The sequence below is a fragment of the Seriola lalandi genome, unplaced genomic scaffold (genome assembly GCF_002814215.2).
Source record: "Seriola lalandi dorsalis isolate HSWRI2012SDOR001 ecotype SW California unplaced genomic scaffold, Sedor1 jcf7180002054269, whole genome shotgun sequence".
NCBI classification, from domain to species: Eukaryota; Metazoa; Chordata; class Actinopteri; order Carangiformes; family Carangidae; genus Seriola; species Seriola lalandi.
The window spans coordinates 226,906-288,456 of record NW_019524822.1 but is presented as its reverse complement, the minus strand read 5'-3'; the positions used below and the strand labels follow the sequence as shown (position 1 = coordinate 288,456).

At 40.1% G+C, this 61,551-nt stretch overlaps 1 protein-coding gene across 2 annotated transcripts; it reads right to left on the bottom strand.

Moving 5' to 3' along the window:
• Window positions 1-1,017: 1,017 nt before the first annotated feature.
• Window positions 1,018-20,880, bottom strand: LOC111654311 (carbohydrate sulfotransferase 11-like). Of its 2 annotated transcripts, none has more exons than XM_023405273.2 (4): window positions 20,338-20,880; window positions 7,148-7,224; window positions 4,700-4,864; window positions 1,018-4,459 (listed from the first exon to the last, which is right to left on the bottom strand). In XM_023405273.2, exons 1-4 carry the CDS (start codon window positions 20,429-20,431, stop codon window positions 3,776-3,778), a joined length of 1,020 nt encoding a protein of 339 aa, XP_023261041.1. In that variant the 5' UTR covers window positions 20,432-20,880; the 3' UTR covers window positions 1,018-3,775. The 2 variants fall into 2 exon arrangements, with proteins under 2 accessions (XP_023261041.1, XP_023261042.1); XM_023405274.2 differs by having other exon boundaries at window positions 4,700-4,861.
• Window positions 20,881-61,551: the final 40,671 nt, after the last annotated feature.

Sequence of the window (61,551 nt, the reverse complement as noted above, 5' to 3'; positions counted from 1 at the left end):
TTGAGCACACACACACACACACACACACACACACACACACACACACACACACTATCAGAATCATTTCAAATATGCTACACTAACCCATTAAATTGCAATCTCTTTTGATTACAATGACAGATCTGTTGAAACATGTCACTTTATGACAACTGGCATGTCTAAAACTCTACATGTAACGCCCCTCCCACTGTCTTGGAGGTTGTCCTTGCCAACCTCAGCATGCAGTTGTTTGACATTGGAGGGCCGTCAGCTGATGCAGTTCACCTGGGCCTTCCAGACTATAAAAGCTGGCCCATGTGCTTACTTGCTTTTCCAACTGCTGATAACCATTTATGTTGGTGTCATATTTTGCTTTTACAGCACATATGCTACTCCATACACCCATGCGCTGATTTTATGGCCGGTTCCACACCCCACTGCTCATTTGTCTTACTCTTTAGTGATAATAATTTGTTTGTGTTCAGTACAGCCTTTGTGTGGACTCCCTTCTTATCACATTCACTGAACCAGTCTGTGACAGGGGCTATTTGTAAGTTTTCTCCGTGGCGAGCGTGGTTTCTTGCCAGGAGCAGGCGGTGGTGATTGTCACTTGACAAGAGTGACAGTGACAAGAGCCATCGTTGCATTTACAAGACAAGAGGTTATAATATGTTTCTGAGCAGAGCTACATCATCGGTGATAAAAGGAATTAAGTTTGATGCAGAACTCGCAGCATTTTTTCTAGACTGGTAAGTAAACAGCTGTTAATGCTAAGGTTAGCTGTGTAGCATTAGCAAAACTTACAAATAGCTCCTTTTTAAATACTCCTGGCTTGTTCATTCAGCACTGCAGGCAACCATAAATATTGCACTGAGGATAGTAAAAGGTCATCTTTGTCCAGTATAACTCAGTGGAAATCTTCCTCTACCATCAGCAGAGGAAAAAAAAACCTTTGAGAGAATATCTTTATAACTACTATCATGAGTTTAACATATGTGTTTGTAAAGGGAAACAATATAAGACGACACACACAGTGTGTTGCTGTTAACAAACTGTATTTGTTGAAACTTCAACGTAACCAGACAGTCAATCATCACATTCACAGCTTCGTGGCACAAGTAAACTGGTACTTGAGATCCTCTCAGATTGTGCTGGGTTCACAGTGACTCACCATGTCACCAATCTGACTAAAGGAACATCTCTACAGAAAATGTCTGTCTAGCTGTGCTCATACACAGCAGCGTCTGGGTATTTGAGATGGAAATACAGCATGTGTAGTCTCTGTGAAAGAACAAGCTACTTGTTATTTGTATTCTGTATTTTCCAGGATAAAAAAAAAAAAAAAGGAAATTAAAAGGTAAAACATATATTTTGTGCAGCATGTCATTGAGCCAGTAGGAAGAAAAAAAACATTAAGGGTGTGATCGGTTTTTGGCAAGTTGCAGCTTCTTGCAAATTATGGCTTAAATCACACACTGCTACAAAGGAGAGCATTAAAAATGAAAACCCTGTAATCCATGGCAATCATGCAATCATAGCCAACAGAAAAATAAAAAAAGTGGCATAAACTCGATGGCACAAAATTTAAGGCTAGAATAAAAACAGGAAGTCACTTATAAAAACACAAAACTTTTAACACATTACCCACACTCAGATACACACAGATATTGCACCTTTCAAAGCAAGAAAAACATAATGTTTCTAGAATTGGCCTGCGCTGACCTGTCTAACAAAAAATGAAATATTTTATTTAAAAAATCTGGAAGATAAAGAGTCTAAGCTGTTTCCTGCCACTTCGGTGCCAAGTTGTCTTGACATGCACTAGGATAATTTTTTTTTGAGCAAAACTGCAACTAATATCCGTCCTGTGGGACGTGTCTACTTAAATGGAGAAGTTGACTTTTTTTTTGTTTGAGGTGAAATTCTTGTTTCTCAGGAATGACCCGATAAACAAAGACATGACAGGTCCAATTCATCCAGGTTAGATTTGTTGTAGTAATTAGAGACAGTGTAGTTAAAATTAACTACACAAAGTTTTTTAAACATTGGTTTTACAAACTGCCTGGCAGATTTGACTGTATAAGTTTATATGATGTAAACCTATTGGATGATTTTACTTCTAGTTTCAAGAACACTGACGAGCTCATGAACAGTTAAAAAAAGAGTCTGTGATATCACTTTTTTTTTTCTTTTTTTTTTATTCTACTCCTAGTCAAACCTTGGCACCTACATTACCCACAATGCAACTCAACCACTGATACTTTGATCTGAGATTCAGGTATGTTATACTGGTAGCGGCTAATGTGGCATTGAGCGACAAAAGGCTTTATATAACTTTTCTCACAACACCTGCTAACAGACTTTGATGTGTAAAAACTGGAATTTCTCTTTAAAAATTTCAAACTCTATGAAGCCATTTGTTAAAACTGACATTTCTGCAGCTCATTTATTAAACAGTTTCCTACATTAACCTCTGTACTTTTAGCTTAAATTCACTGACACTGCTGAACAAGGCCGTTCAGTGCAGTGGAGATGACTGGAGGTGGATTAACCCCTCGTGTGCCTGCTGTCACCCTAACAAGGGGAGCTCTGAGCGGCAGTAGTGCTGGTGCTGCACCCAGCCCCGACCACAGCTATGTGGTTGTTTGTTCAGCCTACCTGCCCAGAGCTAAATACAGACAGCGATAGAGAAGCGATGGCAATAAGCTTTTACTGAAACTGAGGAGTGACTGCAGGTTTCCCTGGAAATAATTCTCATATACAAATTTAAAGACGGAGTCAACGAGTGCAGAGACGAGCAAGATAAGACCTGGATGTAGTTTTTCAGATCGGGTCTGATCAGAAAAGTTACAAAAAAAAAAAAAGAAAACTGTGATATGATAAGCACAGAGTTGCTCAGAAGAGATTTCTATTTGGCATCAGTATATGTGCAAAAGCCAAAACAGCAAGTAACTTTCCATGCAAGTTAAAGTTGAAACCCTTATTCTTTCATATAAAATTAATCTTAACAACATCATGAGCCCAAATCTGCACACTTCCATAATAAATACTTTATGCTCTGACATACATAAATAAAGGCCTTCCAGAGATACTGTGCTGTAGGTGCTTTGAAATAATCCGCTGCGCTCAGTTTCACAGTCAGCATGTTCACCTGTTTACCCACGCCAGAGGAGAACCTGCTCCTCAAGTGCGACTTTAAGTTATGGCTCAGAAAAAACCAAAGCCATGGGAAAACTGTTATTGTAGTGGGCACGGCAGGAAGGCTGGTAAGGCACGTTACACCAACTCGACGACCACATGTAAGGAGTCAAAGAAAGGTTTGCTCAATTTGACAAATTTCTAGGCGAGAAATGGCAAAAATAAATACTGATTTCTAAGTGAACCTAAAGCAAACAATTTGTCTATTCTGCTTAACATTAAAACATTCAAAGGTTCCTCCCAATTAAAACTTTTCACACTTGGCAGAAAATCTACAAATGTGACATATTTTTGGTAGATTACAGCACAAACTGTCAGTCTTTTCCTTCTCTGGAAGAAATTTGGTTCCACTTAGAAAGTTCCATTCACATGAAACCAGAAAATCAAATCATTCTCTACAGCCTTCAGTTTCTGCTTGAGAGTAGTAGTGACAAGTCTGTGCCTGTGATGGAACACCCGACGCAGGGGTGAAAATCGTCTGTGGCAACCGAAAAGTGCAAAATAGTCATTGCTGAAAAAATATGAATGGGATGTGAAAGGAAAGATATCAAAACCGATCCAGTCACGGCACTGACGCCAGTCGTTGTCTCTCCGCCTCTCATCGAGTCCTGAGATACTCTGGTGTGGAGTAGTTGAAGAGTAGGAAGTCCATTCGATACAGGTTGAACAGTTTCTTCTGGTAGAAAGGACTGATGTGCTTAAAGAAGCCTGCTGCCATGTTGCCATCAGTTCTGGTGCTTTTACCAGACGTCGGAAATTTAAGCGTCCCCTCCACTCCGGCCAAACTGAGCACAGCCTGAGCGTCCGGCTCCAGAGTCTCATACTTCCCCACCACATCGTAGTGGATCAGACAGGGGTGGCAGAGGGTGTGCACCCGCTCCCAGTGCTCATTCAAAGGTTCCTCCCGCTGGGTCCGAGGATCCACAAGATACTGGACAAACTCTTGGAAAGAAACGTTATTCCCTTTCTCCAGCGCTTCAGGCTCCGGGTTGAGCCGGTGCCGGCGGATGATCTTGGTTCCGTAGCGCTTGTGGAAAGCCGTGTTGTAGCGGCGTGTGAACTTGTTCCTGTAGGCCGATACCAGGCGCTCGAAGGGGTCCCGCACAAAGATGAACTTGAGGTAGCTGCGAAGGCGCTGGTTTATCTCGGGGACGGAGAACTCGGAGAGTGTGCGGAGGTTACCGGCTACATGCGCCTCGTTGGCAGGGATGGCAAGGGGGTCGGTGTAACGGCCGTCACTGGTGAGGACCATGAGGACACGCTTCCAGTTGGTGCAGGCTACCTGGAAGTCATAAAAGGGAGGAAGATTTTCTTAAAAGCGAAAATACACATTTGTGCATAGAAATACTTAGAGGGCCAAATCAGTGGTCAAAGTACAATAACAAATAACTGTATTTATCTTTTTAAAGCCACTCACATCTCTCTCTCCTACCCCCTTCAACCCTCCCTGCAAGACGAACTCTGAAGAGTCTGAAAACCTCTAGAATTTCAGCTGCACTAACTTAAAGTAATGGTTACCAACCTTGGGTACATAGCAGTAAATAAGGCTGTGTTTATCATCCACAATGAGGTGTTTGAGATCCTCAGGCGAAAGCACCCGGCGCTTCCTCGTGTGGCTCAGACACGCCTGCTCCAACAGCTCCCTGCGGCCTTGGAGGGACCTCTGAGCTGCCAACAGATCCAGCTGCTTGTGATGAGGACGATGTAGTACGGATGACAGAGGGAGCAAACAGGCCATTGAGGGAGGAAGAAGCACAAACAGAAACACCTCTTAAAAACTGCTGCAGTGCCACTTTTCTGTCCAGAGGAAGACTCAGAGTTTTACACAATTTTTATATTTTGAGACAAGTGGATTTCATCAATATCTTGAAGCAGTTCACAAAAACTGCATACTGTAATATTTTATAAAGTTTATGGCTGACTCAAAGGCAGTACACTTAGTATGGTCCTTATTAAAAGAGCTATTTGTCAGTTTTCTCTGCCGCCACACATGGTTTCTTGCTGGGAGGAGGTGGAGGTTATTGTCACTTGTCAAGAGCTTCAGTCATCGTTGCATTTACAACACAGGAAGTCATGATACGTCCTTTTAGCAGCACTTCAGTAGAGGAAGAAAAAAAAAGTTGTGTAGTGAGTAATAAATATATTTACATAAAAGTGAACTAAATACAGACGGGCAGCGGGTGAGAACAAAAAACTGTTTTCACTGCATCTAAATCATTTAATATTATCATCATCGTAGATTCACATTCAGCCAAATAATGGGATGCCTACAGCGATGTAGGATAGCTGCTAGCTAGCTAACATCAAGATGGATGGCATAAAGGCAAAAATAGCCAGTGGTAAATATCAAAATGTGGTCAATACATCGTCGCAGGCCAAGTCGAACATATGGGAAAAATTTGGTGTGATCAGAAACTGTGAGAATAACGCTGTCATTGACTTCGCTGCTTGTAAAAAGTGCCATAAGGTATTAGCTTTTGATAGCTGTAAGCTAGGCACACTGTTACTGAGGAAACACACTGACAGTTGCAGGAGTACAGGTGATGCGACATTCTTCTAAAACTCTCAAACCGCCAACAGGATGACAAGAAGTTCCATGACCCAGTTAGTGGTCAAATTTGCATGTTGGGACATTAAATCGTTTGAAACTGTGTGTGGTGATGGTGTCAGTGAAAGTGTACAGGACTTGATTGTCATCAGTGCCCGAGGGGGAACAGAGGAAACCGTTGACTGATAGCAACAGGGAAGTTACTTTGGACATGTGGACAGATGATCGGTTATCTTTGTGTCACTTTGCATCATATCAGCAACAAGCGGGAGCTGACTGAGCGAGCGCACGTCTGAAAGGGACAGCGCATAAAGCAAACAGACCAGTCATCATGTAAGCACTAGGTAAATACAAAGTGATGTATGTGACTGACAGAGGTCTAAACATAGTTGCAGCCCTCTGCACTGTAGCCCATGTTTAATCACGGGTCGGGTCGTGGGATTTATATTAATAGGTTGGGGCAGGTCCAGATTTGACTTGGAGATTATTGCGGTAACGGGTCCACAGCTAGAGACAGCTCTTGGCGAGTGAAGGAATGAAGTTTGATACTGAAATCGCAAAGTTTCTTCGAGACTGGTAAGTAAACAGCTGTTAATGCTAACGTTGGCTATATATTAAAAGCTAAAACTTACATATAATTAAAGTTAGAAAAACAAACCAGTGGTATCACTGCTGACTTGACTTGTTTATAGTGCAGGGCAGCTTGTTACCGTATGTGTTTGAAATGCAATCACTTCACTGCACTGTATGCCACATGACAGGCTGCAATGTGACCTCAGTGGCTTTGAATCAATTCTACAAATCATATCTAATCAGCCACACACTGTATGTGACAATAAGCATCATCAGATGATCAGTGTTGAGGTTACTGTGTCCTACAGCGGAGACATGCACTGAGATGCCAAAACTGCCATACAATGATTTCCAGAGAAATCTGGGAATAGTAACTTTTTCCCCTTTCAATGTCAATAACTGTTCCACAGGAAAAGTAATATATTTGAGTTTAACATCTGTAAAGACTTCCTGGCAAAGACTTTAACACTACACAGTGTATATAAACATGATATAGTGTGCGAATAAGTGAGCTTTAGAGCTGCTGGTAGGCTAAGCTGCTGGCTGTAGCTTCACACTGAGAAGCTACAGATATGAGAGGGAGTATCTACCTCTTGGTCAGAATGCAAATAAGCCTATTTTCCAAAATTTTAAGCTTTATCTTTAAGTAAATATGGTTTTGAAGTGGACAAACCCATTCAGTGCAGCAGCAGATGTCTGCATTAGGTAGCCAAACATCAAAAATGAAAATCATTCTGGTACACAAAAGACCCATTGAGTGAAAATAAGAATGTTTTTCAGGGGTTGTGTGGTGTTGTGTTATCAGTAATTATTCAATCATTACAAAGTTGTGTGCATTTGCGCTCTCACCTGGTCTCCATTGTAGAGGGTCTGCAGCGGACTTCTCCTGATTTTCCCTGGTCTGCTGCCAGTCTTCACACCATATTCTACAGTGAGACAGGGGGAGATTAAAATCCACATTACTCTGGATGAGCTGTGAAGCAAACGAAGACCGTTTTAACAGACGACGTGTGTTTCTGTGATAACTTTATGAACTCCTGCTCCAGTTCATTTGACAGGATTTATGTGAAAGGACTAACACCACAGTAAATCTGTTACATGTTGTGGGTTTTTATGTCAACAAGGGAACACGTCTGGTGAATTTTCACTGCGAGGTCTTTGTTGGCTTTGTCACCACTGATTTAAGTTGGATCACATTATTGTTAGTTTACATAAGCCTTTATGTAGGTCACAAATGAGAAAAACCTTTTTACAATGTATTATATATTCACACAGAGGTTTGAATTACACTGTAAAGACCTCCAAATAGAATTTTAAGGAAGGTCAGGCAGAGCCAACTTTCCAACCCTCCTCTGGTTTGCTTTTGTCATGACGTGATTCCTTCTTATAAAAAAAATCCTCCAACTTTCCATTTATAGATTTCATAGGTACTAGGTTTGGGCAGTGACTACCGAAATGGCATATGATGATGTCTACATTGCAATGGACGATGACAGGGAGGAGTTGAGGTTAAATGTGCAGAGCGAAACATGGTGAAAAAGGGTGAATAACAGACAGGAGAGTTCGCTCTGTAGGTAGATTTCAATCCTCAGTTTTGCGACACAAATATATAATAAAGACTTTATTTTTATTTAATTTACTAAGGCAGGCGCAAACCAGGTGAATTTAAAAATAAGTTTTATATTTGCGTCTAAATTAAAACATACTCAAATAAGCTGTTTTTTAGCTTATATTTCAAGCACAATGACCTATAGTAACTAAAATAAACAAGTCCATAGTTTTTGAGCTCTCTGACTGACACTCAAAATATGCATTTACATATATCAGTTCTATGGCTGATCCCCGGGGAAATCCCCACAAATAAGTGAGAAATAAGAAATATGTTATAAACACATTTTTCTACATTGCGGCAGAGACACTGGAACATGTGGCTGGGTGCTCCATGCTATCAGTGTGGACCAGGCAGCGGGACGATGGCATTGTCCACTGGTCCAACCCTAATAAGAACAGTGTGTTCCTTCCAAACTCTCTCAGTAACCCTTACATATGTTACACTTCTCCTCCTTTTAGTCTCTCTTTGATCTCACTGCAACTATTTTCTTAATCAGTTTTTATTTTTTATTTGGACTCTTGATTTGAGGAAATGGATCTATCCATAGCAAATTAACTGTAGAACTCAGTACAAAACAAAACAGATTTGGAGACAACCCGCTGCCAATTTCCTAACATAACAGTACCAACAACTATAACTACGCCTCACTGATAAGCTGTGGGTTTGAACAAAGCTTGCTTGTATGTGTAATGATGTACCTGTTGGAGGCTCTGCCAGTTTGAAGAAGTTACAATATCTAGATGGAGATTTTGTCATCATCATCTCTCCTCCCTCCTCCACCTCCTCCAGTCTTTTTTTATAAACACATCTGTCTTCTCCTTCCACCCCATTTCCACCCATTCCCATCCCCCTCCCCTCCGGGCCTGATGACAGTCAGTGTTGGTGTCTGCAGCTAATGGTACTACGGAAGAGCAGTGAATTGTTTTGCACATGTGGCTAAACAATGCGTAGCAGGGCTCGACAAGCGCAGGCGTTTCACTAAAAGTAAATGTGTGAAAACTGTAAATGAGCACGTATGGGTATCACAAAATTCAGCCCGAGCAGCCTCTACTTTTTTTTTTTTTTTTCTCTTTTCAACAAAAAGTTGATAACACAACATCAATGTTGTCTGTTGAAAAAGAAAATCATGTGATCCACTCAGTGCAAAGGGTCCCCAAGTCTGCTGTGGACCGTTGGTTGAGCTCAAGCTGCTGGACCAGTAATATGTTTTGTGTCTAAACAGACTGAACAGACTTTTATGGCATTAAGAACTGAGAAGAACTACTTTATTCCTGAGGTGTTCATACCATTCATGTTGTTTTATACAGTTTAAAATCAGTTTAAACTGAGTTTTCTATACATAATCAATCAGTTTCAAGTTAGGTAAATCTTACATTTGAACTTCTTATTTCACCCTTTTCAAGCTCATGGCCACACACTGTCTCAGTTGCGTACGCTGCAGTAACCGAGAAGAAGCTTCTCTACGAACAGCCGCCCTCCTATCATCTACCAACAGCCTGCATGTGAGCCATTTCTGGAGCATCAATAAATTGTAGCATCCGATGGCGCTAAGGTAACAGGAAATTGGACATCTGTAAATCGTAGCTACAGAAAATAACCTGGGTTACACTCTCCCCCTCTAAACTGCATGAGTCTCACACACATGCACATTGGTCACATGCCGCACCACCCACCACCACAAGTAAATTCTACACCTGTGGGAAACACTGTAAGAAATAAGAAGTAATTAAAAACCTAGTGTACATTTTGTATTCAAATGAATTGAATCATTTTGCTTCTAAATGTCTCCTTGTGTACCTTTTTTTTTTCCTTGAAGAAAAACACATTTTTTGATAAATTTTCATTCCACACCTTTAAGTTCTTTATGTGCTCCTAAAGTGTCAGGCCCTGCCTAGGATCGCTTTGCATCTTACACCAAGCTGAGGTGAGAAAGCGGTGCAGCAAGATGGGGAACATGCTTTGTGTAGGGATTTGCATGAGGGAAACGACTTGAAAGAAAGCCTCCATACCATCATATGGAAAGCATATGTGAAGGGTTATTCTATGGAATCCTGATGGAGACAGAGGCTGTTTGTCTCCTACTGTTTCTCTTCCTGCTGAGGTGGCATCAAGTACATGAAATGAAAGTTTCACTTTTGAAATGGCACAGAAATATAATAAATCTCTGTGTCAGTTTGACACTTTAGTATCATGCTCTAAATCATAACGGCTTCTTGCTATTTTGAAGAAGAAACCAAAAAGAAAGGAGAACAATTACAGAGCTGGTGAGTCAGCAAATGCAATAAAACATGTAGTGAAAGAAGATCTGAGATAGACAGTGAGTCTGAGAGTGCCGTGATACAGCCTCTATCTGTCCCTCCTCTGCGTGAGCTCACATGAATCACCAAAAATCCTAAACTTCCTCTGGGTGAATCTGTGCCACATCATCTCAACACACAGAGATAGGCATCTAAGTCCTGCTGGACCCTGCTGAAAAGCTCTACTTGATACGTACAAAATCCACACCTTCAGCCATGTGTGGATACAGAGCACACATACAGTTACATCTCACCTCTATGTGCTATTTTATGAATATGATAAAGTATACATTCATAAAAATGGTGATGAAAGAGTTTGTTACAATCCAGACAATTGCTGTTTGGATGAAATGATGAAGAGGTCACAGAAGCTGCACACTGACATCCCAGACATCAGAAACATAAAAGCTCATCATACACAGAAATCAGACTGTCGAAGTCCCAGGTACCACTGAATATAATGAATGAGGTGTCTAATCTCTTAGTCAACAGCACTGCCGTTCACATCCTAAGCAGCAAAGCCTTAAGCAAACTCAGGACGCTTCCTTAGGAAGCTGGAAAGTAGGTCAGGAGACACTTTTGGAGGCTATACTCATATTAACGGTTTATTGTGTTTTCAAGTATAAACACGACATGACAGAGAGGAAACATTTCGTCCATTCTGATATGAGGGGAAGACAGGAACAGTCAAATACAGAGCTAAAGTCCTAAAACCTGGAAGTGCTGTAACTCGTTTAAAAAGGTCTGAAAAGATTGAGTGGTTTCAGACAATACACCATTTAATAAGTCACATTCTGTTTGTATCTGCCCTGTAAAGGTAAGGTATAGGTAACATGCCAACAATTAGCTAATGGCTAAAAACTGAACTACACTGGTTTTGTCACAAAAATCACAACGTGACTCCACTGCAAAGACTTGAAGCTTTTGTACCCAGGCTCCTGCCCATTAACTGAAGGTACTCTGTTAGATTTCTAACTGAAGTTTTCATCATGCTCATGCTGACAATTTGGGAACATTGTTTTACTTTCGAAAAGGCTGTGAGATGGCGATGATGGTCCATCAGGTTGGTAATCCACCATGTTGGTCCAAACTGAAATATGTCAACTTTTAGATGGACTGCCATTACATTTTGTACAAACACGAAGGATTCATGATCCCCAGAGCCTGAAACCTACTGACGTTTATGATCCCTGACTTTTCCTATACCACCACCAGAGGGTCCAAGATAACACTTATCCAGTGAAATGCCACGAGATGTATTCGGTTAACTGGCACCAAATAGTGTTAATTACCAACTGTTAGCATGCTGCCTAGTTACACTATAGTAAATATTAAAAATCCCCAATGTGCCTAGATGCTCGGCTGGTATCATAATCAGAATCATCTGCACACGAGACCATTTGTTATCTGTGTGAGTATACATGGGTGTGAATGTGTAAGCTTGTTGAGGGGAAGATGGCGTCCTTGTTCTGAACAGATAGTATTTCTTTCTGACATGCTACTTGATTTGTAGATCTGTCACTCTAAAACTTCAAGAGAAAAAGATCAGTAGAATGAGTTAGCTGGAGTTTATAGTAAAGTTTATAGAGTCTATGTCCATTGGTCCTGTAAGACATCAACCAGCCTAGAGTTTCTCTTCCATTAGCAGTGCTTTCTTCTGTTGTGGATAAAAGGTTTAACTCAGGAATGATTTTCTGATCGTTATAATGCACCAAAGCTTTTACCTGCACCCACTCTGTCAGTGTTTTTCTCTGTCAAAATGAAAAGCACATGACTACTCCTCTTCTGATAATCACAAACCACATCTTTTTCTGTGTCGTGTGTTCTATCACATTCACCAGAAAACCACAACTTCCTCTCAGACACAGGAAGTGACACAACACTGACAGTTGAAGAGCAGAAGAGGCCCAGGTCTTACTACACACACAAACAGGCCCATTTTGAACCTGGATCTCACTGGTTTAACAGTCTGCAAAGCACGTCAAGCTGTGCTGATGTTATATTCCAAGACAAACAAAGTTCCATTAAGTCTATATACTGGTCTGGATCTTTATAAACAGACAGCACTATCTTGTGACGTATCAGCTCACAGAAAGACAGGGACCACGTTTGTTAAGAAGTTAACTAAAATGCCTTCACTGTGTGGGCCCAGTACATCCTAACTTTTTAACTGTTGATGTTTTTTTTCTTTTCTTATCAAGACAAATCTGTGCCGTGAAATGATCTTCTCTTTTTTGAAAAACCTCTTCCCCTCTGTGACCATGATAATCAGCAGAGAGGATCCTGAGGCATCAATATTGTAAATATTTACACAAAGAAGTAAAACTGTACTTAATTGCACATAAAAGGAAGCCCTATCTTTATAAAGGGCCACATGATGGAAGTTTCCATGAGCTGAAACAAAAACCGCAATGTAATTTGCTTTGATTGAGGTGGGTACAAGTCTGTTTCATAAAATAACTTAAAGTGACTGAAAGAGAAATTAAGATGTCACAAATGAAAACAATGGAAAGCAGGAAGGGATGATGGGGATACAGGAAGTAAAAGGCCGCCAGACTTTTTGTGTTAAGAGTACTGAGTGTAGTTTGATTTAAAAGTGTCATAACATCCACATGAGAGCTGCAGATGGTGGTAATTAAGCCAAAAGGATGGGGTGACTTTACGATCAGTGATATCCTTTGTAATGGGGCAGGCACTTCCTTTTTACTCATTACCCGCTCTTATCCGTGTCTTCCTTATGTTCCCTTGCACAATTCTTTAAAATGGAAAAATGCAACAGAAATACACCTGTAACTGGAGTAATTACTACATCAACCAGCTAATTTCTCACTTCAAACTAAAATTACCGCCTCATGGTTCAATCAAGTTGCATGAAATTTGGTCACAATCTCCCTTTCCTGAGTTATAGCGTTGAGTAACGGTCGGAAGTGTTTTTGCAGAACAGTATGATGTCACAGTGAAGTTAACCTTTGACCTTTGAGTACCAAATTCTTATCAGTTCACCTCTGAGTCCAAGTGAATGTTTTTTGTATGCTCCATTTTTCTTAGAAACTGCGTATTTATTATTTCAACTATTTTATAGCCGTTTTTTCTTATCTGCTTCCTCTTTCCTAACCGTGTGTTCTGCAATCTTAAAAAACTATTTCCCTGATTCCTTTAAGATTAAAATTTATAGTAGCAGAGTCAGAAGCTGAAGACTGATTGTGTGAGCTACAAACATAAAATCCATTTAAACAATTCAATTATACAGAAATAAATTACCATCTTCAATCTAAATCCATATATATTCTGCAAGGTAACATGTTTACAGCTCTTATCAGCTCGTTGGGTCAGATAGGTTCATCAGTTCTTGACAGCACCTACTGGTACTATGTCTTTTGCCTTGCTACTCATTCCCAGTTGTCATGCTGCTGATAATGTTCGTGCTTGCACTCTGCATGCTTTATTGTATGGTGATGCTTGAGGGGAGGTAACCTTCTGTTTTCAACCAATTACCAATATACACTACATCACCAGTGTGTTTTGTGTTGGACACTAGCCCTGTTTGGGAGTGTCTCATCAACCTTTTGGCCACATGGAGTTATTGCCAACCTATCACCACACCGCAGAGGTCTTGATACCACAGCTCTTTCCATTACCATCTAACTATCCGACTTTTTCCTGCAGACTTAGATTCTATTTGTTTGATTTACAAGACAAAGATGATATTAACAAATAGACTTTTAGACATGGACCCCACAGAATGAGGCAGGATAAATAGCCAGCTGGCGTAGCATGTGGTGTACAGCGTGATCTAGAGAGCTGCCGGCATTGTGGGGACCTTGAAGGCATCGCAACATTTTTTGTTTGTTTCACAACAGCTGCATTGATGTCAATGTCAGATGATAAATGGCAGTGTGCATGAAATAGAACTGATGTGTTCAATTATAGGATTATACTGCGTATGAATAGGCATGTATTGGGGTGAGCAAGTGTGTTTGTGGGTAAATACATGTGTTCAACGACAGATTACAGTATGTGTTTGTGTGCCTACAATAGGTAAAAAATGAACACTGTGAATTGTGGACAGACTCTGTGTGTGTGTGTGTGTGTGTGTGTGTGTGTGAGAAAGACACATCAGAGCAGGCCTTGATGTTGCCTCTGTTTAGAGTCGTGAGGTGGAATCCATCACTGTCACAGGAGCCAGCTGAGAGAGGAGAGTGAAGAGCATCTGTGATGTCTGGCAAAACAATCTTCAAAAACCTGCCAGTCATCTGTGGAAGCTTATTTTCTTAACTCAACTCAGATTTGATCATTATGTGTGACAACAGCTGTGACGGAGCGCTCAAGACTTAAAAGAGTGGCACAGTGTAAAGCAGAACCACTGCTATAAAGTGTGCCTGCGGGCAGTTTGGCTTGTTGATTAGACAATTCGCTTTTGTCTCCCATAATTGGGGGAGAGAGAGAGGAGAGAGCGAGAGAGAGAGAGTTTTCCCACCCTCTAGCATGTGAAGTTGTGTACAGCTACCCAGCAAGTGAAGTGGAAAAGTCAGAGAGGGTGAATGTAGAACAAACAGCACCATGAACACAGACAATGTTCATGGTTCAGAAATAATTATTTTTGCCAAGGGCAATACCCAGACACATTCAAGTCCTGCTTGTGCTCAAGGGCCACAGTTCAGTTTGAATTCCATGCCATGATAAAAAACAAACCATTTCATATTGGGGATGTCACAAGAATCCCAACCTCAGCATCAAGTCGATGCCAAAATTCAGAGAGCCAGGGTACAAGGGTGCCATAGATGTGGGAGGTACTGGAGATGTAATGGTTTCTTGACTGACAGTGAACTAGTCTGATGTCAAACACAAAGGAAAGAAAGAGGAGGAGGAAGACAGACACAGTAAACAACAACAGTACTCGTACCCATCCCTGCTCTATGTGTTGTTCCAGGGGAGGGTTGTTGGCGTCATTACTCGATTAGCGTTTCACTGTTTTTGGCTGCAATAGTTCAACTCGGTCGGCGTTACGGGCCCCATGGCGGCCGTGACGGCTCATCATCGTGTGATGTTATTTTGTTTTTTCCAAGTAATTTAAGTTTAAAATAAATGTTTTGTCAAAATAAATAATAAATTAACTTTGAATTTATGATTTAGGGTGTTGATTGGGAGTTAGCTCTGAAGCAATACATTACAGAACACAATAAATATCTGTTGTTCAATTATGAATTTGACATTGCACTTGGTTTCCATTGTTGGTTATTTATTTACATAAATGTGAAAGTATTAGACAGTAATGTTCTCCGACAAGCAAACAGTAGGCTTGGTCGGGGAGGTCCATGTCTGACTGGAAACAAAATTGGTTCCGCTTGTGTTTCCAGTCGGACACGGACCTCCCGTATTTCTTTTATGGTAAAAATATATTTGTACATATATATAATTTACAAGTAATCAAGTACTCGTTCATAAGGTAATGAGTACTCAAATATTGAAATTACTGAAAATACCCATCCCTAATATGGGGTGGCAGAGGCAAGAGCAGCAACAGGTCGGCCACATGGAAAAAACACACACCAAGAGTCGTGTATGGAGATATAATTATACAGCTATGTGATATCATAAAATCTTATTTTAACAATTTCAAGTATATCTAATTATTCAGTCTGCGGGTTGATTAAATCAGCCAAAAGATCGACATATTCATTTCTTAATTTGTACTATCTCTCCTGTTTTTATCATGTTATAATGTTCCGTTTTTAGAAAAGCTGTTTCAAAGTTCAAATCCCTGGTTTTGGTGCTGAGGGTGACGATAGAAAATGGTTTCCTGTGTCAAACGGCAAGGCTTACAACCTGCCAAATTAGCACCATTACAACATGAGAGTAGATCTCAACTTTATCTTGGAAATCCTGACAGGTTTACTCCATCTTTGACAAGTACACACACTGTGCACCACCCTTCCACAGAGCAGAGTTACTTGGCACAGTAACGCGTCCATACACTCAAACAACGCACACAATGATCCTGCGCCACAGCACTGCTGAGTCAACGCAACCACATAAAAGTAAATGAGAGGAAAAAGAAAGTGGGTGTGCATCTCTATTTTTGTCCAAATTACGATGTATCTAATAAGAGAGGCTGACTGGGAATAGCACATGTCAAGGAAATTTCCTCAGTAGGTCAAAAGCATTTTTACACTGGCTTGAGGGGCAAGAGTTTGTATTTTATCTTTGGTAAATAAAACAAAATCAGGTCAAGATTATATCCCTAGTTTAATAGAATATTTTATTCCAGTATGGAAAGTCTCAAAAGTCCAATGCTTCTACACTCTACATGGCAGTGCATGAGGATGGCAAGGATCAGTGCAGATGCTGCTTTTTATTAGGGGTTTGATATTTCTCACTAGCACCTACTTTGAATTTTGGTAACTTGAAAAACTGATTTGAGAGGAGAGAATCTCACTAACTTAAAAAACTAAATAAATCAACAGTTAACTGATAATAAATCTGATGTGATTTTACAACTGAGTTTATAATAACACACTGCTGAAGACTCGTATTTTTTCCTGAGTGCCAAACCCAGGGTGTTGGCACAGGAAGTCAGACAATGGAAGCACAACAATAATACTGTATGCATTGTGCTGTGTGTCCGGTATTAAACCGCAGGCATAATTTGGGAGATCTGGATTGGAAAAATGAGATCTACAATGTCTCTGCTCATCTAACGAGTACAGGACGATATCTATTCAGCAGTAGGACGTGTTTATCCCCTTTTGGTGATGGAGACCTTGGCTCAGTGTTCCATGCAGGTTTTAAAATACAAATCAGAAGAGGGAAGAGGAACAGATGAACAATGGGAAAGTAGTCCTGCAATGTAGTTGACTTGTAGAAGAAAAAAAAAAAAGAAGCTTTTATCATACATGACTAAAGTTAATCATCACCTGCGATGAGAGGAACCGATCTGAAGTGTAGGCACAAACAAGCACAATAAAAACAGCAAAAAGTAAATCAAAATCAATCAACGAGAAAACTAGGACATAGTCCACACATGGTAGAAAAATCTAGAATCTGCCTTATCCTGACTGATACAGTTGTTGGTGTATAAAATAAATAAAAGTGGAGACAGAACAGCCCTGAGGACAGCCCAAACTGAGGACTAGCAGCTCTACCAGCTGTTCACTTCAGTGTATAATCATTTTGTAATTCATAAGACTGGGACAGTTACCGCAGTACCACAGTAATACAACACCGGCCAGTGTTAAGCCCATTACCATCAGCGCTGTTTTCTTCTCTTTAATCTCAACCTGGCTCCCACCTCTCCACCAACAATCAGGAACGTTACTGGAAGAAAGCTCACATTTCTCACTCTCTATATTCTGACGGTTGGGTGAACGTCAGACCTCCGACACCTCGAGAATGAAAAGCACTCGCACATACATGCTAAATCCCACCGGCTGATCGCGGCGGTGCAGTTATCCCAACTGTATGAAAATCTGGCACATGAACACACTATATAAATACACTTAAAAACCGCCAAGGGTCTCAAACCTAAAGGAAATGTATTCTTGACTCTCTCACTCAGTCTGACTAACCATGCAGTTTGGCGTGTGACATCATGTCATGGTCAAGATATTTCCAACAGGCCTACGTAAAAGTGTGTCAGTGGAAACCGTCTGACTTGACATGAGTGTATCAGGTGTTGGTGTCAGGTCTCAACTTCAAGGCCTCTTTCAAAAGTCCTTTTTAACTTTTAACTGATGTATATGCAGAGAGTCCTTATACTGGATATAACTTATTAACGAGATTTTGACAGAAACTGATCTGGATCTCAAATATGAATGTGTCGATTGAAATGTCTTTGAAAATGCAATAAACAATATAACAAAATAAATTGGATTTTTGTCACTTAGGCATACATTTCCCTCATGATTTAAAGTTATAAAATATACAGCACATAGTGTAAAACATGGCTGGTTCTTTCTATCTTGTTTCACTTCACTCTGCTCCCGTCAGATCGAAACAAGAGCAGAAGTGAGAAATGAAAAGGGATGGAAAAGGCTGTGAAAATACAGAACTAAACAAGAGACTTTGCGTTGGTTCTCAAACCAAGCCTAATTAGATACACAGTAATTACGGACACCTTGTGCTTTGTTGACATCCTGTGAATTAGTCCTCTCCAATGTGGCTTGCATGGCTACTGGTGGGGTAGTACAGCAGACAAGCCTAAACAGGTCAGGCACCTAGTTCGTGAAGGGGGGATCAATGCGTGTGCTAAAGTGTGTTACTTGTAGGTTTGACAACACGTTTTTTTCTGTCACTGACAGCTCTGCATGTATTTAGTGTTCGATGGTCTTAAAGGTGATTTATTGCTGTGGATTTGTACTGTTGCATCATGGGGTGTCTACTGGAGACATGAGAAAATGGTGGGTGTAATGATGCCTTCTTTTTTACACATTCTGAATCACTATCTGCTGTGTCAGTACACGCTGTGACGCGTGTTTATTGATACCAATGCCATTGCTGATTTTGCTTATTGGTCCGATTCTTTATCGATTCCCATAACAATTCCTAAACAATTTTCTGTGAGGAAAAAGGTCTACACAGGTTTTCAGTCTCAACGTAACTGTTTTATCTCCAAGTCTGAACACAGTGTATGAGCTAGCTCTCTGTAGCCTCAGAGCTAGCTGTAGAAACACGTTGTCATCTTATAAAATATATTTGTACAGCATTTGTTTTCATTAGTCAGAAAGAAAACCTGTTAAGCCTGCATGTGTGGCACTAATGTGCTAATAATATAGAATTTGCTCCTAGTAACGGACTCGTGGCTTGGTTAGGAAGCAGTGGCACTCATGTGTACAGTGCCAAACACGTGGTATTCCTGGAATTTGTTGCATAGAAAGAAATTTTAGCATCTTTCTTACCATCTCACAGACAATAAAACTCTGGCACTGTCATCATCTTTCTTCATGACATAGCTCTTTCTTGTCGCAGGTTTCCAGCAATATAGACGGATTAGCTTGATGTCAATGTTTTGCAACGCGTGGATGTCAAAAAAACATGCTAGCATTGATATTGATAAGCTCTAAGGCATACAATGCTGATTTTTTTTGACAATTTTGAATCGGTTCTTAACAGTAACGGTTTCACCATTGTTGCAAAACGTCATCCTGAGCATACCGTGCAGACTTCATCTGAAAACTTCTCCATTTCAACAGAAAACAGTATTGACCGATAAAGTTCCTCTTGGCAAACTATGACCAAAAACTGAACACTGGCTTCTCCTCTCTGCACCATTCTCCTCCTTCTCTCTTCTTTACCAACCACATCCAAAATTTTATCAAATGCTCTTCCTCCTTCTCTAGACCTATGAACCACTTTTCTTCAGCATGTATGGTCAGAGCAAATCAATCACCTCTTTCTCTTTGACTGAGCTCTGACTTCTCTACTCTGCCGTCCCCTGGGGGCCAATCTGTCTTTCAATGTTCAGAATGGGCTCAACCCAGGAAACAAAGGGAGAGGAGAGGTAAGACGAGGAGAGGAGAGGAGGGTTACAGCAGAGGAATGCAGGAGGTCTCGGGGAGGGGGTTTTCAAAACATTCCACTGTTCACAGTGAGCTTATTCATACATACGTTCACATTTATTTATGTCTGTCCACATGCCCTCTGTTATATGCACACACACACACACACACACACACATACTCACACACAAAAGTGTGCCAGTGTTGCCGTGTCAAAATTATTGTTTACCAAAGATGCACAACCCTTGCAAGAACACGGCCCAATTTAAAAGCCTAAATGCTGCATTAAATGTGAATGCAAGGCTACTAGACTATATGACCTACTAGATATTACTTCCATATTGTATGCTAGCCCTTTAATATTCATATAAAGCAATATATTTTTATACATATTTTCACAACAGTTATCAGCACATGATAAAAGGTGTCTATCACTTACAACTATAAATAAGATAATCTGGATGTGAAATTGGATCCTATAGTTTTACTTTCTTTGTGGTCACTGCACTATATTCCAAAGCAGTGTTGCTGTGGTATTTAAACATGAAGTCATAATTTTAATAAAATTACAGCACGGTTAATATAGTTCTTTTCCTCAAAAGGCTGTGTGTGCATGTGAGTATGTGTGGCTCTCACCTGGCTTGGTGATGCTCTGAAAGTAAAGCACAAGAACGAAGAGCGAGCCGAGGCACGTCGCCAGGAACAGGCGTCCTCCTCTGGGCATCTTCATCCTGAAGCCCGGCTCGGCTGGCGGAGCCCCCGACCCCTCGTCGCTGCCTCGACACGGTTCATACGAGACCACCCAGCAGAGGATGCGAGACTCTCCGAAGAATTAGGAGCCTATTAATCAATTGCGGGGAAACGAAAAATAACGACAGCCCATCCAGTTATAACGTTAGCCGGACTATTGAACGAAACAGTTTACGTTAGCCGTTAATTCTAACGTGACTGGGTCATAAATCCAGAAACGCTCGATGTGGTCTTTGTCGCGTTTTTAAATTAACGTTAACTTAATGATGACAGATTAGGTAATGTTACCATAGATAAAACATTAAATAATATTATACAGACATGACAAGCCTCAATTCAAATTTTAAAAAGTTATGAATAGACTGTTTTGTTTCGTTTTAGCTCAGGTTGTTACCCACACCAGTGGTGTCTACAGTTTGTCGGAGCAACACAAACTTCTTCTCCGCCAAATATGGACGGGGCACCGTGCCATGACGTCACACCCACCCCCCCTCTCGCGCCCTCTGCCCGTTTCAGAGGCTGTTGTGCTGCCTTCAGGTAATGTCGAACATATTGAAGTTAGTCTGAGAAAGTCGGATTTTCCTCATGAACTCTGCTCTGCTGTCAGGTGTTTTGTATAGAATGAATAGTACAAACAACACATGTCATCTTTTTGTGTTTGAAAAAAACATTTGGCCATTTTGGCCTAATGGTGAAAAAAAAAATCCATTATGGTCTGCAGCTAAGCAGTGCTATAGGTCTGAGAAGAACTCTGATGAGGAACACGTGAAGGCAGCATTAAAGTAGTTCACAGAGATTTCAGCAGACTGAGGTACAGCGTGTACTGTCTCGTGCGGCTATGACAGCTAGGGCTGTTGACGTAAAATTAAATAAATGAGAAAAAAAAACATTCAAAAAAACTGGAACCACGTGAATCTTCCACACTAATACACATTTAATGAAAGCGTCATTAACACTATGGATACCAACTTACCTGCTGTGAAATATGTCTGCAGTCCATGTTTTATTGTCAGTCACATTTGAAATTACCAATTGCATTTGCAAGGGAGAGCAGTGTGTTTCTGCTGTGTCACTGAAGCTTAAAATGGCTGCAGTACTGACTGACTCTTGCTTTGAGCACCCTTTTAATATGACATAATAGGCCTTCTCACAACAAATATTACATTATAGTGCATGTACAGATGCTTAACTATTAGTGTAAATGTGGAACTGTGTTTTCTTGTATTGTATTCTTTGACTGTTTTTTTTATGCATTTCTTAAACTTCACCACATTCACGTGTTCAAATTCCACTCTGCTAGACTTTCTAGATGTCAAATATGAGTTCTATAAATTGCTTTTTTCATGCCAGAATCAAAATCCCCTTCTGAACAAGAGTACATTCCTGTGCACACCAAGTCTGAGAGATGTCAAGCAATGCTTTAAATCACGTCATAACCAGAGGGAAACGTTTGACAAATTTGGAGGTGTTGCTAATGGAGGATGATGACAAATATAGAGAATGACTGTGCAGTCATGACCCCAAAGAACTCAATGTGTGGATTCAAATGTCAGAGTGATCAATACTAGAAATGATCTAGCTGTTGCTTCTGTTTAAAGATTCCAAACAGTGTCTAATGCCAGTACAACATTTACTCCCAGCATTATCTGTCAATTTTATTTACTGTATAGCACAATTCTGAGACAGACTCAGCTTGCCTCATTAAAGAATAACAGAGCCATAAAAATGCAGCAATGCACACATAGGATATAATGCATTCTATGTATAGATGGTATGAGTGTGTCTGATTCACACAAATTCTGCACAGGGAAAACATCTTCACCTACTTTTAAATGCATTTGTCCACAATTGCACCAATTGAAGGTGCTATTGATCAAAATAGGTTATATTGTTGACTGCTGTCACACTCATAAACATTTGAATGCTGGTTGTCAAACTTATTAAATGCAAAAGTTTCCAACCAACTATCAATAAAAAAGATATGAAGTATAAAAAGATATTTGGTACTGTTGTATAAGGATGAAAGAAGAGACAGCGAAATGATAGGAAATTTCAAAATGCTATCAGCCTGAGGCCACTCAAGAAGTTGATTTTCATCAAAAGTTTCCCTATAGAGAGGAGTCATTTTCAGTGAATGAGTTGTACTTTAGTACTGTAATGCCAGTATTATGGATCTTTCCTGCAAATTACAGTACATACTGCTTCCTCCTGAGGCGAGATTTAATCTGATCAAAGTCTAGAGACGTGGCAGAAACTGAGCCACTGAGGAAGTGCCAGGTCAGCGTGTGAGCAACATTCATGCTGCCGTATCTGAGAATACCATAATTATCCACATGCCCATCATTAGACCTACAACATGCAATGCCTCCTGGGTTTCTTGGAAACACTTAACAGAGATCCCAGACTTGAGAATGAGAGAGGCTCGGTTAAGGATGACTTGGCAAATTATGTGGTTGTTTGGGGCAGTGTTAGCTTACCACACAACTCTCATCAGTGGATGGTTTTCTGGCCACCCACAGGTCTTGATCTACTCCCTAAGAGTTTTTCATCACCACAGGTGATCACTGACTTTCCATGTATTCATGGATTGTTTTTCTTTTGGTTTTGAAACATTTTAGTGAGTTAATTTCATATATAGTTTGTGCTACACAGTAGAAACTACTGTAGGCTTGCACTTTCAGTTGTGAATGATTCAGTTTTTAGCTTAGCTTAATATGCTAACAAGAGTACTACAAAAGTGACCAAAGAGGAAAAATGCTCAGTGAAATTAAAGTTTAATAGACCTTTTTCACAGCAGACATTTTGACTTGTCAAACACATGTGTAACCAATAACATTACTACATGTTGTTGGATTCAGTTGTCAATGTGGTTAGTTCGACCTGTGCCAAGTCAAAGCATCTGCTGCGAAAAAGATGTATGAATGTGAAACTTTTGGGAACAATAAGTAACTATCAAGCTAGAAGTAAGAAGCTATCAAGTTTCAGGTTAGCATTAATTATTCTTAGCCTCTCGGAGACTATTTTGGGAATTGAGATTTTGTCAAGGGAAAGTCCATTGTAATCTCCACTGGTTTTATTTTCTTTGATTCTGTCCTGAGTTGTTTTACACTACACAAAATTCAATCTGCTGTTACTGGAGTGAGGGTTTTTTGTGCCAAACATGAGTTAATAACCAATAAAATATTAGAAAATGTTCCACATAACAAATCAGTCAGAGTGGAAAAAGGGCCTAATCACTTTATCACATAGTATTTTAAAGAAGACATCAAAGACTGGATATAGTTTGTGATTTTGTCATTCAAGAGCACTGATTGCATGTAAATGAATCCAAGCTGAAAGAAATCACTGTCTTAAAGTGTATTTAATTTATGTCTGAACTTGAGGGAAGTAAACGTTTGCAGTTTTCCATCTAGCATATGTGCTGTAAGACCTGCAGTAGGCGGATAACTACATTAACGTCCTTTGATCTCATATGGTTTTCTGTCAGTGGCGCTGGAATGGGCGGGGTCGACTGGCCTAGTGTGGAGACATCCCATGTAAAACTGAAAGACAATAATAGGGCCTTAAAATGTGCTGCACAACATGAAGGGACATTTTCCTGGACATGAAATTGAGACAGTTTTTAAGTCTTAGAAAAGATTTAATCATAAGCCTGTGAAGGCAGCCTATAATACTCCAACTGCTTGTTTCAGACAGCCATACCCAAATGAAATGCTCCTTTTGTATATTTGTCATCATACTGTACTCTGTCTGCTGACTATACTTTCTGTCTACATGCATGCACTTGCTGTTATTTGATACACACTGCTCCAAAAGCAAGCCCAAATCAGTTTTATGTGATCACATTCCCAGTCTCAAACTGCTTCAAAACCCCCAAAGTATGAAAACAACTGAAAATCATCCTCCCTCAACCTTATGACCTAAGTGAGAACATGAAAAAAACTCCCACAAAAACCCCATGACATGAACAACCTTGCTTGTACTTTCATGTTCACTCTATAATGACCATGTGCCTTTTTAAATGCATAGAAGCCACTAATCTAGGCAACATCAATACGACCAAAGGATTCTGCCTATCTAAACATGTAACATGCATGTGGACCCTGCTGCACATGTGATCGTGGTGTTCAAACCCAAGCAGAACCTTTTTTTGTATGTTATGTCTTAAATCTGTCAAGTAAAGGTCATAAGTCTATCAAACACATGTCATATATAGGTCTAATCTTCATTTTTGAATTTAGAGTGTGTGGTTTTAATTGTAGGAACATCATCACTATTGAAATGACAACATTTCCATTTTGTGATGGACTGTGTTTGGGATTGGGATGTTCTCTATCTTATGGGTTCCCATATTATTTTGCTTGAGGTCTATTAACACTTGCAACCTGTCGTCACAGCATTTCTAACAAAGTGATTTTCCCCTCTGAGACCGTTTGATTTTTATATTTTTAGAGGCATGAAGCTAGTTGCACCAGCTTTTTGATGGTTCAAACTTAGCCTGGTTATAAAGTAGCCTAAGTGTTAGTGGAGATTCACGCACCACATCAACCTATTTGTAGATCAGTTGGTACTTATATTTACACCTGCTAACTTCCAGGTGTACCAGCACCTAGCTAACTGAACCAAATGACAAATGTAGCATTAACTTACTGATATACAACCTACTTAGATTGAAGAGTAAAAGAGGCAATATAGTATATAGAATATCGTCTGACCTTACACTTGAGCAAAATGTTGTTTAATGATGATGCAAACTGGAAAGTTTTTAAATTGTATTTGAATAATTAGTTTAACTCAAGGTACAAAACAAATACAATCAGAGTAAATGACCAAATAATGTTAGCGTTATGCTAACACTGAATGTAAGTACGAAATCCCTGCTCGGTTTTGTCAAATAATAATTCCAATAAAGTGTATTTCAATAACATAAGGAAATCCTCAGGGACGAGAGGAGGGCCTTACTTGTGCAATTCTACTATGACTGCAAAGTGAGAAGTGAAAGAGAAGTATAGAGTTAGGAGGAGGAGCTGGAAGGTGCAGACGATACTGTTCCTTTTTAGCCTGACTCACAGGACAGTATGAGTCAGGACAACTGGTTCACTACTGTTTATAATGCATCTTTTGACAGCAGCCATGAGGGAAATAACACTGTGGACGTGATCAAACCACAGACAGCCAACCACAACTTCTGATCTGCCAGGAATTCAACTGATTGTGTGAGAACCAGATCACTGATCCCTCAGGCAGTAAATCAGACACTGTGACCCCCTCCTCCCCTAAAACTGCACATCAAATGACAACTGATCTGGCAGAAATCTGACCCAATTAGTCAGACAAAACTAATTTGGGGTTAATGTGTAACTTGTCTGCCCAGCTCAATCAGATGTATCCCACTTGTTACAATCTGCATAAATACTACTATGCACATTTCTTCATTTATTAATATATAATTAAAATAATATTATTTATAGTATGAATGTTTTTTTGTATTTGTTTTGCAGCTTGTAATGCTCCAGTAACTTCCTGTTCACATAGTTGATTGCTTTTGATTGAGTTCAAAAGACTGACAATGCTACAGGTGTTTCTTAGGAACAAATTTACTTATTTATGAGGTCTTCACTAGGGTTTAATGGTGCCATCTGATATAGTAACTCACTAGTTTAAAACCAGCTAATAGTCACTAAATATAAAGAAAGACTTAAGTTGATGAATATTCAGTATAACCCATCAAGCGTAGCAGAAATGTGTTTTCCTTTGAGACTTCTTACAGTAGATTCATCTTGAAACACTTTGTTGTGGGTCCGACCCCGAGGTTTGGAAACCTATAGCTGCTCTTGCTTACGCGGCTGTGACACTTGATCTCTTTTCGCTCTCTCTGCTCCAGCTGATGGGGCTGGTTAGTCACCCTATAGGAGATTATTGGACTGTGAAAACACTTTTATTGAACCATTACTTACACCATGGAAAGCATGAATCACTGTGTGTATGTGTGTGTACACACACACACACACACACACACACACACGTGTGAATGTTTGGCCTTGTTTTACTATTTTTGTGGGGTCTGAAAACCGGGAACCCACTATACTTGTGGGGTCCGCCATCTTTGTGAGGACCAAAATGCATAATGTCAATGATTGGTGCAAACAAATGTAGTAAAACAAGGATGTGTGTGGTTGTGTGCCTACTTGTAAATGCTGCATAGTGGGGACCAAAGAAAAAAAAAAAAAAAAAAACTTTCCAAACAGAGTGAGGACATTTTGGGAAAGTGAGGACATTTTGGCTGGTTTCAGGGTTAGAGTTAAAATTAAGTTTAGGTTAGCGTTATGGTTGGGGTTAGGCATTCAGTTGCGATGCTTAAGGTTAGGGTTAGTGGCTAGGGAACGCATTATTTTAATGAGTGTCCTCACAAAGACAGACGTGTGTTTGTGTGCAGACTCATTTCCTTTCAGCTGTTATGGGTGTAATGGTACATGTTAAATGCTGAAGCAGAAGAATTTCAGCAAAAAAGCTTCCTAGACGCTGCAGCTAATAAAGCCGAGGGACTTTTCTCTTTAAGGCTTCTTAAACTCATGTGATTATAACTGCCAAAATAAAGCTGAGCAGAATTACATGTTTTAATAGGGTGTTGTATGATGACAAAATGCCAGAACACTTTCAGTATGTCTGAAACTCAGTTGGAGAGAAGCGGCACCATCCCTCTGCAAGCCATGACATCATCTGATGTTATGTTGATGACGGTGGAAAATACCGTCTCTCACATGGCACAGCAGAGTTTCTCTGAAGTGTTTAGCTGGGTCGAGAGCTGAGGTGCCAGCCATATGTTTCTTCTGTTTTGTTTTCATGGTCATTAAACCATTTGGTGACCATTTGTGGCCCCTGCAGATTAGGGGCAAAAGCTGACTCCCGTTAAAACTCACATCGCCTCTGAAGGTGGTTAGTGAGAACACAGACTGGCACTGTGTTTCCTTGTCATTTGAAGAAGAATATATGCATGAATGGTTTGTTGGGGAAGGAGGTGTGCAGGTCAAACGTTGGTTAAGTGATGTATACCCCACAGACTGACTCCATATTTATTGTAAACGTGTGAGACTAGGTATAACAAAGGTGGCAGAGGCAGATATACCATATTAGATGAAAGAGTTGACTCTCAAGGAGGTTTATTGGAGGCTGCAAAGCAAAACATTTGCAATTTAAAATTTCCACTTTTCTTTAAACTTTAAATTTCCTGAGTTAAATATTAGCAAACAGCCTATTTACACATCATTAGCCTTAACAACATTAGCAGTCATTTGGAGTCATGTTTCTGGCCAAATGGCGAATGCATGTGGCACTAAAATTAAATCTCACTCTGTTCACCAGACAAAGCCCATGTGGGCAGGTCGAATACTGAAAGCTTATTGGAACAAAGCTCCCTGCTGCCTCCTGCTGATGAGAGTGGTGAGACTCAAATGAAACAGTGATGTTGGTGTCTGTAAAACCAAAACAATTAGCTGAAAGAGGTTAAAATGCTCCACAGAGGAGGAGAGCTGCAGCGTCAAGTGATAATTCTGTTTACTGCACTATGAACGAAAACTTTCGCATAGCAGTCATTTAATTCATTGTTAATATAAATTATAGATTAGAGCACCTTTAAATTGTAGTGTATAAACATACTTTATGGAATAATTCTTCTTGAAGGAGGGACAGAACTCCCATTTTTCATGAGTCTAAATAAAAGAAATAAGCCTTTTTTTTATAAACACAAAAGACACACATACACACACAGATATACTGTGACAAGATCCTTAGGCCCTCATGCCATTCATTTAAAGTCATGTGAAATACATGGTTCAGTGCCGAATAAATGTCTTTTTTCAAAATAAAACGACACATTTTAAAGTGGTCTTCTATTGTGAGCAGCCCAGGACACACCTGTGCAGTAATCATGCTGTGTAATCAGCATCTTGATGTGCCACACCTGTGGATGGTCTTGACAGAGGAGAGCTGTTCACTAGATCAGATTTAAACACATTTGAGAGGAAGAAATCTCTTGTGTTGCTTAGAAAAATCAGAGAACTTTCATTTCAACTCATGAAAAATGGAAGCAAAAACAAAAGTGTTGCATTTATATTTTTGTGTGACAACTGTGGGGTCGCCTTATATTGTGCTTCAGGGATCTTGGAGGCAGAGTGAGCAGCAGGCTCGTCAGAGGAGATGAGGCACACCTGTGCAGCCTGGCTCACCTGTACTTAAGAGAGCAGCCGGGCTGTGCTCTGTTTCGCACTCCCCCCATGCCACAGCCTGTGAAAACAGCTCCAGCTCACCGCATTGCCCTTATTTTTCAATTATATTACTTTTTCCATATATGCTTCTTTAAGATGCTGACACTACTGATATTACTGATTTTTATTGTTTTGTTGTGTTAACCTGCTGCTTTGCTAAATAAAACCCTTGAATGGTGACATTTGCATGAGCTTACGCTTTTGTAGCAAGAAGGAGCCAACTTGAAACAATATTTAAACTTAAATCAAAGACAATGTTTTGATGAAGTGTCAATGAATGTCCACATTTGTCTAAGACAGGTCATTCTTAATGGCTGCTGATCAGGGAGGACAGATTAATTGCCCTTGATGATTAGATCTAATCAAACACCCTCCTGCAAACTTTACCAACTCAAGTTGCTAAACTTATGTGAGGACACCAGCCCTCTGTTTGCTGTTGCTGTCACAGTAACCAGGGCATTGGGTGAATCATGTCCCCTCCCATCTCAGTCAGCAAGAGCGAGCCAGTGTAAAAAAAAAAAAGAGGGGATGTATTGTATGTAGAAGTAGCAGCATTTGCACTGTGCATTGTTAGGCCAGGGCAATACAACTGTTTCTTACATTAATATTTACAGTATTAGTCTCTAAACATGGTTTTTATTTTGAGGAAAGGGGAGTAAGGAGTATTGAGGTTAAGAGTTCCACTTAGCTTTTCTACGAAAACAAACCCAAAACAGCTGAGTGGCGCTCAGCGTGCAGCAGAGGCAGGTACAATAAGCCAGTGTGAGTTTCACAGACAGTTTTTGATGTAAGGAAATGAGCTCAGTAGGTCCATCCTGTCTGAAACGAGCAACAGGCCAGTCCAGCTCTCCTGTACCTCATCATCCTCAAGACTTCAAGGATGAGTTAAAGAAAGTCAAAGTTTAATTTTGACAAACACTCAAGCTGGACACCATATAAAGAATGCAGCTTATTTGCTTGCATGATCCTTCGAGTGTCTCCAAAGCCACATATTCTGACACTAAATGAATGTTGTTTTTTTTTTTTTGTTTTTTTTTCTTCCACAAAACCCCAGATTGCATCCAGTGACAATGTGCCTTCATACAAGAACATTTTCAAATTCTTATCCTAAACCTCTTAATTTTTCTGTGAGATTTGTTCATGTGATTGCCCGACTCGGATTCAACAAACGCAAACGTGTTGCAAATTACTAGTTTTCTGCCTGACTGATGCCACCTGTTCATGAGGAGCTGTCTAGTCAAGACATTTGGTCATTAGCATAATTGAAGCCCCTGAAATTCCCATATAGGTCTACCTGATGTGCTGCATCTGTGGGTGAGTTTCATTGACATGATTCTCCAAAGAGTATTAAAAAGACATTCACACTGCAGATCTTCTAGTCCTGTTTTTTGAAATTGAGAGACAAACCCATAAGCGGTTTAGCTGGATATTGGCTGCCAGGATGTGATAGCTATTTATATGCATTGTTGTTCCCATCTACCCAAGCAGCTTCTGCTGAGATTATATGTACCATACCTTTTTTTTTTTTTTTTTAATATGGTGGATGTTTGTATTAAATGTCCTGGGTTGGATTGTTCTGACTTGGCTAGATATGCAGTGAAGACCTTCAACATCAGGGCCTCTCAACCTTGTTGCCAGCTTGTGGCTTCCTGTGTTCTGGCCTAGAGAAAGGGTAACCTTAACCTTGCATTACAAATTCAGCTTTGGTGAAAGCTGAATACAGGTTCTTCTTTTAAAAAAAAAAAAAAAAAAAAAACCCAAATAAAGCACAAAGGCCAACACAAGTAAAAGTTAATCTTGAACTTGTCAGCTGTGGTCAGTGGACACAGTTCCAACATCAACACCACATGTTGCATCAGTCCGTCCTGTGCCATCCTTCGTCGTCCTTGAAGCCTGGGAGTCGGTGTTGACCTCAGAAATATGGTATCTGAATTGGTGTTTCAATGCTCGGTTAATTTTGTTATCACAAAGTAAAGGGTGCAAAAGAAAAAAACTGCAATTCTTTGCCAAGAGTTGCATGATGAGATTTACAGCATCTAGCTGTAAAAAGAAAAGCTGGAGTGAGCAACTAGTTCGCTTAGCATAAAGACTAGAAGCAGAGGGAAACATCTAGCCTTTCAAAAGGTTAAGTCTATCCATACAAGCACTGAAAAGTTCAGCAATTAAGAAGTTATATCTTGTCTAAAAATTGACATTTAGGAAAATGTTTAGTTGTTACGCTAAGCTAACGCATGCAATGGACAGATATGAGAGTGGCATCAATCTTATCTAATTCTTGGCAAGAAAGCCGGACTGTTTAACTTTTCCTATGACAGCACTGAGCAGTGTCTTACTGGTAAGGCCATTTGATGTCAGTAGCCAGACCAGTCATGATTTCTTTGGATCGAGGTTCATTCTCTCATCGGGCCAACTGTTCTGCCAATGCTGGAGGTTTGGCATGAGCCACAGCAGGAGGAGATACTCTTGTTTGACATCTTTCCTATGTCCTCCAACTCATAGTAGTGGAAATAAACCTCGCCAGCCTCTAAGGTCCCTTTTTTTTGTTTGTTTCTTGTTGGAAGTTTCAACGGCCTTTTCTGTTTGTAGCTTTACTGATACTAAATCTGACATAGGAAAAATTCAAAGCAAAGTACATTGGAACAAACCAGGTTCAACTTGCAGTTCGAGGCTTTGTGCACCACAGCCCTCTCAGTACAAGCTATCCTGATGATGTGTTCTAGGAAGGTGGAAAATTTTCCCCATCACAAATGTTGATGGCAACTAATAAAAGGAAAAAAATTACTTTCAATTTAAACAATTCTATTTTAGAAGCAATAAAATGCAGTTGCCTGTGAAATGTTTATTTCTGTTGAAGCACTGTGTAAAATGTTTTATACTGTATGTGCTACACTTAAGATAGGTTAAATATTGCAGTTGAGGATTTGTCAGTTAATTTACTGGCATTGAAAACACAAACTAATGCAGTCATGCAATTTATGTTTATTTTGAACAGTTTATGGGATTCAACAGACTGTTCTTCGGCCTTGCATCACTTCAACAAACATTACCAAAGAAAATAATACCAATAAATAATACCATGGCCAACCATTTGGCAAATAACCAGCATTCTTAAACCAGGTGCATTGCGTCTGCCAAACGTGACCTCAACATTTTACAGGCTAGTGATTCTGCAGCTGGAGCGCCATGATGCTAGATTAAACTATTAACACTTCTCCACCAAAGAAGTTGCTCACATCAGTGAAATGAATTCAGACACAGTGGGGACACTTATATGATGCAGAAAAACAGAAAAAGGTAAAACTCCTAAATCATCATGAACATATTATAAGTCATGGACAACCCGTTTCATTTTAAAATAGAAATGCAACATTTTTATTTTTGCTCCATTTCTAAACGCCAATCTGTTAGTGAGCACTCATCCTTTGTCAAGCACATCCATCCACCTGCCAGGTGTGGCATATCAAGATCCTGATTGCACAGGTGGGCCCCAAGCTTGTCACAATAAAAGGCCATGCTTTGTTCAGTGTAAGTCAACAGTATATTTAATGCTTGTGGAATTAAAAAATGACCAATATTGCAGTGTTGCTATGATAATGCAAGAAAAGGAAAACACCAATCTTTTAAGACCAGCTACCTCAACTAAAAGAAATCCATGAAAAGACCATCACTCACTCACTCACTCACTCACTCACTCACTCACTCACTCACTCACTCACTCACTCACTCACACACACACTTCACTTTTTATACATCTGTGCCAGCAACAGCCAGAGCCGGAGGCATATTGTTTTTGGGTTGTCCCTCCGTACGTCCCCTTATCCTGAATACAAACATTCAACAAAACTCATGGAGGAACTGATTAGATTTTGGTGGTCAAAAGTCAAGGTCACAGTGATCTTACATTCTTGTGAATGCAAAGTTATCAGGAACACCCAGATGGGATTTCATTACGTCTGGCACTGTGACTTCACAACACACGTTTTTGGCCATAACTCACAGATTCATTCACCAATTGTGACAAAATTTAACTCAAATGTCTATAAGGATAAAACTGAAGTGATGACATTTTATATCCAAAAATACTTCTGACGATTACTCAGTGCTATACCTCAGGAAGGGGGAGATCGTGACCGTATTTCCTGCAGCTTGGCTTGTTGGTGGAGGGATACAAATGCGAGGCGGTCATTCTAGTTTTTAAAAAGTGACAAATTTAAACAGCGGGGCACTGGACTTATCAACGAACATTACTCAAACAGGAGTAATTGCTCTATTTGTTGAGGTCAACTGTGAATTAATACACATGTGGTGCTCAAGTAACTATTCAAACCACAGTGACCATGTTTTTATAATGAAGGAACATGTCACACAACAGCAGTGTGGTTCAGTGCTGTGTCTTTTTAATGGTTTGAACAGCTCTGTGGCCCAGGGGAACACGTATTATTATCAGGCTTTACACACACACAACACTTGTTAGCGGGATCAGTTCATTGTTAGATTTGTTGTCAGTAAGAAAAAAAAAAAACACTTATCCTTTAAAAGCCTTCCACTGATTGTCTTTAGGATCCCATGTTATCCTGTCTGTCTCATCTCTCCTCTGACATTATGAAACGAGGGATTTTCCTCCCAGACAATCGTGCGCTAAAGAGAACAGATGTCACAATGAATAAATCTGTGCTACCTCACATAGTTTGGAATATCTCTTGCAGTAATTGCTGTTCTCCAGCAATGGTTTAGGTGGTCTTCAGAGGAGAGTCTCCCTAACACAGCCTGAGTACTTCCACATGCTGAAATCTTAGCTAATGGTTTGGCACATGGCTTTTAATGAGAGCCCGAGACTTGGCAATCTCGTCGCGGGTTCTTTTCTACGAAGCCACATCAATAGCAGGACACGAGGCTTGTCATTAAATTGATCTGATTAAGTTTGGAGAAATTACAATATGCAGAGTAGGCCTGTGATTTCTCTGCACCATGGTCACCGAGTCCAGACAGCAGTGGGAGCTGTGCAGCGAGGCATGCCTGCTGACTGGGCCTTTATCCACACTGACACTGCAAATTACTGTAGCGCTCGTACCTTTTCCAAATGTTTGGAGGAGCTCATGGCCAGTGGAATGCTTCTGCATTTCATCCCCATAAAGCTTCAGCTTCTCCTGCCTCGGTCCAGCTGGAAGGTAAAAGTGGACCGAATATACTGCAAATGGTTGTCTAACCGCAGTGAAACCACTTGAATAGTTCCCAAAGTATACAACTTCACTCATGTGGCGCTCAGGCCCAGGCGATCCCGACTCTGCTGAGGCTGAGTCATTTCAAACCCCAGGGTGGTGGCGTAAGTAGAACAGAAGAAATATTGATTTCTAATTATATTCATCAGGGAAGAAGAGACCACAAAGGACGGACTGATTACACACTAACATTATTCTGCTTGAGTGTTTTCCAAGCTCTCAGTGGATTGTTTTAAAAACTACTTTAGAGGAGTAAGATAAATGGAAGAGGTAGAAAACTTGAAATAGGATACAGGTACAGTCTTTTTTTTTTTTTTTTTTTTTTTTTTTTTTTTTACAAATGAATAACTTTAGAGATTTAAACCACGCTCCAGATAAAGAGGTTTAGGGGTAACAAAAATGTGACACCAACATCTGGTTAGAGGCATTAAAGCCTGTATCCAAAGTAAAATAAGACTTTGGCATCTAAAGTTCACTCATTAACACGTGTCTCTTTGGATAGAGCCGGTGTGGCTGTTTCGTTCAATCTGTATGTGAAGCTAAGATAAATACCTGCTGGCTCTAGCTCCATATTTAGTGGACAGATGAGATGAGAGTGGCATCAATCAAAAAAGAAATTGTAAAATGTAAGGACACTTGTCACCGTTTAATGCACATTTAAATTTGCACTTTGGTGCCATTTCAGCTGCAGTTTCATGTCTGTAGCTGTGGCGTGTTTCCTGTCATCCTACTTCAGGCAGGAGTTTTAGTTGGTTTCCACAGTGAGACGCCAACAAATGGCAGAGAATGACTCAGTGAAATGTTTATTATTGTGTCGTGCGTCCAGCTATGTCAAACCTGCATGGGTTTACAAGAAATCATGAACTCTTTTAGGCCAGAACCAAAGTGCTGCATAAACATCTTCATATGATAAACCATAACAACTATCACGATCAAATTTTCTAAACCTAAACATTTACTGTACTGATGAAATGAAAGTATATACTTAGAAGCCTGTAAAAGATGGCAATAGTAATTTAGACTGACGCCAACTTTAACATCAAAATTTCAATCTGTTTTTTTATTTTTTAGAAGAAAAATGAAATTCCTCTTCATCTCCGCTCCTCTTCAGCCAGAATATGTATCATGATGTTACTAATTATCAGTTGAATTTGATGAGGCGTTTTGTTGATGAAGTGAATCCTTGAAGTCATATAAACATGAAATATTTCATGGAGTCATTTCATGGAAAATTAACTCTAAAGTCGTGACAATTTCTTCAGTACACAAGAAAATGGAACCGACTTTCCACAAATCTGCTTCCAGTCAGTTTTTCCATTTACAGAGTAGGAACACCTTCTTTCAACAAATTTTTTTTTTTTTTTCCATCAAACTTGAATAAAAGCTTAATTCTAATAAGTTAATTGTGCAAGAAATGATTCCTGTAGATACACAGCATATCCACCTTCTCAAACACTGAGTTAATAAAACTTTGCCCATTGAGAACTGTGTGATTCACGTCACACAATCACTGACGTGAATGAGGGAAAAGAGAGGAATTATGAACAAAGCTTAGTCACAGTTTTCCCCAAAGTGAATCTGCAGACAGTTCTGTCCTATGTGCCATCTGGACTTTAAAGACACCAGCCCATTATGACGTGCCAGCTTAATATTTCCCTAGTCTACCTACTGTGTGAAACACACACACACAATGATCCATCCAGCAGAATTAAATACTCATTGATAAAAATGTGTTGAGGCTTGGTTTTGTAACACTGTAGGTGCGACTCCTTGTAACTTCTCTGATCAGCATCTGACATCATGTTACACACCAGATGTCTGCACTTAAGTTTTGTGGAGTTTACTCCAAAACAAAAGGCTGCTGTTAGTTTACGAAGAGGAGTAGCCAAAGTTACAGTTACATGGACTCCATGTGGTCTCAGGACCACCTGGTTGGGCCTTAGGGATCTGGCAGATCAGGGATTTATACGAAGGTAAATAAGTTACAAAACGCCAGGGCTTGTAGACTTGATGTGAGAGCTTGTAGAATAAAAGTCTGAACTCGTACGTTTTTTAAATTTTCACTTGTATAATATAGTGACACATGACACACGTGAGGAACTTTTACATAAACACAACTTGATTGGCTGGCACCTGCACTGCCGGTTTTTGAAAAGTTAAACTTTTCTCAACTTATACTGCAAACAATGCCAGCAAAACAAAGCAGCGGAATCACCATGCAGTTTGATAACACTTGACACCCCCATTCAAAGTGAATGAGAAGCATCTTGATCTTTTCAGATGTGACATAATGTAATTTTATAATAGAGGCCTCATGTAGCCACTGTACCGTCCACTGACTGACTTGTATTTTATCAGGGTGATCCTGGAGTGGAGTATATTGATGTGACAGTGTTAAACTCCCTGTATTTGCATGTTTTCATGTACATATAATTAAGTTTGTGTGTGTGCATATATATTATTTTGTTTCCTTTTCTGTTTCTCCGTCAGTGATGCGCTCTTATCTACTGGTTTGAAAGGTGCTGTGTAAATAAAGATTTACTCACATTTGCTTGAAACAGAATCGAGCGATCATGGCTGTGAAGTGTTCACAACATCACAACAGGCACCAGCAGCTTCTGTGATGTCCTGCATCAGCTACAACAGACTTGGGAGAGCAGTGGTCTTGTACCCAGTGACCCTAACTCCAGTATCCAGATTCCTGAAATCAAATGCCCACTGAGCTCAGTGGAATTTGCTGGACTGAATGCCGCTGTGGACCAACAAGTCTTGTTGCTTATGTTTATTTAGCTGTAATCTAATACATGCAGAGTAAAAGAGTAGATTTTTTCAATCTGTACACTTGTGAATATATTTTCTGTAACTTCATTTCTTTTAGAAAGCTGCTGTGTGAATATTTTAAATTTCATCACACAAGTTTGAATTTTTTCTAAAGGTTTATAAAATGTTTGTTTTACACACACACACACACACACACAAACCTAGTGTTTGAGTTAAGTGGTGCATTTTACTTTCTGGGGTGGACTTGGGTAAACTGAGCAACAATGGCCATTATGGCTGAACAGGCAGTAGCGTCACTGGCCACATCTGTCCCATGTTAAACGGACTCCGCGGCCAGTATAGCTGTCAGTGGTCCATGACATCCACACCTCCTGCAGGACACCACACGCTTAAGCAGTCACACGTGTTTGTAGTTTTTGTTTGCACCACAGAGGCAACTTTTCCTTTCTTCTGACATTGTGCTCTCGCAAATAAGTGGGAAAAACAACCTGTTGGCAGCTTTTACGCAGTGTGCATCTTACAAATAATATATGGTTCAATTTTCTGGAGATGGAGATCGTCTCCCACGTGGAAAAATTACATAACAACCAGGGGCATCAACTCAAGATATGACGACGTCTCTTAATCTAATGCAATTTTCGAGCTGCGGTTTCAAATCCACTTATTTTATGGGACAAATGGAACAGAAACTGATAACTGATCCGATTTAACATCAAACATGTGTGGGTATTAAATAAAACAAAATTGATATTTTAAACCTGATTTTATGAGGGAGGAAACATGTGTTCCCAACATGTTACCCCATTTTTCATGAACTGAAGTCGACATAAATGCCACTACACTCTTCAAAGGCAGTTTAACGGAGAACATAACTGGGAACATACAGAAAAAACTATCAGTTGACATTAACTGTGGAGACTATGAAGGAAGCTGGTGCCTGTGCTGTGAATCTACAGGGATCCCCCATTAAAAGAAAAGTATTTAAGACTCTGGAAGAAAATTGACAACATCCTCCACTACTGTAAGCAGCAGAATAAAATCTGAGGAGACTGAATCTGATAAAATACACTGTCAGTTTATTAGTAAAGTAATAATTCAAATCACTGAGGGTAGGCTAAGCAACACACACACTTTGTATAACACAAAGCAGTTCAACAGCACCACAAACTACAGCCTCCAACATGATCACTGAATCAAAACCTCCTTAACACAGTTACAACAAAAACTGAACGTTGAAAACCTTCATGAAGGAGGAACTGCTGTGTTCCACTGTATTAGCTTCAGCACGTGTTGCACTACTGAGTATTTGAACCAGCATTGTGCAAATACCCAGTGAAATCAAACATGAAAAGTTGTGACCACTTCTGTCAGTCGATGCAACAAAAACCAGAGCCTGTCTACATAAAACATCCTTGAATTTTCACAACTGGTCTGAGGCCAGTTTTAGCTCAGGAGGCCCAGTAAAGGTGGGTAAACTCTGACCCCTGCTGATCACAAAGAAAACAACCACCAGTGGAGGAAAAAAAAAAAGAATTACTTAAATGCTTAAATGACCCTGTTGGATAGTAAATTGCATTACTGTCATGCATACAATGGCATTAAGACATAAATAAATGGATCAGAGGCTGGGAGCTGAATTCAATAGGTTTACCCTCAACCAAATATCCATAGTCATTCCTAATCACCTCGTGGTAGATTGGTGTCTGCCGACAGAAATACAGAAACCTGTTAATTCAGGCTCACAGCTGGGGGACATTTTATGCTGAAAGACAAACTGTTCTGTGTTTTTGAATAAAACCGCAGGTTGTCATGTCGTGTTCAGTCTGGGCCAGCAGGTGGCAGCAGCTGCAGGTCCTGACCGGCTCAGTCGGTTCACACATTTTTTTTTTTTAAACATTTCCTGTCTAGTGTCTCTGTCATCATTCTCACCCGACCTCATCTGTGCATCTATGTTGACAAGACACTGTAGGAATGAGATCTCCACCACCTGTTCTATCATCACATGATGCTGAAGCTGTAATCCATACATTTGTATCGTCCACGCATGATCATTGTAATACTCTTCCTTGTCCTACAACAAAACATCCCTTTTTTAAAGTTTGTTTTTAACATGATTTGTTTTTTTATTCTTTTTAATCTAGTATTTAAACATCTTTCTGACATTGGTGTTTTCTAATATGGTTTTTGTTTTATTTAAAATTTATTATTTTATTAGCTTGATGTATGTTTCTACCGAGTTTTCTCTTTAATCATTAAATGTATTGGGAACATGTTGAATGGTGATCCTGCACATTAAATGAAAGTGATTGTTTGATTTAATGAGAACAAAATCACATAAAAATCCTGGACACATGCATTTTGAATTATTGATTAATCTGCCAGTTTGTTTCTCAATTAATCATTTGATTTATACAGCATCCGAAAAACTGAACTAGAATTAACACGTTATGGTCATGGCCTCTGCCAAACAGTACAGGGTTGATTAGTGTGTGAATTCTTGAATTAAGAGTGTTCAAAAGGTCAAGATCACTGTGACCTCCCAAAACACAAAGTTCATCTTTGAGTACAAGTGAATGTTTGTGCCAAATTTACAGTTCTTCTCTCAAGGTGGCCTTGAGGTATCCTTTTCATAAGGCCAAAAACATGCTGTAAGGATAGGGTCAGTAATCCTGACCTTTTGACCTTTAGCCCCCAAATCTGATCAGGTCATCTTTGAGTCCTGGTGAATACTTGCGCCAAATTTGAAGAAATTCCTTCAAAACATTACTTAGCTCATGTTCACAAGAATGGGGCGGAAAGACAATAAGGTCATTATTAAGGGTTTTTAATAAGTGTCTTGTTTTAAGTCTCTTAGTGGTCATTCTGCATCACACAGATATGTGTGGAGGATGTTAGAGGAACAGGGGCCGTAAATTCATAACATAACAATCTTTGCAAATACTTCCAATACAATAATTCAAACCAAGAAGTTTGTCCATTCTCCTCAGTATCTTTTTTTTTATTTCTGAGACATTGTGAGAGTGATGGAGCTCTGACGAGGGGAGAGCGAAGAGAGAGGCCTGTGGGGGATTCAATTCCCTGGGCAGCATGGGGGTAAAAACGCTCCGACGGGTAGGGGGTCTTAACCACTGTAACATCACTGAGTATGACTCATCTATTCAAAGAAAATAATGTGTCAAAATTGTTCAAACACATCACACAGTTTCACAAGGGAAGGAAAACCCAGAGAACGAGACTCTACTGTCACATTCCTGCTAGAGTGCAGCTCCGGCCGCAGGAGTCCAAGAGAGTAGTTAACAGCTTGCCTGTTCACCGTGATTACACATGTGGGCACCTTGTAAATGAACATTAAAAGGCGTTATAATATACAGGCTTATATGTAGATTGTTAATACAGACACATATGGGCTCAGTTCAGGTATCCAGGGAAAGGAATTGGTGCCAAAGCTACCTATTAGATTCAAGTGTTTGATATTAATGATCTTTCTGTGTGAACAGTTACATATTGCAGGTGTTTGTTTCTCAGACTCCCTCTCGGCTACTTGACAAGCCAGATCTGTCCTGCCTCTTAAGTGCGTCCCTTTTGCAAATGAAATCAGAAAATGGAGCCACTTGTCACTGGTGAAACTCGTCTCTGCACTCTATTAGCAACTTGCCAAAAACAATCTGTCACTTCCCTCGCAGCAGTCACAACAACGGGAACAAGGAGAATTATTATCTGCTACCTGCCTGTCACAAACAACAAACGCTGAAGAGGAAATTTTTAATATTTCCAAGTTTAGCATAATAGAATGTCACAGCTCTCCAGTTTACAAGATGTCTCTAAATCATTTATGGAAATAGGCTGCATTGCATTACAATAGTTAAGATTAAATAATTTGTAAAGATGGGTGTTTTATGCTGCAGCAGTTATGTGCAGCATATTTTTGTGGATTCAGACTTTCTCTCTGTTCCAGGTGTTTCATGCCTCTGTGTCTTTTTTGTTCTGAGGCAGACAGGTGAAGCAAAAGAGATGGAAGATGCAAGATATAGGCAGGGTCCCGCAAAACTGGCTTTGTGCCCTTTTTTTGCTCGGTGTATTCTTCTTTCTCAGTTTTATCATGAGCGATTCATTTTTGATTGTAGTTTTGAAGAAACTCCTCAGAATCCCATAGTGCACAGAAAGAAACTGAGAGGAAGTAAATGGAAAAGGGGGAAAGCAATTATAGGATTCAGTGCCTGGTGATGATCGAGATCAACAACTTGACTTTCGCAATGTTCTCTGACTGTGCACCACACAAAGGCGTCTTACAGAGCCAGCGCACAACAGCTACATAAGATTTGGTATTCTCTGATGTTTTGATGAACCGAACTGAACAAACATAAGAATGTGGATAAGGACTTTTCAACGTCTAAAGAAGCTCAAACGTTGACCAGGTTGTTCCCCAGCTGCAGATATGAGACTGACTGCAGTAAAAAGGAAAGAGTTGGTGACTGAGACTAACGTCCACACTCCTTTTTTTGATGCAGGTTAATTGATTTTATATGGAACAGCCGCAATCTGTACTGAAGTGAAAGTGATAATAATGCTAGCTTATAATAGAATCACCAATAAGATGGCCACAAAATAAAGATAATAAGAATATTTTACCTATCTATTGTTTGTCTTTCGTTTTAACTTGCGTTGCTGTGACAACTGTGTTGATGTTCTGTGTTGGTGCAGTTTAGTTTATTTACAGTTAAAAACACACACATAAGTTATAGTATGACAGTAGCAGAAATAAAATAAAAAGATAAACCGCAGACAATAAAACAATTTTTACCAGTAACCGGCACTAAAAGTTGTGTAACCTGTAGGATATATGAGAGTCAGGATATCTGCAAGCTAATAAGCTAACTATGGATTCATTTAGTTAACTGGGAGCTACATATTTTAGCCTGTATTTGTTCACATTTTTGCAATTTTTTTTCTGATGTACGGAGATAGGCTGCAAATATGGAAATGAAAAGTAATTGGCATTCTTATTCATTTTCTATCTGTAATGTCTTGTATCATCAAATGTTTGATATTTGACAAGGAGAGCTAACAAAGACGCATCAGTAATAAACGGTCTCATCTTTGATTTCTGCATGTGTCCAGTGTTGCAAAAGGAATCAAAACAGATCGAAAATCTAGCCAGTGGTCTTGCACAACAAAATAAGAGTTAAAGTGGTTGCTAAGCAACAGATATCACTCTGGCCTTCCTCCAGCAGCAGATGCTTTTTGGAGAATGTTTTTCAACCCATCACAAAAAAAAATCACAAGTTGACATGACTTCGTTCAGCTCTCTTCAGTCAACAGAAATACGACTCTTCACTGGTTCCTGTGAGACACTTGCCATATAATTTGGGAAGTCAGCAGATATTCCATCCAGTTCCATGTCCAACATCCAGATGCTGTTTTAAAAGTCCAAACAGATGGGGAGGGGGTTTTCATCATCAGAGCAAGATATTTGGAGCCTAAACTGTCATTTTACTCTTATTTGCCAAAAATTCATTTCTAATCCATTTCTCCAACTTTAGCTGTGCATGAATTCCACCAGACTTATTTTTCTGCATCTGCTGGTGGTTTAATCTTCTATTCACAGAAATAATCAGCCACTAATCTTCAGTACTTCTGCTGTCCATGTGATGGCGCCATTGATTCACATTAGACATGTCCTTGCAGCCGGAGCCTCTCTCACCCACGTGAACCTCTTTGCAGCACACATGAAAAAATAACTCTCTTTACATCAGTATGATAATGATGGGAGTTTCTAAATACGGGCTTCAATATGTACCCTCACACTGTGGCATGAGGCACTTAGGCTAGTTGATCCTTTGATGTCCCAGAAATAGGCTTGGAAGCAGGTATCATTAGGGTTTTTAGAGAGGGAGCGAGAGAGTAGCTTCTCCATCAAAGCATGCGCGCTCCCCTTTGTAATGGAAACACCGGATGAGAGCTGCGCTGAAGGAGTCTAGCCACGAGTTTCCGTGTTTGAAAGGCAAATACAAAACACGCCATACAGTGCACACAATCTTTTCACATGTTGGCTGTTGAGTGTTTGAAGCAGAAGTGAAATGACTGATTTTAAAATGTATTGGGGGGGAAAAAAAAAAAAAGTTATATGTTGCACTTTGTCATAATGAACCAATGAGGAACACATGAATTTTCTGTTTAGTAGATGACGACTACTGTATGATAATTTTATGTGCCGTGTGAATCCATATTGGTCACATGTGTTTCGAAAGGCAAAATCAATATATTTATATTATCAGCCTATAGCGGTGTTTTAGTTTTGATATTGTCGCCTACATTTTACCCATAGTTCTAGGCAGCCACAGGTTTCAATTAGTCTAAAAAAGAATAATCCATCACGCAATTAAATCTGCATTCAATGTCATCACGGTTCCATGGCCATTAACTTACTTACCTTGCCTTGGTTTGCTTTAAAAAGTAGCATTAATATAGTTTTCATTGTACACTAATTGTTACTCCTCTTGAGATTAGAGCTGAAACAATTAGTCAAGCTACTGATTAGTCAAACTCCAGATATGAAACATGGAAAAATGTAGCAATAGTTTTGAACAGAACCTGTAATTGTTAGTTGTTTTGGGGTTTTTGGGGTTTTTTTTATAACCCTAAATTGAGAAATATACAGTGGTCCCAGCTGCTTTTCTGTCTTTATCATTTCCAATTGAATGTCTTGGTCTGTCAAAAGACATTTGCAACCCCTGTCTCCTAGAAATTGCATTTATACTACATTTATTACCAGGTTGGAAAAGCCAGATATTTTTTAATAAGGAAACATTTCTGAACATATGGCATGTCGTAAAATGTCTACAACTTTCTTTAACTTTTTTTTTTTTTTTTATGGTTATCTTTTGGCCCTCAGAGCAGTTTCGTAAGATTAAGGAAAGGTTGTCTTCTGGCTTATTACAGAAAAAGTCCAAAAAGTCTTAAAGCACGAGACATGATGAAGTTGTCATTTTTACTATCAGTATATTTATCTGAAATCCACATCTTTCCCAAACCTTAACCGAAGTGATTTTGGTGCACTGGTCTCTGGTGTCAAATCCCTGCACTTCACCCACAATCCACCTCAACCACCTCCGTACAGCTAACACGTGACACTAAATATTGTCCCAGTCTTGAAGTTATTTCATAGACAAATAACCAGCTAATCAGATGGAATAATAGATTCAATAGAGTAATGAAAACAACAGTTAGTTGCAGCCCTGTTTTAGGCCGCCCAGATGTGATGGTGAACCACATCATTGGCGATCATTTTTAAACACGTTCATCTGAGGGAGAACCGAACTGACTGAAAGGTTTAGATCAGTCTAGATTTATGGCATGGATTCAGGAGGTGGAGCGGGTGTCCACTAATCAGACGGTCAGTGGTTCGATCTCCGGCTCCTTCAGTCTGTATGTTGAAGTGTCCTTGAACCCTAAATTGCCCCTTATGGCTGTTCCATCAGTAAATGAGTGTGTGTGTGGGTGTTATGTATATATGTGTGGGTGAATGTGACAACTATTTTAAAGCAGTTTGAGTGGTTGATGAGACTAGAAAAGTGATATAAGTGCCATTTTCATCGATTACCTAATACTTACTACAAATATGAGGGAATATATTACATTACACAAAATTAATGCAGACTTCATCTCCACTGTGATGGATTATACAGACCTTTACCCAATAGTATGTACAGTACTATACATATGTTAATGCATCAGTAAGAGTCTTTGTTGTTTAAGTGCTAACCTAAATCTGTTTTCTGAGTAATTGAATAAAACAATCAGCCAATCAGAAGAGAGGTTCAGAGCCAGAGTGTGACTTACCTGTTGTTACTAGAGCTCGAGAGAAACGTGAGAAAGGAGGTGTAAAACTACATTGAGATGGTTTTTTTGGTTCTTGAAACTACAAATATATCTTCTTATGGATCAATACTTCAAATAAAACACTGGAAAGTGGAAAATTTGGGACCTTTTTTTTTTTTTTTTTTTTTTTAATAAAATACCTCTCCACCATTGTCTCACTCCATCTGTATTTTCTGTTTGGACATCCAGACTGTGATTCCTTTTACCTCAACAGGTTTCACCACTTTCCTGGATTTCAGTAAACAGGATTTCTTAATTAACATGTGAACAACAGAAGTGATCCGTAAGGGTGTGTTTATTATACATGGTAAGAAAATATAATGAAGTAATTAAAGAAAAGTAATTTGCTAGTCTGTCGGCATAAATGGAAGATAATGTTTCCGAAGACAATTAGATGAATAAAATTTGTCATTAAAATGTTTATAAATGACTTCCTCTGTTCGACTGAGGTGGATATTACAACGCTGTGTTCATTTTTCTGAATGTAGCATAAGGTGAGCTCGCACCTTGCATGTATTCATATGGATTTTGTACCCAGTCAAGTCCTGCATAAGCTGCCCCAGCAACATTTTCAAGATCCAGCTGCCCTTAGATAACACTAGATAAAAAAAACTATGACAAGGCAAAGTCTGCAGAGTTGTCTGTGCCTTTGTGGGCTGGCCTAATTAGGCTTATAAATCTGGCCAAAATCTATGCAGTAGCTGCTTGTTCCTCTCCAGACTGTGACTTGACATATTCCAGGTTTTACCCCCCAAATCACCAGGGGCATCTCTTGGAGAACATAATCCTTAATGCTCCAATTCATCAAGTCCCAGCACTGTAACAACGACACAATGGAGAGAGGGGGGGAAAAAAAATAAATGAATAAAATGCAGCGGAGAGAGTGAAAACTTTCAGGTTGTTAAAACTCTGAGCTTATCCATTTGGCATCAAGGCCCTTTCTGCTCTGCACTCACATTAGTCCAATCCCTTATCGCTCTCACGGTCCAGACACACTCAGATCTGGGCAGCGGTGGGAACATTGAGTTTTATATAAATCAATACTATGTCCCCAACACTTTGCTGCTCCCAGCACCCCAGGGAAGATTATAAAACGCTTGGCCAGATCATCTCTCCCCCATCATTTCTCTGAGGTAGAAACTAAGAGTTGAATTGAAGAATGTTTTTTTTTTTCTGGGGGGGGGGGTGACTCAGAGACAAACACTGTAGTGCCCTGTCAGCTCTGTTGTCGTTACAGTCAATCCTCAACTCCTGGACACATTGCTATGAGTGAATGTTGCTTCTGAAGTCATGAAATTGTTGCCTTTGAACTAAATGCAATCTTCTCCCCACAGTCCTGCAGTCAGACCAGTTAGAGGCAGCTCCCACTGTAATGTCGATGAATAAGCCAACACGGTGTTATTGAAATCTTAGGTGAAAATGTTATTCACAGAGACTCAAAGCTAACAAGTAGTGAGCTTAGGAAGCCTTTCAATACATCAGGTATTCAGACTTTGGGGAGATGGGAACAGGTTGGATTAGATGGGATAGTCTGTTGCCTAAGCAACTGCTACACTCCACTGTGTTCAAAGAGGCTGCTTTATCTGGTGGGATTACACTGGGCGCAGGTAGGGGAAAAAATGTTTAAAAAAAAATAAATAAAAAAAGGTGTTTGCCTGGAGTCAAACAGTTCAGCGCCGAGGCCAAGAGCTGTGTCACCGCAGGGCTAAATCCTCCGTTGGTTTAAACAACAAAACAAAAGAACAGAATCTGTCAACAAGGTGCGAAAACAAAGTCAACAGAATCAAAGAAAAGGTGACAAGGAGGAAGAAGAAGGAAAGATAAGAAGCGGAAAATGAGGTTGATGTATGCTAAGTCCACTCCAGACAAAAATTATCCTGAAACAGCAGCACTGCGTACCTAAGCCCTCAGGTGAAAAGCAACTGGATTAGTTTTTTTTTTTTTTTTTTTTTTTAACCTGACAAGTGGAAACAGTAAAGCCACGTGGGATGTCACAATCCCCCCCAGAGCTCCACCAGCTTTTTTTTTTTTTTTCCCGGCGAGGTGACACTTGTTAATATTATTTATTTACATCATTTCGCCGCGCGGCGCACCTACATCGCTGCAGCTCTGGCCTGTGTTGTGCTTCTTCTATAATCTCCATAAGGAGATTATTGAAGTTGTGTGATGACAGAAGGATAGAAACAACAACACAAAAACCTTCTATCAGAGAAGACCAAAACAACAACCGTGCTTTCATCTCTAGAGTTCACCGGTGCCTTTGACAGGAGTTTGACTAAAGCTATTCCTACTTTAGCTGCACCCACGCACGCACACACAGGAGCACAGCTTCTGCTAATGTGATGAGGATTTAAAGACTGTATGTATGTATGTAGTGTGTATGCAGATATGTAAACAGGCAGGGTTACAGTGCAGTTAGACAGTATCTTAATGACATTTATTAAAACTTTTTAACGTGTCTATTTGTTTGATCACATTATTTCCAACAGGAGTCACGCGTGTCATCCTTGAAGGCTTTAACCCGACTTATTCATACTTTCATCCATTAGCTATGCTGCTTATCCTTTGAGGGTCATGGAGGGGCTGGAGCCAATCTCAGCTGACATTGTGTGAGAGGCGGGGGGGCGGGGGGGTCACCCTGTACAGGTCACCAGTCTGTCACAGGGCTGACACATACAGACAGTAACATTCACGACGATCTGGTCATAACATCATATGACAATCTTTTTCAGTAGAATCGCAATCCACTATCTGAACAATCTGCATCCTATTTCAGCCTGATCGCTCTGCTCCTGTGAAGAACTGAGAAGTACCTGTGCTGCTACATCAAGGTGGCCGAACCTGCAGAGCAGAACAAGGACTACCGTCGTCAGCTGCAGTTAGCGGGTTAGCTGTTTAGCAGTTAACAGTGCGCTGGTTAGCAGCGTTTCAACTTGAATGATCGGTGCCATCTGTGCAATTTTATCTGAAAAGTAGATTATATGTCCAATGTAAGGAGGTCCATGATACAGGAGCATGAGATTACCCACCATTACTCACCCCTATGGGCAATTTAGAGTCACCTATTAACCTCTGGACTGCCCGCAGAAAATTCAGATTTGTATGAAGAAAAATAACACTCCATCTCGGACTCATAACTCTGACTTACACTTCTCAAGAATATGATTATCTCGGCTTTCAATCTATGGACTAAACATCCTTGAATCTGCTTAGAAATCACTGAAGAAGAAAAAAAAAAAAAAAGACTGTTCTACATCTTCAGAGCTTGACTGAGAATCATCAGGTTTTTAAGTTTCCAGTGACAGTTGTCTGTACATCCATGGGTACATTACAACAGAAACTGCTAATAGCTAATTGTGTATACTTTAAATGGTGCCAACTTGCCTGAATCCATGGCAATGGAAAAAAAAAAGAGCAAAAAAGAATAGGATTCAAAAGGTTAATTGAGGTTTTTAAAGCAAATGAGTGTTAAGGTGCAATGTATAGAGGAGATTGCTTTAATGACGACACTCTGTCATCAGCCCTGACCTTGGAGCAGCCAGAAATCTCTGCAGCGAGGCTTTTAACAAAAACCATGCAGAGCTATAGAGGATTTACCAAGACAGGTAAACAAGAACTTTCTCATTATCCAGACTGAAGTTCAATATTCCTCAGGTGAAAAAAGTAAAACTATAGAGATTTTACATGGAGCTCATTATTTAGATAATTAATTCCAAGATTTCTATTATACTTAAAAAATTGGATAATGGGTCAATTAAGAATTTCTGTTTTGCCAGTCAGCTTGCAGAAGATTGAGAGGTATCTAATACAGTATTTACTCTTTTATTTAACTTAACCTATTTAATACAAATTCTTTCCAAGACCTGAAACATATATATCCAAATCATGTGTCATTAGTAACTCTTATAGTAGTAATCTCTTTTATGCAGTCATCACAATATTCAGATCCCAGCCCAGTAATTAAGATATTTAACACTTTGTCAGTGGCAGTACCCATCATTGCCACTATGTGTTATCACATTCTCATGACTATGACTTCTAGTGCTAATTTTACATATCAAAAAACCTCTTTTAAAAATACATATAGGTACATTTGTAGAGCTGAAGGGGAGAATGTCGAAAGTTGTTCCTGCCATGTTTGCGGTGTTTGCATGGGGTCAGCGTATGCATCTGACAGCCTGGCCGGCAAATGGCTTGTCTCCTGCACATCATCCATATCTGACCCATCGCTATCACAATCACTGAGGAAAGCATCTTTCTCATTTTGAGGGATAACAGCAATGTTGTCTGCGCGGTCACCTAGATCCAACACATCTTGACTCAAAGTGAAACTAGAAGGAAAAAACTGTAGAAAGTTTGGTAGAAGAAGAACTATGTGTGTATCAGTACGTGTCTACCTGGATGCAGTGTTATCCAACCGCTCACATTTGTTGCCATCAATACGTTTACTCATTCTATGATCACACTGAACAAAGTTGAGTAATTGCAAATGCATATATCAAAAGTACACACCTTCAAGATGATGTGTACCAAAAATCTTTGTCCTGTTTTCATGTTAACATACTTTTACTAACCTTATGTTTGGGAGCTTTGCATCATGAGAAGAGACTGGCTGCATCAACCAGGAAGTAAACAGCACAGGTCATGTGAGAATTTTCACTTAACATGTGACAATGCACTTATTGAAATAATGATGGGTCTCAGTTAAATATTTGCTGGACATGCATTGATAGAAAATTCAGAAACATTTTCAGAGCCTTGTAACTGGAAATATCTTTTTCAGTTATGGGATGCGATTTAAATCCCATTGAGGTTAGCGACCTCTTCCAAGGGAGTCCTGACCAAGACAGCAGCACTACAAGTTTCAGACAGCTCTTTTTGTGTTGTTTTACTCATGTACTTGATGTATTGTCCTAAGTTACAAAACTATTGATAATATTAAGAAAGATACAAACCGAGATGATTAGTAAAGGAATAATTTACCATATGAATGAAGGAATTCAAACTGGGAACATTCCTTAATTTACTTTTCCTATTCCAAGTGACGGGAGCAGAAAATATGAAAGCTTTCTTTCCCATCTCTGTCCGTACTCCAGGGACAAACAGCACATACTGTATATGTCTTTTGATCTAGGATTGTGACTGGAGGATGAACTGTTCCAGCAAAGATGTGAGAATGGCTTTGTGAATAAAAAATATACCAATGACTGAATTGATGCATCAAAAGAGGTGATACACTGCACTACTGTTTATCAGAGTCCAACATGTGAGGACACTGCACCTCATGCAAGAACTTGTGCGCACAAGTGTTTCAAGTCAGATTCACCAACTTATAGTAAACCGCTCCTTTCACACTGATAAATACCACCTGTTCAAGAGGAGTTGCGCATTCATGAGATTTGATCATTAGCATAATCAACACCCCTAAAATTGCCATATGGCCACCTGTTCCGCTTCGTTTGCGGGAAAGCTTCATTCACAAAAATGTCACGCAAGAGGTAAAAAGAATCTCCCAAATCCTGCTGTCAGAAACCAAGCAAACAAAAACAGAAGAAATTAAGCAGAGTCACTGGTGGTATTAGAGCACCCAAAACTATTAGAAAATGTTAATAGTACACCTGTCGAGAGCGTTTCACCAGAGCAGCGCTGTACTGAGGGAAATACAGAGGGAATGGTTTAATGCTACATGAAGTTAGATGCTAAAATTGTCTTTCTAAAGCAAGATTAATATGAGAGGCAGTCACTGAGATATTAGACTAGAGGATATTACAGCCTACAGTTTGGTGATGTTACACTGTCAGGTGTTATAACGGTGGGTGATACTCAACAGTGACTTGCAAAAAAGGGCCTGTGGCAGTAGGACTGAGAGCAACTACTGAAATGCTTAAGCTGTTGTGCCAATAAAATAATGTAAAAATCTAAAAAAAGATGACGGTGATCAGAATATTATTAAATCAATTTCAGTATCATATTTAACGCCAGATTTAGTCAGATTGAGCTGCGACAAATTCTCAAGTCAAACAGGTGTGTTTTCCTTCCGTGAAGAATGGCAGTCCATCATACTTAAGAGAAAATTTGAAGTAATAGAAACTCGGTGAATGTCACAAATACTCTTAACTGGCTTGTATTTGCCACCTAATAACACAGAGAGCAAGTCACTATAATCAAGAAACAACAAATTCGGTTACATGAAAGGTCACTAATCGTTGTCACAGTAGTAATAATAAGGCTGTGGAGCGGTCACGGTTTAGTTAGGTTAAAATAAGTACTTCCTTAAGGTCAGAGGATCTTTGTCATCATGGTTACAAAAAGTGTTGACAACCGTTTTGGAATGGGAAGGAAATGGTGCTTTTCTCTTGCGTTTTGTCAACCCATCCATTTGGTTGAACAGATTTATTCTTTTGGCCTTTTTGATGGGATTTTATGAGCAATTAACGAACTGTGTGTCAGACCAAACCAGAGTTAAGACGTAAGTTTTTAAACCTGCATTAATTAAATCTTTTTAAGTGGGAACCAACAGACGCGACTCTGAGAACCACAGACAGTCAAAACTAGGTTAGTTTTGTTCACTCTAACATATTTGTTGGTTTTGGTCTGTTCCAAACAAAAAACCAAACAAAAAAAACAGAATAACATCAGCCTTTTCCATCAAAAAACTATATTTTCGTCCTTATACAGCACTTACACATTTCTGGTTAGCATTGGTCTAAATTCACTGTCTGCCACTTCTATTCTACACTTGCTGGCATGCGACAGCTTTGTATTTAACTCGTATATGTATTCTTATTTATTTTTGTTTGTCACTTTTACTTAATTTCAGTGTCCTTTTCTCTGATTTATTTCGCTTCTTATTTGCGTTTCGCCGTGCTGCATCTCCAAGTCAAATTCCTGAATACAGATTGAAACTTCTCTTTGAACTTCTGTGACCACAAAACAGCACATGTTGACATTTTAGATCATCTATTCTGAGTTTTAAGTATCCAGTTAAGGCAAAGCACAAATATTTCCTAGAGGTGCGTTCACAGTAAAAGCTTTCCAGCAGCTCATGTTTTTCATCTGTTCTTGCACTCTAGATTAACTGTATGTTGCATTTTTTTAAATTTTTTTTAAACTCCATTTAATGACATAACAGAGAAAATGTGAATCCATGTGAAATAACCATTTAAATATTTTGTGGAATCATGAAATTTGAACTGTCACAGTTTATTTTGGTATACTTATGTTTTTAACACCTAATATAAATCTTAGCTTAGCGCTTTCGTGACTAAATGCCACTGAAAAGCCGTCAGTGTTTTCACGCTGGATGTGAGATTAAGAACAGCTAACTGCAGCCTGGAGCTGTGGTGTGAGATAAATGCTCCTCTACATTTGGTAAACCTTCCACTTCAGGAAGAAGGAAAAAAAGAGTCCTTCTCTGACATTTGGCTCATCAAGCTTCAATTACAAGTCTTAGTTCACTAATCTTATAATGGAAATGGTCACATATGACACTTAACACACATGCAAACGCAAACATGCAACAGCAGCCCGAATAGGAATGCTAAAGCCGAGCTAAATGGATTAGCTTCCTTAGAGGTGATCTCAACACGGAGACTTGTGTGTGTGTGTGTGTGTGTGTGTGTGTGTGTGTGTGTGTGTGTGTGTGTGTGTGTGTGTGTGCCAAAGCTCTACTGCGGGGAGCAGAGACACTGCAAAGAGCTGCTTGACTCCTGCCATGTCTTCACAGCGGAGACTTGGATACTGCAGTAATGAGTGGTGTGTGTTGTGTACACAACTCCGCTGTGATTGGACTCACCAGAGAACAAACAAACCTGTTACGCTACACTTGCATATGTGCGCACACACACATCCGCACACATCCTCAGAGACACAATTATAGACACAGAAATAAAGAAATTAAAGCATCCCTAATGTAAATATGAATACAGTGCACGCTCCATTAGTGTTGTGATAAGGTCTCCGCTGAGTTCAACCCTGCTTGTTGTGTTTGTTTGGTTTTGTTGTGTTGTGATCTGGCTGCAACAGCGGGACCTCCATTTACCCAGGGTTCCCGGCAGGTCAGTGCATTAATGGCAAAATGCAGAGCGCTGTTGGATACGAGGCCAATGGGAATGGCGAGGAGTCATCTCATGTGGCATTCAGTGGTGAATGTGGGAGGACTTCTTGGAGTAAACACTCACAGACACACACACTCACACACATACATATGTATATATTCAGAAAAGAAGATAGTCAATGCGTGTCACAGCTGCACTTCTGTCTCTGTGTCGCTTTGGTTGCGACTGAAGAGAAGCACTAATGATGTGTGTGTTGAGGCTGCATAAGGTCTGTGTGCTTCATAGCGTGAGCTTCATGAAAACCTAAAGGATGAGAGGATGTCAGTGAGCCCTGCTTTCGATGGAGGGAGCGCTCGCTTGCTGCTGTTTAGGAGACTTTTTCAATGCCTCTCTGAAGTTTTGACCTCATCACCTCCTGTGGATGTTAGAAGCAGGGTTTTGATGTGATGCAACACTGGGATCACACTTTGATGCACTCGCAATGTTCGACACTGTCTTCTAGATGTTATGTGTATCTATTACTGATCTGTTTTCCCATATACATTCTCCAAAAAAAAACAGCATGTAAACTAGCAGTGATTTTTCCTGCGAGCGAAGTGCTACACAGAAGTTGTAGGGAGGTGGATGGTGAGTGTACAAGGGGCTGGACTTTGATGCCAAACACCAGGGTTGAAATTCTGAGTCCTTTTTGTGTGGTAGTGTGGTGTGGGTTCAGGCAATAAAAACACTTTGGTGGAGTCAAGTCACTGTTAAATGGAGCTATTTGTAAGTTTTGACATTGCTAAATAGCCAGTGTTAGCATTAACAGCTGTTTACTTACCAGTCTTAGCAAGAGCTTCAGCGATCATTGCATTTATAATACAAGAGGTTATAATACAACCCAGTGTTAAAGCTGAAATAGGAGAATACAACATGCTTGTTTCCTATAATTTCTCTTGTATTTCTTTTTAATATCCACAGAGAGCAGATCTCAGTGTGAGTCTATTGTGGCAGGAAGGTCTGGACAGGATTTAGACAGACACTCATTAACAGGGTACAAGTGTTCAGTCAGCAGCACTTCAGAGATGTGGTTCACCTCCAAAATGCCACTGAAACAGATGCAAAACGACGCTCTTGCTCACATTGTTCGGTGCTACAACTGAAACTAATGCCTTTAGTGTTTTTTAATGGAGCACAGTGGGGCAATTCTGACAGCTGTCATTTCAGGGGCAAACATCTGGATTTACAGCTGATACCTAGTTAATACCTAGTAATCAAAATGCCTGGATTTGCCTGCCTCAGGATATCATTTACATTTCTTTCATTTCATTATCGCCCATCTTTTGTTAAACCCACTGACTGTTACATGACACACGGTGGGTTGCAAAAGCAGCATCCAGCAGGTTAAAAGAGCGAGAAACAGACCTTCTACAGTCTGTCTGTTGTCTCATCTCAGTGTCGGGGGCCACAATGCAAGTGGCACATTTGACATCAGACGACTGGGCTTCAATTAATTACACAATATGTCTATGTCCACTTTGACTTTGGATGTAAATGCGCCCAAGTCATCAGATCCACATAGAGTCCTGCTGAATAAGATCTGATGTTGAACTGTTGTGTTCACTGCCACAGCACTGGGACTAAGTGTGTATTTGTCTAGCAGGAAAAAGTTAGTATGTGAAACTTTTAAAACAATTTCCTTTCTCTTCCATTTTACCTACACAAATCCTTCAGCTTCAGGCCTTTGGTAAAAAGGACTGTCTAAAAATAGCTTAAAATCATTTGTACATACTGTATTCCCTATAATGTACTGGACCTGTGAGGCCAGTTGGGTGTCCTGGCAGAGAGTCGTATACCTTTCATACAGGAAAGAGTTTCATACTGTACAATTTTAAATATTGCAGTGACTCAAAATGCAGAATTTGGCTTTGGAAAGCTGAACAATTTGCAGTTGAATGCACCTTTGTCAACCCTCTTCCCCTGTCAGATTTGACGGGAGACCAAGACAGAGGCAGGTGTGCTCCTGCCAATTAGAGACAAAGATTTGGACAAGTAACTCAGGAAAACAGTCCAGATAAGGACTCTTCTCAAGAGAGCCTTGTAATTGCTGCTGAGCTAAGATAACCACCTCAGTTACCGCAGACACAGCCAACAAAATGTTAACTACACTGCTGCTCTACTTTGAAATAAATAAAACATTCAACGAGGGAGAACCAAAATCTCCCAAATCTCCCAGATCTTTGTTCTTCCTATTAGTGTGTTACCTTTCTCTTCCTGAGGGCATGTAAAGTGGCCTGACAGAGTCTTACAGAGAAGCCAATGACAGAAGTGAAGCTGCAGCAGCATGCATCAGTTAAACTGAAAAACAGTGGCGTGCGAGGCATAAATTCTATCAATAGTTTGGGAAAGTAAAGTAGGAAAAACACAGAGCAGGTACAGAGTAGATGTCACATCATTCACTTCTGCATTAACAATTGAAATCCAAGCCTTGTGTTTTGATGTCAAAGTGGAATTTTCATCATCTGCCAAATGTCACAAGCCTCGCTCGCTTCTTTGAAATGGATCATCAAGAGGTGCTCCGGCATGTTGTCACAAGGTGGCTGTCACTTCTGCCAGCTGTTGAGTGCATCCTGCACAGCTGGCCTGCTCCTCGCTCCAACTTCCTCTCTGAAGGAGAAGAACAGCGCGGTGAAGAAGTCGAGGTAAGCCAGCTCCCGAGAGGAAACGCACACGGCGTGTTTTCCAAACAACGATCCTGAAGTTGGAGGAAATTTCCGTCTTAGAGTTGCACTCAGTTGCTGTATTTTTTTATTTTTTTTTATTTATTTTTTAATCTTTAAGATTTTAAGAAGACAGAGAGAGAGACGGAGAGGTTATGTGGTTAACCACGAGGCTGCCCACGCACTTCGATCAGTTTGGCCTGGAGGTCAACTGTGACAGAGGGGCATCGGGAATTCTTTAGAAACAAAACCAGAACCGCAAAACTCTTCACTAGACTCTGCCAGCACAGACATGCCAGGTGCAAAAAAGGTATATTTACAAGAAGCAACTACAACACTGACACACTGCATTAAGTATTTATTACAGATGGTGTGACTGCAGTTCGTTTTTGAATCCGTGCTCCCCTCTGTCACCTGAAACGGCCCGAACCCGACAACCCGTACAATGAAAGTTGGGTTGTCACACAACACCCCAGCCAGGTCTGTGATCCTGGGGTTGGATGATGGAAGCACCGGCCATGTTGTTCATGCTCACTGTGAGATAGTCTTCAGTCTCATGACGCAGCTTTGGACCAACAAACAAAACAGTGTTGGTGTATAAATTGAGATGAATGCAAACAGAGTTAATGGAAAAATGAGGACAGACAGATGCACGAGTTGACATGACCTGAGTAAACACACGTGGTAAAAAATGTTTTTGCATCGTTATGATCCAGGGTCAGATTTTCTTTTTGTGTGATTTTTGTCTTTGACAGATCTCTTCTCCTCACTGCCTAGTGTGCGTGCATGTGTCAAATAATTGCTGGATGATGATTGACTAGATGATGACAGCGCTGCCATATTTAAACCACAGCTGACAGCAACATGAATCAGTTGTGTGCTTTAAATCGTGCATTTTAGTCTGAAATGTCGCTGTAAATTTTGAGCACAGCGTATCTAGAGCAGTAGAAGTTTTTCTTTTGCAGGAGTGAGACCTTTTAGTTTATCACCTGCATTTTTAGGGGTTTGATTCTGTCTGTAGTTTGTTGATTTTGCTGACCTCCGTCATGTGGTTGGAGAAAAGAGCAAGCAATTTATAACTTCTTTGCATATATTGACTGACTTCTTCATAAACAACTATATGTAAAGACATTTTAATTTGCTCTACAAGATGGGACGTCACATGCACGGCAGCCAACCAGAGCTGTCACAAACCGACTCGGTGTTTGTGGTCATGTGCTGTCGCCTGGAGGTCAAAGACGGCTGAAAGTTCCCATCATGTTGTACCTGACTGTGGGATTGAGCTTTATCTCTGAGGGCTGTGTTCACTGTTTGAGGGAGGATTTATTATCTTGATCTATTCCTCAGCACAGTGATGCATGATCATCCGTTATCACAAAATAAAAAAAAATAAAAAAATCACAATACTGTGAACTGCTGCCTTGCTAGCTGTCAGTCATCTTGCTGCGGCTCTAAATTTTCCTTCCAAAGTAGGAACTGGAGTTATCAGTATTGCAGTGCCTATATGTAGTTCTCCACCCTCTCAGTTTGTCAAAGTAAAAACCAATCCAGTGAGTAACTCCCTGACTCACAGTATTTTCTCTGGAGAAACTCAATTCCAGGTATTACCTTTGTGTCTTGTTTTTTTTTTTTTTGTGCTAAAACTGGGATGCATCTGCCTATAATCAAGCGTTATTATGTGACTCTGTTCCAATATTAACAGCAAACTACAGAATAATACACTGGATCGATACGCTTCTTGATTACAAATTTCTCCCGGGAACTGTGCTCAATATATATTGTTAAATTGATCGTTAACGTCACGCCAGTGTTGCTTATATGCCAGAGGTAGAAAGAAAAATGAAACTCTGGAGAGATGAAGTGAGAGAGAGAGAAGGGAGCTTAAGGGAAATAAAAGAAAGAGAGAGCATAAGAAGGAAAGAGAGAGCTGTTGAGACGTGTGAAGTGGCTCAGTGTAAAGGCAATCTATTTGCTACCACGGCGATGACAGGAGTGGGCGGGCGTTCAATATCATAACAGCGCTGAGGTGGAGTGGCAAATCCACCTTTCTGCTGTTCCTGCCATCCATCCACCCATCTGTCCATCTGTCTGTCTCTACATGAGGAGGGAGGTGGTTGCAGGGGGGTGGGGGGGTGAGGCAGTGGAGAGAGATGCCTGTCAGTCAGGGGAGGAGGGGGTGTGGAGAGGGGCTGTGGTGATGGATGGCTGAACAGGGGAGGTAAAAGGGAGAGAGGTGGGGCAAAGTGAAGGAGATTGTAAGTGGAGAGTGTGTTTTTTGTACAGATACTCTCACCCAGACTCCCATATACATCTGGTAATAACATGTGATCGCTATCTGGGTATTTACATGTGCTTTCCAGATGCACTACTACATCTTAGAGATTGCTGTGATGTACAAATCGAGGCTTGCGCGGCAGACGGAGCCGGCTAACGTTAGATTGTAACTACATAATCAGCTGATCCTCGGCACATTCTGTGGTGTTCATTTGAACATAAGTGTTCCTGAAAATCAAGTAATAATGCGCTCTACAATCTGCAAAAGAATTAAATTAATCTGGCCCGTATACAACATGATTGTCAGATGCTACTTCCGCATCTGGACCAACTCTGGCGCACACACAGAAGCTCTTCTGGCTAATCTTCCGACTGTCAATCAGTACCAGAGGACAACATCCAAACCCTGCCCAGAAGTATATGTGGGTCAGACTCAGGCTTAGGACCAAGGCAAATGTTGGGCCAGAAGTTACAATTTTCTGTGTGGGGGGGGGGCTGAGTGAATCAATACAATAAAATCAGGTTTTAAAATATTTTCAGTTCTTAATGAAAACCAACTACTCTACTGACGTCCTCTGACAGTGTGGCCCAGGACTCAGGTTCACACCGCTAAAAGAATGTGGCCAGATGTGGCACAGACCACCTCTGAATGTGGTCTGAGTGATCGGATCTCAAATGCGTCCTCTGTGTGTCTTTGGTGCGTTCACACCTGAACCTTAGAGCTGACCACTTGTGATCAGATCATCTGAGATGGATGTTAATGCCACGACTGAACAGGGCCTATGATGTTCCCAGGGACACCACCTTCACCCCCCCCCAACCCCCCCTCTGCAGCCATGTTCCAACATATAAATACAGAAATAAATAATCAGCAGTGTGAAGCTGAGAGCAGCTGTAGTCATATTCAAAATACTGGATTTGGATGCTTTTTTTTTTTTTGTGTGTAATTTGAGAGGGGGCCATGTTTGAGTTAAAATGGGGTGTTAAATTGCTCGTTAAGGCCCACAGTCACACCAGCATTTAAATCAGCCAAATTACACAGTGAATAATTTCATGTCAGTGGAATAGTGTAGGGTATGTGCTTACAGTGGCGAACAAAAATCAGTGGCAATCATTCACGTCAAGTTCAACTCTGCTGAACTTTGACTCTTGAATTTTATAGTGAACTATTAACAAAGCGTCTCGACAGTGCTCTGTGACCAGTGCTAGCTCACCGCTAGCTAACCGTGTCTAACCACCACAACTGTATAAGCCAAACTTATTTTTTTCTTTGCAGAGAAAAGGGTCACCTGCAGAATGAGTCAGAGGTGACCTTTTAACTTCTGAGCTTCTTCTTTTTTTTTTTTTTTTCTGAAGAATGTAGCCAAACTGGACAGATGTAATTTACACCTGACTGAGATCCAATCGCAGTGCAAGCCAGACCACCTCCAGATGTGCAGATGTGTGAACTGCAGTGCGTTCTGTGTGCATTTTGCTGTTTTTGTCTAATCCAGATAAGATATACAGATTAAAAACACACCAGCTTTAGTGCTGTGTTTAGGTCCGCCGGCTTCTATCATGTCAGCGGAGGGTTCAGGGTTGTCCGTCAGCTGAGCCTCAGGATAAATGACGGCTCATCAAGATGAGTGGCAAGCAGGAAAGTGCAGACGTCTTAATCACCAGTAACTCGAGCCAAGTATAAGGGCATCCCCCAACCTACATGCACATGTGCACAGACACACACGTGCACACACAGATATACAATGTGAACATATACTATTTAAATTTGACAACCTTAGTTGACAGAAGGTTTGTCATTCAGATGGGGGAAATGCCTTGTCTGCACAATCTGTAATTAGGGGTCAAAAGGTTTGACCACATTCGTTTTTCAAGGCGTCTCATTTTAGCTCACATAAACTGTAACTGGCTTTTCTTTTTTTTTTTCACTGCAGCCAATTAATTCATATTGCATAGGTTTACTAAAGCACAAAATGAAAGTCTTTGCTAATTGTCAGTTAAGCGTTTTCTCCAGTGTGTGTATTATTTACACTTGGCCAGAGATGGTGTCGTGCAGTAGCCTTTTCCTGTCAGACTGTAAAACCAAGGTTGACTTTAGCTGCTTCAGTGAAGAGACGGAGGCAATATTATTGGTGGTTGTACTTGTGATTTACTATCTTGCTATAAATGAGCAAAAACTGCTCAGTTTTTCTGTAAAAAGATGAACACTTACCCTTGATGCTTTTTTTAGTTCACTAATTGGAATCTTTTAATGACATTATAACATTTGAATAACTCAAAAAACGTGTGATGTGTGTAAAAGTTAAGAGGCTCCATCTGTTGTTTTAGTGCGTCAGATACATATTTATTTAACAGTTGAGCTGCTCAGGTCTCATTTTCAGGTTGTAGACACAGGTTGTGAACATTAATTAAGCAAAACATTAAAAAACAAATTTTTCTGTCATCTCGGCTGATTATACTGTCGTTCTCAGCTCAATCCTGGTGTATTTTGCAGTCAGAGGAAGGATTTAAATGAAATATGTGCAAATTTTTAAATGTCAAACTATACGGAGCCCAATGCATTTGATATTAACTAAAAAAGGACTAAACCAAAAATTGTATGTCTATTGTATTGTCAAAAATCTGTTCTTATTTCATAATGACATTTTTCTCGATGATAACCTACTTTTATGTCACCCAACTGTGAGATGGCCAGCTAGCTCCTGTTGGTTGCAACATCAATAAAAGAGAAATTATACAATAGATTCTGATGTAAAAGCAAAGACACCATAAACATGTATGCAGCCCACTCAGAATGTGTCTGTTTTCAGTTAGGTGGTTGAAGTTGAATCAGACTATGTACAGCTGCATGTAAACGGGAATACTGGAATATTCATTTTCATTAACCATGTAAAGAGCTTAGTGGGAGTATTGTCTTTTTGTGAATAAGGGCTTAAAACTATAATATTATTCATACATTGGAGTGGATATGTTCCCTGGTCCCCTGTGGTAATTATGTGCATGTCTCACCTAATCACAGCCACCACCTCCACCATCACTTCTTCACAGCTTGAACTGATGACTGCAGAAACATGTATTATAAACATACCCAAACTAATTTTCAAAATTCACTCTTGAACTTTATCATGTTGGCCCTGTCTTTATATTTCACAACAGGTGGAAAGCATCTTGGGAAAAGTTTTGAAGCTAATAAAAAATTGAAAACAGGAAAACAGGGCTGTATTTAAAGGTGAAACGAAAGAAAGGTCAAAGAGTCAGAACTATGGGGACAATCTGACCTGAGATGTTTGAAGGAGGATAATGGTGGCCCTGAATGGAAAGGTAAACTGAAGCTCAAACCAGGTGAGAGAGGGCAGAAGGAAACAAAGTAGGGAAGAGGGAAGCGAGGGCCAGAGAAAGAGCAACATACTATTGAGTTTACCTCTAGTGGGAGAGAAAGAAAGCAGTTCATGCATCAATAAGCACACACACAAACATCATACCTGTCTGATGCCGAGGAGTGGTTTTACGTTGGGTCACGCCGACTGAGTGCTGCAGGTGTTATTTACCCACGCCTGTATGGCCCCGGCACTATGCCATGAAAAAAGCAGTGATGGGCTGTTTCAAAGAGCCTTACCTGCTCTTTCAGCATCAAAAAGTGCACTTAGGAGCCTCTGTAATCCATCCCTTTCCTCAGCTCTGCCTGGGTTATATTATGATGAGCAATAGTCTCTCTCTCATCCTCTCTCCAGCTGCCACTCTTTCATCATCACCCCTCCTCTCCACCCCTCCTCAGTCTATCTCTGCCCTGGCTGTTTCACATGCACTGAGGTGTTGTTGCATTAATAACAAGCGTTGCCTTTTACAGCAAAAAAAAACAAAAAAAATACAATTTCACTTTAAACTCACTATGCGCCTGGTGGTGATTCGGCTGCAATCAGAATTGTATTCA

What these genes read in the sequence shown, in the direction of transcription:
- LOC111654311 (XM_023405273.2), bottom strand. Translation starts at nt 20,431, where the DNA reads ATGAAGATGCCCAGAGGAGGACGCCTGTTCCTGGCGACGTGCCTCGGC. An exon ending in CCCTCTACAATGGAGACCAG is followed by an intron (nt 4,865 to 7,147) that starts GTGAGAGCGCAA and finishes CCTCATCACAAG; the next exon opens with CAGCTGGATCTGTTGGCAGC. An exon ending in TTTACTGCTATGTACCCAAG is followed by an intron (nt 4,460 to 4,699) that starts GTTGGTAACCAT and finishes TATGACTTCCAG; the next exon opens with GTAGCCTGCACCAACTGGAA.